Source organism: Hordeum vulgare, chromosome 7H (genome assembly GCF_904849725.1).
Source record: "Hordeum vulgare subsp. vulgare chromosome 7H, MorexV3_pseudomolecules_assembly, whole genome shotgun sequence".
NCBI lineage: Eukaryota > Viridiplantae > Streptophyta > Magnoliopsida > Poales > Poaceae > Hordeum > Hordeum vulgare.
In genome coordinates this window covers 10980855-11052943 of record NC_058524.1, presented here as the reverse complement: position 1 = coordinate 11052943, position 72089 = coordinate 10980855, and the positions used below count along the sequence as shown (strand labels likewise).

Sequence of the window (72089 nt, the reverse complement as noted above, 5' to 3'; positions counted from 1 at the left end):
TACGAAAATCCAACATACAAAACGTAAATGGTCTATTCTGCTAACACCTCTTAAAACATTATTCTACTAACACTTGGCAGGATTCGACTGCAACCGCCCCCCTGCGTGGTCTCACCTGCCCACCTTCTCCGGCGAGATTCGCCCACCCGAGCTACTGCCCGACCTCCCGATCCAATCCCACGCCCACCTGCCACCTCCCACGACTCAAACAACCGCCTCCAGATCCCACGTGAAAGCCACCCCCAGATACTCACCGCTCCTGCCTCTACCTTACCCTCTCGGTCGCCTTCCACCTCACCGTTGTCTGATGACCCACAAGTATAGGGGATCTATCATAGTCCTTTGATAAGTAAGAGTGTCGAAACCAACGAGGGGCACAAAGAAATGACAAGCAGTTTTCGGTAAGGTATTCTCTACAAGCACTCAAATTATCTGTGACAGATAGTTTTGTGATAAGGTGATTCGTAACGGGTAGCAAGTAACAAATGTAGCAATGGTGCAGCAAGGTGACCCAATCCTTTTTGTAGCAAAGGGAAAGCCTGGAAAAACTCTTATATAAGTAAAAGCACTCCTGAGGACACATGGGAATTTATGTCAAGCTAGTTTTCATCATGCTCATATGATTCGCGTTCGTTACTTTGATAATTTGATATGTGGGTGGACCGGTGCTTGGGTGCTGCCCTTACTTGTACATACCTTCCACTTATGATTAACCTCTCTCGCAAGCATCCGCAACTATGAAAAAATAATTAACATAAATCTAACCATAGCATGAAACATATGGATCCAAATCAGCCCCTTACAAAGCAACGCATAAACTAGGGTTTCAACTTCTGTCAATCTAGCAACCCATCATGTACTTATTACTTCCGAATGCCTTCCTCTAGGCCCAAATGATGGTGAAGTGTCATGTAGTCGACGTTCACATGACACCACTAGAGGAGAGACCATACATCTTATCAAAATATTGAACGAATACCAAATTCACATGATTACTTATAACAACACTTATCCCATGTCCTCAGGAACAAACGTAACTACTCACAAAGCATATTCATGTTCATTAAGTATCTGAACATATAATATTCGACCAAATAAACCAACTAGCATAAACTACAACGAGTAATCAACATTACTAGCAACCCACAGGTACCAATCTGAGGTTTTGAGACAAAGATCGGATACAAGAGATGAACTAGGGTTTGGAGAGGAGATGGTGCTGATGAAGATGTTGATGAAGATTGACACTCTCTCGATGAGAGGACCGTTGGTGATGACGATGGCTTTGATTTCCCCCTCTGGGAGGGAAGTTTCCCCGGTGGAATAGCTCCGCTAGAGCTCTAGATTGGTTCTGTCGAAGTTCCACCTCAAGACGGCAACGCCTCGTCCCAAAAGGTATGATATGACTTTATCCAGATCAAAACCCTTCATATAGCAAAAGATGGGAACCGGAGGCCTGCCAGGGAGCCCACAAGCCTGCAGGATGCGGCCAGGGGGATAGGCCGCGCCCCCTGGCTTGTGACCTCTTGCTGGGTCCCTTACGGTATTTCTTTCGCCCATTATTTTTTATATATTCCAAAACAATTCTCCATAAAATTTCAGGACTTTTGGAGCTGTGCAGAATAGGTCTCTCAGACTTGCTCCTTTTCCAGTCCAGAATTCCAGCTGCCGGCATTCTCCCTCTTTATGTAAATCTTATAAAATAAGAGAGAAAATGCATAAGTATTGTACCATGACGTGTATTAACAACCCATAATGCAATAAATATTGATGTATAAGCAGGATGCAAAATGGACGTATCAACTCCCCCAAGCTTAGACCTTGCTTGTCCTCAAGCGAAAGCCGAGATCAATAAATATGCGCACAGGTTTAGAGAAGAGGTGTCGATAAAATAAAATACAGACATGAAGGCATCATGGTTATCTTTAGAACAACAACACAAATTGAGATGAAATATCTTATGCTAGAGTAGCAATTCATTCACAAGGTAAAATATGAATCAATAATTCTATTGAGAACTAACAAACTATGATTTAAGCCATTGAAGCAATTCCAATTTATCGCAACGTAGGAAAGAGTCAATATAAGAGCTTGTAAGGAAAATCCACATACTCAATCATCTTATGGTATTTCATAATTGCTAACACTCACACGGTACCTATGAGGTCAAAGCTTCAATTGGACATAGAGAAAGATAGGGGCTTATAGCGTTGCCTCCCAACTATTTACCTCAAGGGTAATGTCAACAATAATAACTCATGATCACCCACATCCGAGTGGATATATTTGTCTAGATCATTCCCCAACACACGACGCTTGACAAAATATAAAGGCGAACTAAAAGAAATGGTGAAGATCACCACAAATCTTTCATAAAGGTAAGTGCTAAAAAGTAAAGGTAACAGATAGGCCCTTCGCAGAGGGAAGTAGAGGCTGTCATGCGCTTTTATAGTTGGATGAACAATTCCTTAATGCAAAAGAAATTCACTTTATATTGCCCATTGTGATAAAGAACTTTATTATGCAGTCCGTCGCTTTTATTTCTTCTATATCACAAGTTCGTATAAAGTTTATTTTCCTCGAACTAATAAACCACACATATTTAAAGAGAAATTTTTATTGCTCGCACCGATGACAACTTACTTGAAGGATCTTACTCAATCCATAGGTAGGTATGGTGGTATCTCAAGGCAAAACTTGGGTAAAGGTTTTTGGATGCACAAGTAGTATCTCTACTTGGTGCAGAAGTTTTTGGCTAATATGGGGTGGAAGCAAGCGACACATGTTGAAGGATCAATGATACGTCTCCAACGTATCTATAATTTTTGATAGTTCCATGCTATTATCTTGTCAAACTTTGGATGTTTTGTGTGCCTTTTATATCTTTTTTGGGACTAACTTATTAACTCAGTGCCAAGTGCCAGTTCCTGTTCTTTCCGTGTTTTTGACCCTTTTCAGAGGAGAATATTAAACGGAGTCCAAACGGAATAAAACCTCCGAAAAGATTTTTCCGGAACAGAAGATACACACGGAGCGTGAGAACCAAGGCAGAGGCCACCAGGGGAGGCCACAAGCCCCCTAGACGCGGCCCGCGCCTAGCAGGCTTGTGGGCCCCATGTGGCTCGTCTGCCCTACTTCTTCTGCCTATAAATCCCTGAAAAATCCAAAACCACGGGAGAGATCCATGAAAATACTTTTCCGCCGCCGCAATCTTCTGTCTCCGCAAGATCCCATCTAGGGCATGTTCTGGTGCCCTACCGAAGGGGGGATTCGGATACGGAGGGCTTCTTCATCAACACCATTGCCTCTCCGATGATGCGTGAGTAGTTCACCATAGACCTTCGGGTCCATAGCTAGTAGATAGATGGCTTCTTCTCTCTCTTGGATCTTCAATACAAAGTTCTCCATGATCCTCATGGAGATCTATCTGATGTAATCTTCTTTTGCGGTGTGTTTGTCGAGATCCGATGAATTGTGGATTCATGATCAGATTATCTATGAATCTTATTTGAGTTTCTTCTGATCTCTTATATGCATGATTTTTCATATCCTTGTAATTCTCTTCGAGTTGTGGGTTTTGTTTGGCCAACTTGATCTATGATTCTTGCAATGGGAGAAGTGCTTGGTTTGGGGTTCATACTGTGCGGTGACCTTACCCAATGACAGAAGGAGTAGCGAGGCACACATCGTGTTGTTGCCATCAAGGGTAAAAAGATGGGGTTTATATCTATTGCATGAATTTATCCCTCTACATCATGTCATCTTGCTTAAGGCGTTACTCTGTTTGTCATGAACTCAATACACTAGATGCATGCTGGATAACGGTCGATGTGTGGAGTAATAGTAGTACATGCAGAAAGTATGGGTCTACTTGTCTCGGACGTAATGCCTATATGTATGATCATTGCCTTAGATATCGTCATGACTTTGCGTGGTTCTATCAATTGCTCGACAGTAATTCGTTCATCCACCGTAATATTTGCTATTTTGAGAGAAGTCTCTAGTGAACACTATGGCCCCCGGGTCTACTTCACATCATATTTTGAGCTGTACACTTTTACTTTGTTGCACTTTCCGCCTTCAGATCTCACCTTGTAATCAATTGTGAAGGGATTGACAACCCCTTTGTAGCGTTGGGTGCAAGTTTGCTGTTTTTGCGCAGGTACATCGGTGCTTCATCTTGATACTCCTACTGGATTGATACCTTGGTTCTCAAAACTGAGGGAAATACTTACTGCTACTGTGCTGCATCACCCTTTCCTCTTCAAGGGAAAAAATCAACGCAAGCTCAAGAGGTAGCAAGAAGAATTTTTGGCGCCGTTGCCGGGGAGCATCAAGTCAAGAATAGTCTCCCTTCAACGTGTCAATTTCTCGCACCGGGAAGTATTCTAAGTGAAGCTTATCCAAGTAACTGTCGCAAACTCATCTCTTGCATTTACTTTTTTGCCTCTCGTTTTCCTCTCCCCCACTTCTGAAAAACAAAAAAATACAAAAATATTTGCCTTTTCGTTCGCCCTTTTCTTTCGTTTACCTTTCCTTTGCTTGTGTGCTATGTGGCTTCAATATGCTTGCATCTTCGCTTGCTGAAAATCTATTGATATGGATCCTCATCCACTTGCTAATCTCTTTAAGAGATCCAATTATGTTGATCCAATTGCTAGTGAGTTGAGTGCACTTGACTTTCTCTATGGAGTTTTGCTTGAGATGCGTGAATCTGAAAATCGTGATGAAGAAATTTATGAAGTGATTCACGGGGGCTCCTTGAATGAAAAGCATGATTGCAGTGGTTTCACTATAAATCCTATTAGTGTCAATCATGCTAAAAATATGCAAAACCCTAAGCTTGGGGATGCTAGTTTTGCTTTGTCCACTACTTGTTGCAATGATCATGATTGGGGTAATGATTTTTCTTATGATCTTGAAAATTTGTTTAAGCCTCATGATGAATATGATATTTTCAATAATATTGAAAGTGGGTTTGGAGAAGTCATGACTTTAGTTGATGATAATCCCACTATTTTTGAAGAGCATCAACTTTGCATGCATGTGGATCATGAAAAGAATATCCTTTGTGATAGCTATATTGTTGAATTTGAATATGATCCCACATGTAATTGTTATGAGAGAGGAAAATATTGTGGTAGAAACTTTCATGTTACTATTTTACCTCTCGTTATGTTGAGATTGACATTGCCTATTTCTTCTTCCTTGCATATGGTAGCTATTGGTTGTCTTGACAATTTGTTTTCCTATAAAATGCCTATGCATAGGAAGTATGTTAGACTTAGACATGTTTGCCACATGTTTCATGATGCTCTCTTCGTGTCCGATTGCTATCTTTTATGTGAGCTACGGCAACAAAAGTCCTTCCCCAGCAACGGTGCCAGAAATCCTTCTGCTACGTCGATAGAAACCTTCTGTCGTCTCTTGAGCTTGCGTTGGTTTTCCCTTGAAGAGGACAGGGTGATGCATCACAGTAGTAGTAAGTATTTCCCTCAGTTTGAGAACCAATGTATCAATCCAGTAGGAGAATCTCATCAAGTCCAGAGTACCTGCACAAACACAAAGAGCTTGCACCCAACGCTATAAAGGGGTTGTCAATCCCTTCAGGATTGATTGCAAAGTGAGATCTGAAAGCGGAAAGTGCAACGAAGAAAAAGTGTAAGGCTGAAAATATGGTGTGGAGTAGACCCAGGGGCCATAGTGTTCACTGGAGGCTTCTCTCAAAATAGCAAATATTACGGTGGGTGAACAAATTACTGGCGAGCAATTGATAGAACCGCACATAGTCATGACGATATCTAAGGCAATGATCATACATATAGGCATCACGTCCGAGACAAGTAGACCGATACTTTCTACATCTACTACTATTATTCCACACATCGACCGCTATCTAGCATGCATCTAGTGTATTGAGTTCATGACGAACAAAGTAACACCTTAAGCAAGATGACATGATGTAGAGGGATAAACTCAAACCAATGATGAAAACCCCATCTTTTTACCCTTGATGGCAACAACACGATGCGTGCCTCGCTACCCCTTCTGCCACTGGGTGAGGTCACTGCACAATATGAACCCAAAACCAAACACTTCTCCCATTGCAAGAATCATAGATCTAGTTGGCCAGACAAAACCCACAACTCGAAGAGAATTACAAGGATATGAAATCATGCATAAGAGATATCAGAAGAAACTCAAATAAGATTCATAGATAATCTGATCATAAATCCACAATTCATTGGATCTCGACAAACACACCGCAAAAGAAGATTACATCGGATAGATCTCCATGAAAATCATGGAGAACTTTGTATTGAAGATCCAAGAGAGAGAAGAAGCCATCTAGCTACTAGCTATGGACCCGTAGGTCTATGGTGAACTACTCACGCATCATCGGAGAGGTCATGGTGTTGATGAAGAAGCCCTCCGTATTCGAATCCCCCTCCAGCAGGGCACCAGAACGTGCTCCAGATGGGATCTTGCGGAGACAGAAGCTTGCGGCGGTGGAGAAGTACTTTCGATGATCTCCTGCTTTTTTCTGTAATTTTTGGGAATATATAGGCGAAAGACCTAGGGCGGAGGTGGCCCAGGGAGCCCACAAGCCTGGGAGGCGCGGGCCCCCCTGGCCGCGGCTAGGGGCTTGTGGGGTCCCTGCAGGCCCCCTGCCCTGATTCTCAGGCTTCCCGATCTTTTTCTGTTTCGGAAAAAATCTTTTTGGCAGTTTCGTTCCGTTTGGACTCCGTTCAAAATCCTCCTGTGAAAGGGGTCAAAAACATGGAAAAAACAGGAACTGGCACTTGGCACTGAGTTAATAAGTTAGTCCCAAAAAATATATAAGAGGCATATAAAACATTCAAAGTTTGACAAGATAATAGCACCATCAAAAATTATAGATACGTTGGAGACGTATCAAGCATCCCCAAGCTTAACTCCTGCTCGTCCTCGAGTAGGGAAGTGATAAAGACTGAATTTTTGATGTGGAATGCTACCTAGCATAGTTGTCCTTTGCAACTTCTTTCGTGTGACATGAATGTTCAGATCCGTAAGATTCAAAACAATAGTTTGCTATTGACATGAAAACAATAATACTTCAAGCAAACTAGCAAGGTAATCATGAACTTTCAAAATAACAAGGCCAAGGAAAGTTATCCCTACAAAATCATATAGTCTGGCTATGCTCCATCATCCTCACACAACTAATGTAAATCATGCACAACCCCGGTATTGGCCAAGTAATTGTTTTCACACTCTTACTTTCTCAAGCTTTTTATAACTATCACGCAATACATGAGCATGAGCCATGGATATAGCACTATAGGTGGAATAGAGTGTGGTGGTGGTTGTGAGACAAAAAGGAGGAGATGGTCACATTGACTCGGCTTATCAAAGGGCTATGGAGATGCCCATTAATAGATATCAATGTAAATGAGTAGGGATTGCCATACAAAGTATGCACTAGAGCTATAAGTATGTGAAAGCTCAAAAGGATAACTAGTGGGTGTGCATCCAACTTGCTTGCTCACGAAGACCTAGGACAATTTTGAGGAAGCCCATCATTGGAATATACAAGCCAAGTTATAAAGATTCCCACTAGTATATGGTGGTGACGAAACAGGAGGCTCTCAATCATGAAGAACATGGTGCTATTATGAAGCACAAGTGTGGAAAAAGATAGTAGCATTGTCCCTTCTCTCTTTTTCTCTCTTTTTTGGGATCTTTGGCCTCTTTCCATATCTCTTTTCTTTTGTTTGGGCTCTTTGGCCTCTTCCTTTTTTGTATTTCCTCATATGGGACAATGCTCTAATAATGATGATCATCACACTTTTATTTACTCACAGCTCAAAGCTTAGAAATGACTCTATAGGAAATGACTCCGGCAGTGTATCGAGATGTGAAATGACCTAGCTTGGCGTGTGACGTTGAAACATCTCGCTAGCTATCTTACGATCATGCAATGACAATATGAGAGTGACGACACAAGTCATGAGACGGAACGGTGGGAGTTGCATGGCAATATATCTCGGAATGGTTATGAAAATGCCATAGTGGGTAGGTATGGTGGCTGTTTTGAGGAAAACATATAGTGGGTTTATGTACCGGCGAAAATTGCGTGGCACTAGAGAGGTTAGCAATGGTGGAAGGTGAAAGTGCATCTATACCACGGACTCACATTAGTCATGAAGATCTCACATACTTGTTGCAAAGTTTTTATTAGTAATCTAAACAAGTGCTAAACGCATACTCCTGGGGGAAGGGTTGGTAGGTGTTAACCATCACGCGATCCCAACCTCAACACAAAGGATGACAATCAATAGATCAATTATGCTCCGACTTCCTAACATAGCGGTTCACCATACGTGCATGCTAGGGGAATCACTAACTTCAACACAAGTATTTCTAGATTCACAACACCCTAGTAACATAGCTCTTAATATTACAAAATCCACGTCTCAAAACTAATTGAGATGAATCAAGACTTCTCTTTCTACTCAATGCACATGAATATGGAGGCTTTTGTATCCTCTTTGGGCACCTATCACCTTTGGTACTACTTTCATAGCATAAGACAACTACCAATTCACGCACCGCCGTGCTCTAAAAGATCTAAGTGAAGCACAAAGAGCAAAACTATCTAGCTCAAAAGATATAAGTGAAGCACTATGAGCATTCTAGCAAAATCATGATGAGTGCATGTCTCTCTCTCTAAAGGTGTGCAGAAAGGATGATTGTGACACAAAAATAAATAAAAGACTCCTAATATACGAGACGCTCCAAGAAAACACATATCATATGGTGAATAAAAATATAGCTCCAAGTAATGTTACCGAAGGATTGAAGATGAAAGAGGGGATGCCTTCCCGGGGCATCCCCAAGCTTAGGCTTTTTGGTGTCCTTGAATTTGGCTTGGGATGCCCTGGGCATACCCAATCTTGAGCTCTTTCCACTCTTTATCCCTTTGTCCATGAGAACATCACCCAAAACTTGAAAACTTCACAACACAAAACTTAAACAGAAACTCGTGATATCATTAGCACAAGAAAACAAACTACCACCTCTTTAGGTACTGTATCAATCTTGATTTCTATTTATATTGGTGTTAGATTACTGTATTATCACTTTTCCATGGCTAGTACCCCACGATACTATATATAGTTTCATCAAAACAAGCAACCAACTCAACAAAAACAGAATCTGTCAAAAACAGACCAGTGTGTAACAATCTGTATACTTCGTATACTTCTGGTACCTCAAAAATTCTGAAAAATTACGACTGTCTGGGAAAAAGGCATATCAACCAGAAGCAAAAGGAATCAACTCAAAACCTCTTTCTTAATAAAAATGAAAAATAATCTCGTGAGCGAAAAGTTTCTGCCTTTTTCCAGCAGGAGCAAACAACCATCACCAAGACTAGTCATAAAGGTTTTGCTTGGCTCAAACACAAAAAGAAACACGAAAGACACAATCATAACAGAATTATGATGGTGTGTACGCAACAAAATAGAAAGAGAAATATAAATTCATTGGGTTGCCTCCCAACAAGGGCTATTGTTTAATGCCCTTAGCTAGGCGTAAGGATTTCAATGATGCTCACATAAAAGACAAGAATTGAAGCACAACGAGAGCATCACAAAGCATGTGAAAATCACATATAAGTCTAACATACTTCCTATGCATAGGCATTTTATAGGAAAATAAATTGGCAAGACAACTAATAGTTACCAAATGCAAGGAAGAAGAAAGAGACAATAGCAATCTCAACATAACGAGAGGTAATTTGGTAACATGAAAGTTTCTACCACAATATTTTCCTCTCTCATAGCAATCACATGTGGGATCATAATCAAATTCAACAATATAGCTATCACAAAGGATATTCTTTTCATGATCCTCATGCATGCAAAGTTGACGCTCTTCAAAAATAGTGGGATTATCATCAACTAAGGTCATCAGTTCTCCAAACCCACTTTCAATATTATTGCAACCATCATAATCATCATGAGGGTTAAACAAATTTTCAAGATCATAAGAAAAATCATTACCCCAATCATGATCATTGCAACAAGTAGTGGACATAGAAAAACTAGCATCCCCAGGCTTAGGGTTTTGCATATTTTTAGCATGATTGTCACTAATAGAATTTATAGTGAAATCATTGCAATCATGCTTTTTCATTCAAGGAGCCCTCGTGAATCACTTCATGAATTTCTTCATCACAATTTTCAGATTCACGCATCTCAAGCAAAACTCCATAGAAAAAGTCAAGTGCACTCAACTCACTAGCAATTGGATCAACATAATTGGATCTCTAAAGAGATTAGCAAGTGGATGAGGATCCATATCACTAGATTTTCAGCAAGCGAAGATTCAAGCATATTGAAGGCACATAGTACACAAGCAAACATAAAGCAAGCGAAAGAAAAGGGCAAACGAAAAAGGCAAACGAAGAAAAGGGCAAATCTTTTTGTAATTTTTTGTTTTTCAAAAGTGGGGGATAGCAAAACAAGAGGCAAAAAAGTAAATGCAACATATGAGTTTGCGACACTTACTTGGATGAGTTCTTGACTTGATCCTCCCCGGCAACGGCGCCACAAATTCTTCTGCTACGGCAACAAAAGTCCTTCCCCGGCAACGGCACCAGAAATCCTTCTGCTACGTCGACAGAAACCTTCTGTCGTATCTTGAGCTTGCGTTGGTTTTCCCTTGAAGAGAAAAGGGTGATGCAGCATAGGAGCAGTAAGTATTTCCCTCAGTTTGAGAACCAAGGTGTCAATCCAGTAGGAGAATCTCGTCAAGTCCAGAGTACCTACACAAACACAAAGAGCTTGCACCCAACACTATAAAGGGGTTGTCAATCCCTTCAAGATTGATTGCAAAGTGAGATTTGAAGGCGGAAACTTGATACGTCTCCATCGTATCTACTTTTCCAAAATCTTTTGCCCTTGTTTTGGACTCTAATTTGCATGATTTGAATGGAACTAACCTGGACTGGCGCTGTTTTCAGCAGAATTGCATTGGTGTTGTTTTTGTGCAGAAATGAAAGTTCTCAGAACGTTCATAAAATTTACGGAGAATATTTCTGGAAAATATGAAAAATACCTACGCAAAGATCCACCGGAGGGGATGGGCCAGTGAGCCACAAGCCGTGTAGCCGCCACCCCCTGGTGGCGGCTAGCAAGCTTGTGGGGCCCATGTGGCTCTGCCTCCCCCAATCTCAGCTCTATAAATTCACTTTCGTCCCAGAAAAAATAAAGAGAGAAGATTTCGTCGCGTTTGCGATACGGAGGCGCCGCCACATCCTGTTCTTCATCTGGAGGGCAGATCTGGAGTCCGATTTGGGCTCCGGAGAGGGGAAATCGTCGCCATCGTCATCATCAACCTTCTTCCCTCTCCAATTCCATGAAACTCTTCATCGTTCGGGAGTAATCTATTCGTAGGCTCGCTGGGCGGTGATGAGTAGGATGAGATCTATCATGTAATCGAGTTAGTTTTGACGGGGATTGATCCCTAGTATCACTATGTTGTGAGATTAATGTTGCTACTACTTTGCCATGCTTAATGCTTGTCACTAGGGCCCGAGTACCATGATTTCAGATCTGAAATTATTATGTTGTCACCAATATATGTGTGTTTTAGATCCGATCTTGCAAGTTTTAGTTACCTACCATGTGTTATGATCCGGCAACCCCGGAGTGACAATAACCGGAACCACTCCCGGTGATGACCATAGTTTGAGGAGTTCATGTGTTCACCAAGTGCTAATGCGTTGGTTCGGTTCTTTATTAAAAGGAGAACCTTAATATCCCGTAGTTTCCTTTTGGACCCCGCTGCCACGGGAGGGATGGACAATAGATGTCATGCAAGTTCTTTTCCCTAAGCACGTATGATGACACACGGAATGCATGCCTACATCACATTGACGAACGGGAGCTAGCCACATATCTCTCCGTGTTATAACTGTTGCATGATGAATATCATCCAAACAAATCACCGACCCATTGCCTACGAGTTTGTCCCACCGCTGTTGTTATTTGTTTTGCTCTGCTGCTGTAACTTGCTACTGTTGCTACTTGCTACTGCTGTTCCTTGCCACTGCCGCTACTCGTTACACTGCTGCTACCTGCTACAAGTTTGGTTCGCTGGTCGTTGACGGGAAAAGACAATTTCCGTCAATGGGCAACTTCTGGCGCCATTGATACAATCGTTAGGAATAGTCTGCCGTCAACAGATCATTTCTGACACCGTTGTTATCATACTACTTTGCTGCTGACACTTTGCTTGCAGATACTAATCTTTCAGGTGTGGTTGAATCTGACACATTCAGCTGCTAATACTTGAGAGTATCCTGTGACCTCCTATCGGCGAATCAACATATTGGGTTGAATACTCTACCCTCGAAAACTGCCTCGATCCCACGCGCTGGTGGGTTATTGCAAGACAATTTCTAATTGTTGAGCACTCGAGAACAACATTCGTCTAGCTATTGCCAGAGAGTGCTAGTCAGCATTTTTCTGGCGCCGTTGCCGGGGAGGTATTGCTATATTCTCTGAGTTACTTGGGATTTATATCTGCTGATCACTATGAAGAATCTGAAGGATCCAAAAACCAAAGTCTTGCCCTCAACTACGAGGGGAGGTAAGGAACTGCCATCTAGCTCTACACTTGATTCACCTTCAGTTATGAGTAAGTTTGCGACATCACCTCCTGCTAGAAATCTAGATATGTCGCCTGTGCTTGATGATGCTTATGATACTGCTAGAGATGCTATGCCTGATACTGCTTTTCCTGATACTGCTAGAGATGCTATGCCTGATACTGCTTTTCCTGATACTGCTAGAGATGCTATGCCTGATACTGCTTTGCCTGATACTGCTAGAGATGCTATGCCTGATACTGCTTTGCCTGATGATGCTAGAGATGCTATTTTGCCTGATGATGCTATGCTTGATACTGCTAGAGATACTGCTTTGCCTGATGTTCCACAAGGGGTATTCTTTGATGCTCATATTGCTAGAGTTACTGCCAATGCTCGTGATGCTTTTGAAACTACCGATACTATTGAGATAGAACCTGCTTTTGCTCCTGCTAGATCTAGCTCTCCTAGATATGAATTTCCTGATATACCTAAGGGTTACGTTATGGAGGGAGAGATAGCTGAGGATTTTCCTGCATGTAAGGATGCCTATGACGCTGAGAAATTACTTCTCAAGTGGAAGGAAAAATCTCTGAAAGCTAGGATGAAATACGACCCGAAGTTTGCCACTTCACCTATCTTTATCACCGATAAGGATTATGAATTCTCTGTCGACCCTGAGATAATCTCTCTAGTCGAATCTGATCCTTTCCACGGTTATGAGTCTGAGACGGTCGTAGCCCATCTTACCAAACTACACGATATAGCCACCCTTTTCACTAGTGAGGAGAAGATCCGCCACTACTATATTCTTAAGTTGTTTCCTTTCTCGCTAAAGGATGACGCTAAAGCCTGGTTCACCTCTTTTGCTCCTGGATGTGTGAGTAGTCCCCAGGATATGGTCTATTACTTCTGTGAGAAATATTTCCCTGCCCATAAGAAGCAAGCTGCCTTGCAGGAAATATACAACTTTGCTCAGCTCCAAGAAGAGAGTCTCCCACAAGCTTGGGGGAGGCTCATCCAGCTACAGAATGCTTTGCCTGATCACCCTCTTAAGAAGAACGAGATACTTGATATCTTCTATAACGGATTTACCGATGCCTCTAGAGACAATCTAGATAGTTGTGCCGGTTGTGTTTTAGGGAATGAACTGTAGAACAAGCTGAGACCCTACTGAATAACATCTTGATCAACGATAATGCTTGGACTATTCCCGAACCACCTCCTCAGCCAACTCCGAAGAAAAGAGGTATTCTATTCCTCAGTCCCGAAGATATACAAGAAGCCAAGAAATCTATGCAAGAGGAAGGCATTAGATCTGAAGATGTAAAAAATCTACCACCTATCGAAGAGATCCATGGTCTCGATAACCCGATACAAGTAGTAGAAGTGAATTCTCTGTGTAGGTTTGATGAGAGTGGTATTCCTTTTGACAAACCTGCTAGCCTATGCTTTGATGAATTTGACAACTTTGTTGCCAAACAACAGAGTTTTAATGATTATGTTAGCAGACATTTGGAACAAAGTACTCGTATGCTTAGCCATTTAAGTGCTTGTGTAGACACAAATGTCAATGATCTGAAGCTTCTGAGTAAACATGCCTCTATGATTACTACTCAGGTAGAATAAGTACTTAAAGCTCAGAATGACTTGCTCAATGAATTAAATGACAACTCTGTCAGAGTCATTACTAGAGGAGGCAAAATGACTCAGGAACCTTTGTATCCTGAAGGTCATCCTAAGATAATTGATCAAGATTCTCAAGGAATTAATGCTGATACACCCAGTCATCCTAAGGAGAAGAAGAAGGATGATAGAAACGTACATGCAAGTTCACCAAATACTGTCACACCTGAAGAACCTAATGATATTTCTGCGTCTGATGCAGAAACACAATCTGGTGATGAACATGAACCTAGTGATAATATGGACAATGATGTTCATAATAATGCTCAACCTAGCAATGATGAGGATGTGGAGATTGAACCTACGGTTAATCCTGATAACCCACAACCTAAGAGATACGATAAGAATGACTTCACTGCTAGGAAGCATGGTAAAGAAAGGGAGCCATGGGTTCAGAGATCTATGCCCTTTCCTCCTAAACCATCCAAGGAAAAGGATGATGAGCATTTTGAGCGCTTCGTTGAGATGATAAGACCCATCTTTCTGCAAATGCGGTTAACTGATATGCTAAAAATGTCTCTGTATGCCAAGTACATGAAAGATATCGTGACTAATAAACGGAAGATACCAGATCTTGAGATCTCCACCATGCTTGCCAATTACACTTTCAAAGGTGGAACTCCTAAGAAACTTGGTGATCCCGGAGTGCCCACTATACTTGCTACATTAAAGGAAACTACGTAAGAACTGCCTTATGTGACCTTGGAGCCGGTGTTAGTGTTATGCTGCTCTCTCTTTATCGTAGACTTGAATTGGATAAGTTGAGACCCATTGAAATTTCTCTGCAAATGGCCGACAACTCAACTGCTTTCCCTATCGGCATTTGCAAGGATGTGCCTGTTGTGGTTGCTAACACCACTATCTTAATAGACTTTGTTATCTTGGATATTCCTGAGGACGATGCCATGGCTGTCATCCTCGGAAGACCCTTTTTAAACACAGCAGGGGCTGTTATAGATTGCAACAAAGGCAATGTCACTTTCCATGTCAACGGTAATGAGCACACAGTGCACTTTCCGAAGAAACGATATCAAGTACATTGCATCAATGCTATCGAAAAAACTTCATTGATTCTTATTGGGAGCTTTGAATGCCCTATTCCTCGTGTCAAGATGAAGTATGATTTGCTTGTTGGGGAGATACATATCCCCATTGAGGTGACCTAGTGACTATTCAAAAATTCTCCGTTCTCTTTTGCGATTCGAAAAGGTTTGTCAAGGAGACTTGATCAACCTCATTGACGGATTTTCTTTCGATGACCATGAGATGGATGAATCGAGGAGTCACAAACCTCTGTTCCAAGCTTTCACTTTAGGTTGATTAGAATAAAAATGATAGATTTAGTTTAGTTTTCCCTGTTTTCTGTTTTAGCGTCCGGTAGAAAAGTACCCCGAAAATAAAAGTTCTCCGAACGTCCTGAAAATCAAGTATGATTTTTTCTAGAATTTTTGAAAAATTCTGAGACAAAAAGTTTGTTTGGGGGCTGCACCAGTGGACCACAAGCCCTTGGGGCGCGGGCACCCCCCGGCCGCGCCACCCAGGCTTGTGGGGCCCACAGGCACCCCCTCCACTCATTCTTGCTCTCATCTGGTTCTCCTACCTCCAGAAAAAATCATTTCGCAGCTCAAACCTGTGTTCTTGCTCCTCTTGCTGGGATTTTCGATCTCTTTGCTCAAATCACCATTCTTCGAACTGTTTTGGGGAAATTACTCCTTGGTAAGTGACTCCTCCATTGGTCCAATTAGATTTTGCTCTAGTACCTTATACTTTGCGTATTTTTGCTGCCTTGGTGACCATGTTCGTGAGCTTTGCATGCTGATATTAGCTGGTCCCAAGTAGTTTTGATGCGTAATATGGCCTCTAGGCACTTGTGGGAGTAATTGCTACGAGTTTCGTTGAGCCTTGTTCACTTTTCGTTAGAATCACTAAAAATTTCAGAAATTTTCAGAGATAGAAAAGGGAAAAGATGAGGAGGTTCTTGAGAGGCTCTTCAAGCCGTGACCCCAAGGATGATGGGAGTGAGAAGAAGCCCAAGTATCTGGTCCCTCGAGTCATAGAAGTTCGAGCATGCGAGTGGCCAAGCAACGTGTTCTTACGCGCCGCTGGAATTTATGAGGACTTTTATCACTTGGTGGAAAACGCAGGCCTTACCGCCTTTGTTGAAGATAAGTGTCCGCAATACCTCCTCCTCACTAATATCTTCGTACAAAGCTTTAACTTTTATCCGAGGAAGAATCCTCCTATGGTTGAGTTCATACTTTATGATATCCCCCAGCGCATGTCACTCCAGGATTTTTGCAATGTTTGCAAATTACCTTACGTTGGGGATATTCATGAACCTCGTCCACGGGACTTGGAGGATTTCATCGATACAACTGCGGTAGGAGAGCAGAGAGGAGTGTCTTGCGCTAGAGCTGCTAGCATTCATTTTCCCGTGCTTCGGTACTTCTCATTATTTGTGGAAAAATGTTTGATTGGCCATGGGAAGGCTGGGTCGCTTAGTTCCCCAGATCTTGCGGTCTTGCGCGAAGCCCTTTATAACGATAAAACTTATAGCTTGGGCGCTATAGTAGCTCAACGGTTGAACCTGAACCGTTCTAAAGGTGTTGTCTATGGAGGTATCTATGCTACCCGTCTTGCCAGACACTTTGAGATACCCATTAGACTGGAGGAGGAAGAAGAGGTTCTTCTTCCCGAGAGATATCTAGATTATGATAGCATGGTTTGCCATGACTTTCTTGATAGAGATATAAGTAGAAGGATGATTTATAACCTGGTATTTAGTCAGGGTACTCGTGAGACTATTACTTTGCCTGCTCATCCTTTGTTCAATCTTCATGCAGGCAGGTACATTATTATGGCCTCAGACATCTATGCATATTGGGGCTTAGCCCAACCACAGGTGCCCGTGCCCAAGCCACCAGTCGAGTACCACACGCCAGTTTATCAGTGGGAGCCACAGGAGCTCACACAGCAGTGGCATCCTCAGTCCACTTCGGAGTACCCCGGAACTGGTTATTTCCCTCCTTGGGAGTAGACCAACTTAGACCAAAAGCCTAAGCTTGGGGGAGTACGTGTTCTCACCGACGTTACATTCTTGCTTATGCTTTCACTTTGTTAGCCCGTGTTCACACTTTGCCACTGTATTATCCATGCTAGTTTATTTTCTTTTTCTCGTTTTCTTTTCGTTTGCCTGTCTAGTTTGAGAAAACCCAAAAAGATTTTCTTTTTCTTCTTTCGCCTGTTGGGAGCTTTCCCGTGTAAGTAGTTTTATTTTTCTTTGGGTCAAGGTAGAAGATATTGGTTACAATGTTTAATGGCTCTTGCTTGCATACCTGTTTAGCTGTCATAGAGCCATATTACTTTGTCTTCTCCTTTGTGTTTGCGTGTAGATTCCAGTTTTAGTCCAATGCACGAGCACACTTATTATTGTTCACATCGTTCGGTCATGCAAGTGAAAGGCAATAATGACGATATATGATGAAGTGACTAAGCCTGGAAAAGCTGGTATGAACTCGATCTTTTTTGTTTTTGTAAATATGACTAGCTCATCATGCCTGATTCAACTTTGTTGTGAGGGAAACATGTTTGCAATAACAACTTAGAGATCATAGTTGCTTATGACATGCTTACTTAGCTAGGAGCTTATAATGGTTTGTCTTGGATGCCCACATGAATTTTGAGATGACTGTGTTGTAGTATGATAGGATGGTATCCTCCTTTGAATGATTCAAGTGGCTTGACTTGGCGCATGTTCACGCATGTAGTTGAAACAAAATCAACATAGCCTCTATGATGTTCAAGTTCATGGTGATTTATGTCCTACTCATGCTTGCACTCAATGTTAGTTAATCTCAATGCATTTTAATGACAGTTGTCGCTCTCTAGTTGGTCGCTTCCCAGTCTTTTGCTAGCCTTCACTTGTACTAAGCGGAAATGCTGCTTGTGCATCCACCCCCATAAACCCAAAGTTGTTCCATATGAGTCCACCATACCTACCTATATGCAGTATCTACCTGCCGTTCCAAGTAAATTTGCATGTGCCACTCTCTAAACCTTCAAGAAATAATCTGTTTTGCATGCGCGAACCGCTCATGTGGTGACAGGGGGCTATTGGTATCTTCCATGCTAGGCGTGTTATCCTCGATATGTTTTTATTCACTATCATTCACGATAAAGGGGCCGGTAATTGGAATTCCCAGTTCCATGCTCAAATCGAAAAGATAATTGCAAAAAAACTCCCCCAGGATTCATGTTGGTATGGACGGTACCCGAGGATTCGGCTAGCCGTGGAGTGTGATTGATTGGTGGTGGAGGAGTCAAAACTTTACTTTTCTGTTTGGGAACCGCCTATAGCATGTGTAGCGTGGAAGATATTGAGAACTCTTAGTTATTGCGTTGACAATGAAAGCATGCCACCCAAAATTATTATCTCTGTTGTCAAAGCTTGAGCTCTGGCACCTGTGCAAATCAATGCTTCCCTCTGCGAAGGGCCTGTCTATTTTTGTTCCTGTTGAGTCATCCTCCTCTTACAAAAGCACCAATTAGAGAGCACCTCTGTCATTTTTATGCTTTGCTTTTAACTGTGTTGAGTATGACTGTGACTGGATCTTCATTGCCATGAATTACAATGTTTAGTCAGCCCTTGGTCTTTGAAGGTGCTCTGCATTTATGTTTTGCGGTCTCGGAAAGAGATAGCGAGATACCATCTGTTTTGTACTTCTTCATGATTGTTTTGATTGAAGTGTAGACGTTTGAGACTTATTATTATTTGCTCGCTAGTTGATTATGCCCTTGATAAGAGTTTACCGTGAGACCTAGATGTCATTTGCTTATGTGGTTTGCTTGTGATCTTGCTGAAATTCTAGTTATGAGTTAGACATAGTTGTAACAACAAGATGAAACAGAGTTCGTCAAAGTTTTTCTTTTGTCTCTTTCAGTTTGTCAACTGAATTGCTTGAGGAAAAGCAAGGCTTTAAGCTTGGGGGAGTTGATACGTCTTCGTCGTATCTACTTTTCCGAACTCTTTTGCCCTTGTTTTGGACTCTAATTTGCATGATTTTAATGGAACTAACCCGAACTAACGCTGTTTTCAGCAGAATTGCCATGGTGTTGTTTTTGTGCAGAAATAAAAGTTCTCGGAATGACCTGGAAATTTACGGAGAATTTTTCTGGATTTAATGAAAAATACGTGCGCAAAGATCCACCGAAGGAGGTGTGCGAGTGGGCCACAAGCCCCTGGGCCGCGGCCACCCCCGCTGGCCGCACCGTGAGGGCTTGTGGGGCCCACGTGGCACCACCGCCTCCAAACTCAGCTCTATTTATTTTGTCTCGCCCGGAAAAAAAATCAGAGAGAAGGAATCATCGCGTTTTTCGATACGGAGGCGCCGCCACCTCCTGTTCTTCATCTCGAGGGAAGATCTGGAGTCTGTTATGGGCTCCGGAGAGGGGAAATCTTCGCCATTGTCATCATGAACCTTCCTCCATCGACAATTCCATGATGCTCTTCACCGTTCATGAGTAATCTCATCGTAGGCTTGTTGGACGGTGATGAGTTGGATGAGATCTATCATGTAATCGAGTTAGTTTTGACGGGGATTGATCCCTAGTATCCACTATGTTCTGAGATTGATGTTGCTACTACTTTGCCATGCTTAATGCTTGTCACTAGGGCCCGAGTGCCATGATTTCAGACCTAAACCTATTATGTTGTCGCCAATATATGTGTGTTTTAGATCCTATCTTGCAAGTTGTAGTCACCTACTATGTGTTATGACCCGGCAACCCCGGAGTGACAATAGCTGGAACCACTCCCGGAGATGACCATAGTATGAGGAGTTCAAAGAGGCAAGCAATCAAAAGATTCCAGATGGAACAAACAATCATATGGTCCTTCGAACCACATGAATAAAAGATATTATGATAAAGGCAGCATAGTGCTTTATCAAAAACTAGAGAAGCTCCCCATGATTTGTGCACTAATATGAGATTTTTGTATTTGACACAGGTGCACAAAATAGGATCGTTGCTTCCCCAGAATTTATAAAACACACAACGAGTGCAAGAATATAGATGACACAATAAGCATATCAATTGCACAAAACAAATGGTTGAGCAACATGTAATAGAAGCAACTTAAGAATAGGCTCAAACAAAGTAATGTGTGTGAGTCATGTCAAAGCACTTGAGAAGACTAAGATAAGGATGAGCATTACTCATCAACATAGTCTTGATGAAATGAGATACAAAGTGCAAGACATATCATTCCCACACACACATACTAGAAAATGGGTTCACAAGCTTACTAATAAACAAAATAAGAACCAACGCTTGTGACAACCCATTGTGATGATAGGAAGTAAGAACCTTGTCAAGAGGAGGGATACTAATTAAAAATGGCAAAACCCTCATCAAGACAAGCATGAGGAAAAATAATCTTCACGGCCAAAGAGTGCATCAAGATGTATGAAAATAAGATACGCACTCAAAACAAATCCTTTCACGAAGGCACCAAAAACTGAAAAAGGAAATGCAACGATGGACGTGAAAGAAAAGAGGATACCAATTAGAGATGTAACTTCTCTCATGTGTAATAGATTCTAAGTAGAAGACAATCATGATGATATATATCCACAAAGAAGGATGTACACACGAAATGGTTACAAGAAGGAACAAACTAGATATCCAAAAGGAAGTCATAAATATATCAATGAGATCTTTTGCTTGGAAGCATAGCACATGGCCTAATATTTTCTTATTGTACAATATGAACTTCCAACATACGAACATCAAAGACATCCCAACTAGTAGTAAGACATCATCGTTCGGATGCTTTGAGACAGCAAACAAGTACTACAGGAACGAATCAAGAGATTCATGCCATGATGCAACCTGGAAAAGAAAAGACAGGTTGGGGCCTTTGCAAGAAAAGAATGCATGAGGTGGATACTTGTTACCGAGACAACATTGGATTGATGTAGTAGATAGTTGTTCTTTGATCATCCTAACTTGGCTCCAATAATCACATGGTCTCAACACCTTCCTTATATGTGAGCCGAGCATCCAATGCATCTCCAGTTGTTCCTGGAACAGCAAAAACAAACAAAATGGTGCCCAAACTCATTGGGACCAAAGAGTTAGAAAACCAGCAATACATAGGACAAACTCCACATACATATGTGCATATAGGTATGAATTTGAATTTCATGCACACTTTAGCCAATTTATGACAAGGTGGAGTTTCCCCTATATATTGGGTCGAAGAAGGAAAGCAAGCAAAAGAAGTTGTATATAGTAGATATGCATGCTCAAGACTCTCAAGAATCAACTCAACACAAAGTTGATAAGTCACCAAAAGACAAGGTATCAAGTGATAATAAGATCTTAAACAACAACAAAAAGAACTATCACTTGAAGGATATCAATTAAAAGATACCTCAAGGAATGAGATATCCATTGACACATGCCAAATAAAGTAAACAAGAAACCAATTGAAGGAAAACAAACACGAGGTATATAATTTCCAAAAGAGAGCTAGGTTCCAAGAAACCAAGCCCTCGACAAATTTTCATGATGGCACAAAGCATCATAAAGGGCAAGACTTGCCTCCCATCAACACACACTTGATGGGGATCAAAAGATTTTATGATGGGTGAATAAAGCGAGTGTTCTAAATAAAATAGGATAGCTCTCCCAAGGGACGTGCATTATATAGAATTTGCATTTAAATACAAAACGCACACGATGGGATCATCACTTTATCTATATCTATAAAAACACTAGACATGTTAAAATAGATCCATAAGAGGCAAGGAAGACAAACGAAACACAAAATCCAATGTAAAGATGATTAGCAATTCCTATCACATGATGGGAGTACCAATTGTCAAGGACAAGAAGTATTTTCAAAGTGATACTCATTGGTAGATCACAAATATATCCAAGATCATCTTTACCCATAAAACGCAAGCAAATGACACTTGTAGAGCTAACATGCCACCTAGGAACAAGATAATTTACAATATCAACACTAAGTGGCAACACGTCAAATGTACACATTTTCTAGGTATGCACATAGCATATTACTCCCCCATAATGTGATAAACCAACAACATTAACAAGTGGAAAATTAAAACCAACAAGAGATACTTAATGGACCATATAGAATTTGAATTTCTCATGAGTAAGACATACCACATAGAAACTAGATAATCTTGAAGTATTAAAACTAAGTGGTATTCCCCATGTATACACATTTATAGGATTGTGAGGTGTGCAAAGCACATCACTCCGCCACAATGGGATAATCCATTAATCTCTCACAAGAGCCAACAAAAAATACAAACAAGATGCAAAAAGGCTCAATACAAGACTCATATGTACATGATATGCAAACCAACATACACATACTTGATTACTCAAGATAAGCAAGTTGGAAGCACAACATATACAAACGCATGCAAGGTACAAAACCACAACATGCAAAGGGGCAAGCACTTAACAATGTAAATAGTTTAAGTATAAGTTACCGTAAGGAGGCACATTGGATATAAGATAGAAACTCAATAATCCAAATGACTTGGCTTGAGATAATATGAATGATGAAGACCCCTTAATTCTTCATTATGTATCCAAGTCTCTAATGTCCTCCATAGTCACCTATTGATCAAGTTTGAGCTTGTTGGTCCCCAACTACGTTGGGTCCTAAGAGGTTAATCACAATAGGCTTGGCAACCCAAATGGTTCTTTTCTTGACACCATTTTGAGTACCAACAAACTTGGCAAACACATTGCCAACCTTATCCTTCCCAAGGGAATATATATCATCAATAGTGATTGGGTTGGATAAGTTACCTATTGTGCAAGACGAAGCGACGTGACCCTTCTCACGACATAAGTAGCAACATCTACCCTTTGCTTTATTCCCAGTTGATTTCTCACCTCGGGGAGTGTTGGCTTGGGTCTTATTGGGAAGAGGCCTTCCTTCAACTTGTAGCTGAATATGTGATTGAGTTTGTGGCCGCTTCCCTTGTTGCTTGTGACTTTGAGACTTCGTCTTCAGAGGGAAAGATCTAACATGGTGCCCTTTAACTTTGCACTTGAAGCAAATGATTTTGGCCGAATTATTGACTTGCTCTAGGCCCCTCTTGTTCTTGTTTGAGTTTACTCCAACATCATTTTTGTCATTCGGAGATGTTTGCTCACATGGGACGTTGTTGAGTGTGGACATCCCTTCATGACACTGTTCCAAGTCTTTCTTCAAAGAAGTGACTTGGGCCTTGAGCTCTTCGATTTCCTCTGCACGGTTGGTATCAATGCAAGTACTAGAGGAAGTGTAAGCTTCAATTTTAGAGCAACAAGGCAAGAAAAGTAATTCATCACACGAGGTAGCAACATTATGAGTAGACGAATTACGAGGACTAGCACATGGAAATATAGTACTTTGACTAGAAGTAGTGCCATTGTCCACATGAGGCTCACTTGATGTTACCTTGGTGATGATAGCCTCATGAGCTAACTTTTGCACATTATGGGATGTTAGAAGATCGGCATGAGAGCTTGTGAGCATTACATGGTTTTCTTCCAACTTCCCATAATTGCTAGTTAGTAAATCAAGTTGAGCACATAGCTCAACATTCTCCTTCAATGTTGATACTTCAAAAGAGATAGGGTTAGATGTACAAGTATCATCAACAATATGAGAGGAGTAAGTAGCGATTAGAGACTTCTCATGAGTAGATTGAAGCTCCTCATATATCTTAGAGGTTTTGACAAGCTCTCCCTTGACATTCTTGCATTCAAGGAGAAGGACCTCAAAATCCCTTTTAAGTTTATCATGAGCAGCTTCAATCTCTCCTTTTGAAGATCTTAAGTCTCTACATGCTTGATGACTCTTCTCAAGTTCATGTTCAAGTTGTTCACTTTTAGCTTGTTCATGATTAAGTGAATCATTACAATTTTCTAAGTAAGCAAGAACATCTTGGAATCTTTGAAGAGCGTTATTTTTAGCTTTATGAATAATTTTACTGATCACATAGATATTTTCAGTCAAGTCATCATCATCATCCTCATTGCAAATATCATCGTTATTGCATAGGGAAGATGATACCTCATTATTACCTCTTGCCATGAGGCACATGTGAACTGGAGGAGTTGATGATGATTCTTTTGGTGAATCAGATTCTTCATTAGTCAAAAGTACTTCATATTTCTTGATTTCCCCTAAATTATTAGTCATAGAGCAACTAGGGAGAAACAAGATATTTTGATCAAGAGGACACGAGGAAGCAGGCATATCACCACAGACATTTGTCGAGGGATCTTTAGGTGAAATGCATGACCTATCAGCACAATAATTTACACTATGTGTGGTGCTAGATATGCTCGTGTCCATAGAGGCTATGAAATTTTCATCAACATATATTTCTTCACTCACCATGTCATTACCTTGTGAGATTGAAGATGCTGAGGTGTGCAAGCAATCAGATATGGAAGTAGTGGTGGACTCTTTAAGATCGAAAAGAGTGAAGAGCTCATGCACCAACTCCTTCATCATAATATCGTCTTCATCAAGATTGGATCCACCATATATATCTTCAATTTTAGTCCAAACTTCATGAGCTGACTTGCAAGTCGAGATAGACTTAAACACTTCAGGACTTATGGTTCGATGAATGGCAAGAAAAGCCTCACAGTCAAGATACATTTCATCAGTAGATGAAGATGCATCATCCTTTTTGTCGGCAATCCCTACAAGAACAATTCGTAAAGTATTTGGGCCCATGGCCCGAAAGTGATGAAGCATACGAATTCTCCATAGGGTATAATTTGTGCCATCAAAGTCAAAGGTGTCATTATGCACTAATCCAATAGTCGACATTGATACTCTATAGGTCGTGAAACCTAATTAAAGAGAGACCTAGCTCTGATACCAATTGAAAAGACCTCGATGACGCCTAGAGGGGGGTGAATAGGCTATTTAAAAACTTCTTCGGATTTGGCTTGAAACTAATGCGGAAATAAACTAAGAGGGTACTTGTCAAGCACAAATCCTAAATGCACTAGGCACTGCAACGTGTATCAACAACACGATCTACCAAGATGGACACAGTACAGTTACTAACAAGCACAAGTAAGTTACACAAACTTACTTGAGCTATATCACACGACAAGTAGGTGAACAACACAAGATACTAGATCACACTATATCACACGATATATCAAAAGCTGCAAGTATGAACGTGTGGATATAGAAGGTATGCTTGAACGATTAATCTTGTACAAGAAATAGTCAACACAATATAATGAGCACAAACAATATGCAATGTATGTATGCTCAAGTAACACAAGTAAACCACAAGTAAGGAGTTAGGGTTAAGGATAACCAAGGTCACTGAGACGAAGATGTATCCCGATGTTCACTTCCTTGGAGGGAAGCTAGTCACCGTTAGAGAGGTGGATGTTACCACGAAGGCACACCAACACCACGAAGGCTCACCCTATTCTCCCTTTGAGATAACACCACGAAGGCGTTTCTCAACCACTAGTGGTAAGCCTTTGAGGTGGCTTCCAAACCCTCACAAACTTTTCCGGGGGTAATCACATGGATTGATTCCTCTCCGAAGAACTCCTACCGCCTAGGAGTCTCCAACCTCCAAGAGTAACAAGAGCACGGGAAATGCTCAAAACTTGCTCAAATCTCAAATAGCTTGGGTTGAGAGAAGGAGAGGGAGACGATCTATCTTTTGATTGGAACAACTCTCAAAGGGGCTCACAAATGCTCTTGGGATCTAAGATTTGTTGTGAGAAAATGTGTGTGAGGTGGAAATGTGTTCTTGTCTGGATATGGCTGTGTTGGGCACCCTCTCACGAAGTGGGAGGGGGTATTTATAGTAGGGAGAGAAAAACAGCCGTTGGGGACACTCTAAGTCACACACGGTCCGGACGTCCGGCAGTTTACGGAAGTCCGGGCGTCCACAAGGGTCGGACGTCTGACAGGGGTCGGACGTCCGAGGGCTGTACATATATCTGGAATCACTCTGGAGTTGAACAGGGACCGGACGTCCGGAGAAGGCCAGAAATCCGAGTTATTCGACTCAACCTTCACTGGTGCAAGGTTCCGGATTTCCGAAAGGGGACGGACGTCCGGCCCTCGGACGTCCGGAGGGAGCCGGAAGTCCAAGTTATATGGATCAAGTATCTCTGATGCAAAGCTCCGGATTTCCGAAGCTGGTCGGACGACCGGCCCTCGGACGTGCGGAGGGAGCCGGAAGTCCGAGTTATATGGCTCAAGTTTCTCTGGTGCATAGTTCCGGATTTCCGAAGCTGGTCGGACGTCCGGAGGGAGCTGGAAGTCCGAGTTATATGGCTCTGATTTCTCTGGTATAGGATTCCGGATTTCCGAAGCAGTCGGGCGTCCGGCCCTCGGACGTCCGGAGGAAGCCGGATGTCCGAGGCACTGGTTCTGTTTTCAGATAACAGCAGAGCAGTGGAGATGTGGTCTGAGCAGAACAGTGGAGATGTAATTTGAGCAAGTTCATCGCAAAATCTGTGATCCCCTCTTAATAGTGCGGGATCCCTAAGGACTCAAGAATCATAAAAGGGTACTGATGATCCATACTTGAGTGTATACTTTTATTCGCTGATCATCACTCTGCACCACTAACGTCAAAGGAACTGATACCTTTGAGTTAGCCCTTTCACCTGAGCTTGATGTTGTTGTTCCTTCTTGGCTCAAGTTGAAAGCAAGACATGATGAAGTCAAGTAGCTCTCCCCTACACAATGCGGAAAGCCTAGCTTATGTATTCATCTTCATTTGTCCACCATGTGAACATCCACAAGAATCAAGCATGTAGTGCTCAGGAATGCTTATCTTGATCTTGTCCTTGTTAGCACATGAGCTTGTCCTTATCAACACATGATCATTGACAATAGTTTCAATGATATATTCATGCTGATCCAGTTGAACTTGCACACCACAATCTTGATGACGATCACCACTTGACATCATCCTTCATGGGTTGTATGAGATCTTCCTTTTGACGCAAGCGCAGTGGAAGCACACCTAACCCCCACATCGGAGTCTCACAAATACCATGGGTTAGTACACAAACACGTAATGGACAATGCTTACCATACCATGGGATCACTTGATCCCTCTCGATACATCTTATACGCTTTGTGTGTTGATCATCTTGATTTACTCTTTGTCTGAGATCTTGATCAACCTAGTGTCTCTATGACCATTCTTTGGATAATACCTTGAATAACATCTTGGTCATCATATAAACTCCTTGAACCCAACAGATGGACTTCAAGAATTGCCTATGGACAAATCCTATAAATATAACTTAAGGCAACCATTAGTCCATAGGAATTGTCGTCAGTTACCAAAACCACATATGGAGATATATGCTCTAACACCTATTCCTCGTGTCAAGATGAAGTATGATTTGCTTGTTGGGGAAATACATATCCCCGTTGAGGTGACCTAGTGACTATTCAAAAATTCTCCGTTCTCTTTTTGCGATTCGAAAAAGTTTGTCAAAGAGACTTGATCAACCTCACTGACGGATTTCTTTTGATGACCATGAGATGGATGAATCGAGGAGTCACATACCTCTGTTCCAAGCTTTCACCTTCGGTTGCTTAGAACAAAAATGATAGATTTAGTTTAGTTTTCCCTGTTTTTTGTTTTAGCGTCCGGTGGAAAAGTACCCCAAAAATAAAAGTTCTCCGAACGTCCTGAAAATCAAGTATGATTTTTTCTGGAATTTTTCAAAAATTCTGAGACAAAGAGCTCGTTTGGGGGCTGCACGAGTGGGCCACAAGCCCTGACGGCGCGGGCACCCCCCTGGCCGCGCCACCCAGGCTTGTGGGGCCCAGAGGCACCCCCTCCACTCATTCTTGCTCCCATATGGTTCTCCTACCTCCAGAAAAAATCGTTTCACAGCTCAAACCCGTGTTCTTGCTCCTCTTGCTGGGATTTTCGATCTCTTTGCTCAAATGACCGTTCTCCGAACTGTTTTGGGGAGATTACTCCTAGGTAAGTGACTCCTCCATTGGTCCAATTAGGTTTTGCTCTAGTGCCTCATACTCCGCGTATTTTTGCTGCCTTGGTGACCATGTTCTTGAGCTTTGCATGCTAATTTTAGCTGGTCCCAAGTAGTTTTGATGCGTAATATGGCCTCTAGGCACTTGTGGGAGTAGTTGCTACTAGTTTAGTTGAGCCTTGTTCACTTTTCCCTTGTGTCACTGAAAATTTTAGAAAAGGAAGATGTTAAGGAGAAACTATCATGGTGGGTCCTCAAGCAAGAGAGGTCCCCGTCTTGCGATTCGGGAGCCTGATCCTTACCAACCAAGGGATGCGCACGTACAACCATGTGAATGGCCTTCTGATGAATTTATGATTGAGGAAGGTTTCAAAGATGAGTTTGATGCACTTGTTCACAACGGCGGACTCGAAGAATTCATCTCCTATAAATGTGGACAGTATGTTGCTCTCACTGCCTCTTTTGTTCGTAGATTCAAATTTTCAGCTGGCGGTGAGACATCGGTACTGTTTGATCTCTGTGATAAATCGTATACCATGGATTTAGAGGATTTCAATAGAATTTGCAAAATACCTATTTGGGGCAGCCTCAATGATCCTCCTAAATCTTCGGTTAGAGATCCTCCTAAATCTTCGGTTAGAGATTTTTGCTCTGGTATTACTGTTGGAGAAACTAGAGACATTACGCAAGCTACCATGGGGAGTATTCACTTTCCTGCCTTGCATTATTTTTCCCTCTTCATAGGCAGATGCATTAATGGCAAGATTGAGCATTGTCACCTCTGCGCACCCGACCTTAGTATCCTTAAGAGCGCAGTGACGGGTGACAAAAGCTTCAACATGGGAGCTATAATAGCAAGGAGGCTGAATAAGAATGCTAATGAAGGGGATTTCTTTGGTGGGATCTATGCCACTCGCATAGCAAATTTTCTTGGAGTACCCATCCGCGAAGGAGATCCCCCGCTCCATACAACCTTCCTTGACCGCGTCGCTTTGACACGCTACCAGTTCCTTGAGAGGGATGACGAATCCCTCCTATACCGATTGATATTTAACCGGCAGCATGTTTTCCATATTACCCTTCCTGCTCCTGCCTTCTTTGACTTTCAGGTAAAACGGAGATATTACATAACTAGAGGAGAGGCAGAGGAGTATGAGAGGGAGGCAAAGGCTGCTCGTCTCCGTGAGGCAGCTATTCAGGCAGTGGCTGCAACGCTCCAGTATAACCCCCATTATGATTTTGGGTTTCATGAGGACCATCCTTGGGAGTAGACCAACTTAGGCCAAAAGCCTAAGCTTGGGGGACTACGTGTTCTCACCGACTTTACATTCTTGCTTATGCTTTCACTTTGCTAGCCGGTGTTCACACTTTGCCACTGTATCATCCATGCTAGTTTATTTTCTTTTTCTAGTTTTCTTTTCGTGTGTCTGTCTAGTTTGAGAAAACCCAAAAAGATTTTCTTGTTCTTCTTTTTCTTGTTGGGAGCTTTCCCGTGTAAATAGTTTTCTTTTTCTTTGGGTCAAGGTAGAAGATATTGGTTACAATGTTTAGTGGCTCTTGCTTGCATACCTGTTTAGCTGTCATAGAGCCATATTACTTTGTCTTCTCCTTTGTGTTTGCCTACAGATTCCAGCTTTAGTCCAATGCACGAGCACGCTTATTATTGTTCACATCGCTCGGTCGTGCAAGTGAAAGGCAATAATGACGGTATATGATGAAGTGACTGAGCCTGGAAAAGCTGGTATGAAATCGATCTGTTTTGTTTTTGTAAATATGACTAGCTCATCGTGCCTGATTCAGCTTTGTTGTGAGAGAAACATGTTTGCAATGACAACTTAGAGATCATAGTTGCTTATGCAATGCTTACTTAGCTAGGAGCTTATAATGGTTTGTCTTGGATGCCCACATGAATTTTGACATGACGGTGTTGTAGTATGATAGGATGGTATCCTCCTTTGAATGATTCAAATGGCTTGACTTGGCGCATGTTCACGCATGTAGTTGAAACAAAATCAACATAGCCTCTATGATATTCATGTTCATGGTGATTTATGTCCTACTCATGTTTGCACTCAATGCTAGTTAATCTCAATGCATTTTAATGACTGTTGTCGATCTCTAGTTGGTCGCTTCCAAGTCTTTTGCTAGCCTTCACTTGTACTAAGCGGGAATACTGCTTGTGCATCCACTTCCATAAACCCAAAGTTGTTCCATATGAGTCCACCATACCTACCTATGTGCGGTATCTACCTGCCATTCCAAGTAAATTTGCATGTGCCACTCTCTAAACCTTCAAGAAATAATCTGTTTTGCATGCCCGAACCGCTCATGTGGTGACAGGGGGCTATCAGTATCTTCCGTGCTAGGCGTGTTATCCTCGATATGTGTTTATTCACCATCATTCACGAGAAAGGGGCCAGTAATTGGAATTCCCAGTTCCATGCTCAAATCGAAAAGATAATTGCAAAAAAACTCCCCCAGGATTCATGTTGGTATGGACGGTACCCGAGGATTCGGCTAGCCGTGGAGTGTGATTGATTGGTGGTGGAGGAGTCAAAACTTTACTTTTCTGTTTGGGAACCGCCTATAGCATGTGTAGCGTGGAAGATGTTGAGAACTCTTAGCATTGCGTTGACAATGAAAGCATGCCACCCAAAATTATTATCTCTGTTTTCAAAGCTTGAGCTCTGGCACCTCTGCAAATCAATGCTTCCCACTACGAAGGGCCTGACTATTTTTGTTCCTATTGAGTCATCCTCCTCTTACAAAAGCACCAATTAGAGAGCACCTCTGTCATTTTTATGCTTTGCTTTTAACTGTGTTGAGTATGACTGTGACTGGATCTTCATTGCCTTGAATTACAATGTTTAGTCAGCCCTTGGTCTTTGAAGGTGCTCTGCATTTATGTTTTGCGGTCTCAGAAAGAGCTAGCGAGATACCACCTGCTCATACTGCTTCATGTTGTTTTGATTGAAGTGTTGACATTTGAGGCTTATTATTATTTGCTCGCTAGTTGATTATGCCCTTGATATGAGTTTACTGTGAGACCTAGATGTCATTTGCTTATGTGGTTTGCTTGTGATCTTGCTAAAATTCTGGTTATGAGTTAGACATAGTTGCAACAACAAGATCAAACAGAGTTCGTCAAAGTTTTTCTTTTGTCTCTTTCAGTTTGTCAACAGAATTGCTTGAGGACAAGCAAGGCTTTAAGCTTGGGGGAGTTGATACGTCTCCGTCGTATCTACTTTTCCGAACTCTTTTGCCCTTGTTTTGGACTCTAATTTGCATGATTTGAATGGAACTAACCCGGACTAACGCTGTTTTTAGCAGAATTGCCATGGTGTTGTTTTTGTGCAGAAATAAAAGTTCTCGGAATGACTTGAAAATTTACGGAGAAATTTTCTGGATTTAATGAAAAATACCTGCGCAAAGATCCACCGGAGGAGGTGTGCCAGTGGGCCACAAGCCCCTGGGCCGCGGCCACCCCCATGGCCGGGTCGTGAGGGCTTGTGGAGCCCACGTGGCACCATCGCCTCCAAACTCTACTCTATTTATTCCGTCTCGCCCGGAAAAAAATCAGAGAGAAGGATTCATCGCGTTTGATGATACGGAGGCCCCGCCACCTCCTGTTCTTCATCTGGAGGGCAGATCTGGAGTCCGTTTTGGGCTCCGGAGAGGGGAAATCGTCGCCATCGTCATCATCAACCTTCCTCCATCGCTAATTCCATGATGCTCTTCACCGTTCGTGAGTAATCTCATCGCAGGCTTGCTAGACGGTGATGAGTTGGATGAGATCTATCATGTAATCAAGTTAGTTTTGACGGGGATTGATCCCTAGTATCCACTATGTTCTGAGATTGATGTTGCTACTACTTGGCTATGCTTACTGCTTCTCACTAGGGCCCGAGTGCCATGATTTCAGATCTGAACCTATTATGTTGTCGCCAATATATGTGTGTTTTAGATCCTATCTTGCAAGTTGTAGTCACCTACTATGTGTTATGACCCGGCAACCCCGGAGTGACAATAGCCGGAACCACTCCCGGAGATGACCATAGTATGAGGAGTTCATGTATTCACCACGTGTTAATCTGTTGATCCGGTTCTTTATTAAAAGGAGAATCTTAATATCCCGTAGTTTCCATTAGGACCCCGCTGCCACAGAAGGGATGGACAATAGATGTCATGCAAGTTATTTTCCCTAAGCACGTATGACTACATACGGAATACATGCCTACATTAGATTGACGAACGGGAGCTAGTTACTTATCTCTCAGTGTTATAGCTGCTACATGATGAATCACATCCGGTATACTCATCCATCACCGATCCAGTGCCTACGAGTCTTTTACTACTGGTCCTTGCTATGTTATTTTGCTGCTACTCTGTTACTTGCTGCTGCTGTCACTACTTATGTTCCTTCCTACTGCTGTCACTACTACTGTTACTCTGTTGTTACTACTGCTGCTGCTACTGCTGTCACTATTGCTGTTCATTGCTACTGCTGTCACTACTTTTGTTCCTTTGCTGCTACTTGTTGCAAGACTTTTCTGGAGCCGTTGCCGGGGAAGAATAGTCCCCCGTCCACGTGCTATTTACTAGCGCTATTGATACAACCAGTTAGGAATAGTCTACCGTCAACAGATCTTTTTCTCACACCGTTGCTATCATACCACTTTGCTACTGATACTTTGCTTGCAGACACTAATCTTTCAGGTGTGGTTGACATTGACAAACTCAGCTGCTAACACTTGAGAATATTATTTCGCTTCCCTTTGTGTCGAATCAATAAATTTGGGCTGAATACTCTACCCTCGAAAACTATTGTGATCCCCTACACTTGTGAGTTATCAACTATACGGCCGGCGAGGTCAGCATATGGGGGTGCCTCGTCTCCATCCTCACCTTTTTTTGGAAAAGGAGGTTAAACCACAGCCTCTGCATCAATCCATGCATGCAGCCATCTTTATTAATTATTTCAGAAAGGTCTCACAAGAATATACATCAATCCACCCAAAACCACCACTCACACCTACAAACTCGATAATGTGGTCCAATTTTTCTCTACTTTTTTTTGATATCGTATGCAAAAGTTATGGCCGTTTTACATTTTTTGCAAAAACGGTCAAAATTCATATCTCCAAATTTCTATACCAACTAGACACTACAACCTAATTACAACTCAAAGGATTTTATTTTTTGAAGATTTTATCATTTTTGTTTATTTTCTACAAAACTAAAAAAGACGGTCCGCGGGGGGGGGGGGGGGGGGGGGGGTAGAGTTTGAAAATTTTAGAATCCCCTTTAGCCAAGAGTCCAATCATACTCGTCAACTACATCTGCTAGCATCGTCCCCGCCAGAGTCACAACTAAGGTTAACCAAGCCAGAGTTAACCCTTTCTAACTTTATTTGCTACGTTGAGCTAAATGACCCTGAAATTGAAAAGCACTATAATGAACTCTGAAAATGTTGAAACTTGACATGGTATCATCATTTCATCCACATAGCTTGTGCTAAAAAGTTGAGAGGGTTACGAGAAAAACTGGATGCACTTCGTGTACAAACTGGACCATCTCCTTCAAAGTATCAAGGTTTCACACGAAAACCCATTTGCTACAAAGGCATTTTATTTTTTTTACTTATTTCAACTCTAGACTTTTTGTGCATTTTGTACATATGCATCATTCAAAACCACATCCTAAAATTTCAACCCTTTATAACTTCATGTGCTATTTTTCATGCATTTAACTTGATCTTTTCACCAAAATGACCCTGAAATTGAAAAGCCCGACAAATGAACTCTGAAAAGGTTGAAACTTGGCATGGTATCATCATTTCACCCACATAGCATGTGCTAAAAAGTTTAGAGGGTTACGACAAAAACTGGATGCACTTTGTGTACAAAATGGAAAATCTTTTTCGAAGTATCGCGGTTTCAAACGAAAACTCATCTCGTGCAAAGGGATTTCATTTTTTTCCTTATTTCAACTCCATACTTTGTGAGTGTTCAAAATACACCATTCAAAGCCACATCATAAATTTCACCATTTTCTCACTTCATTTGGGATATTTTATGCATTTACTTTTTTTTTGAGCTAATTGACCCTGAAATTGAAAAGCACTACAAATGAACTCTCAAAAGGTTGAAAGTTGGCATGGTATCATCTTTTTACCCACATGGCATGTGCTAAAAGGTTGAGAGAGTTACGACAAAAACTGGATGCAATTCGTCTATAAACTAGATCATCTCCTTCGAAATATAAAGTTTTCAGACGAAAACCCATCTGCTACAAAGGCATTTTACTAAAATTATTTTAACTCCAGACTTTTTATGCATTCAATATGCACCATACTATAAAATGTTAAAATCTACAGAAAGATCTAACTAAAACTAATAAAAAACATCAATTAAATGACTAAAACAACTATATAAGCAAAACAGTATTGTTTTAATCAAAAACCTAATTTAAATTGTTTTAAAACTAACAAAATAAATCTTACTGTGACAACAATCTAACAGATGACCAGGAGCAAAAAGAATTAAATTTAAAACTATTTGTAAACTCAAGTTATTCACAATTTGGGTTTGAAGCAAATTTGAACAAGTTCAAATTTAAACCATTCAAATTTGAAAACTAAAGACACAAATAAAAACTAGACAAAATTTTGAATCTAATGCAAAAAGAATCACTCAAAAACATCAAATATCCTAAAAGACATAAGCAATTTAATACAGAAACTACAAACAGAAAACAAATTTAAAAACAGAAAAAGAAAAAAAAACCTTTAGTCCAATGAGTCTGTCTAGAAACATAGTCGCCTGAGACATAACAAAGTATCAGTCGAGCGACGTCAGCTGTCAGCGTAGTTTTTCTTTTTGCTACAAGTGGCACGGCTAGACGCTACAGACAACAGAAAATGTTGGGAAGGTGTTGCAAGCAACAACCACAAATACTACAACCGTTCTAACTAAAATGCTACAAGCGTCAATGAAGGATGTTGCAACTGGTGAGATGACATGCTATAGTCAATGAGGGAGGACATGCTACAACTAACAAGATAGATGCCACAACCGACAGAATTTTTTTTTGCAAACGATGGCACAAAATGCTACAAGGTCGACTCAGACTTGGATAATATTAGTCGGGTTTTAGCAAGCCAGTTGTCCAGCAATTAGGTAGTTACATGTATCTATTTGTTAGTGATAGTAATCCCTTCGTTTCTATATACTCGGCATATTAGGTATGTATGAAGTCAAATCTTAATTACATTCAACAAGTTTGTAGAAAACTATATTAATATATACATGACAAATGAAAAATAAATAAATAACTATGTGCAGCCCACACTGGTAAATTGTCCGCACAACCCCGTACGTTTTTTCATCTTCCTAAAACAGCCTACCTTACTTTATTAATACTCCCTCCGTCCTAAAATTCTTGTCTTAGGTTTGTCTAGAAATAGATGTATCAAAATACTAAAACATGACTAGGTACATTCATATCTAAACAAATTTAAAACAAGAATTTTGAGACGGAGGGAGTAGGTAATAGAGATATAGACACAACACAATAAGCTGAATATGGGGCCAAAATTGCCAAATCGCCACGGGCTGGCGGAGCCCGGGCCAAAGTGAGCAACACGAGGTTAGCACCATATTAGGCCCACTAGCCCGGCCATGGTGGGTCGTTCCGTGCCAGTCACGGTTGAAAAACCCTATTCGCCGTTCCCTGCGGAGAATTGTCAGGGCTTCGCACCGTGGCAGCGATGCTAGCAACGACAGATAGGTCGGCCCTATTTTGCCAAAATAGTTTTATAACTTCCCTGTCGGATTTTTTTGGTTTTAGAAAACTTTAGAAGGTTTCCTGAACTGGTTCTTCTTCGTTTTCTTTTTTATTTATTTTTTTCTGTTTCTTTTCCTAAAAATGTTTTGGATTTTAAAAAATATTCTTCAAATACGATTTTTTTCCTTAAACCTGAAATAATATTTTTTCTTTTCAAAAATGATTAAAATTCTAAACATTTACCGTTTTTCAAACTTATTTAGTAATTCAAAAAATGTTCAGGCTTCTCAAAAATTTCCCTCATATTCGAAAAATATTTTTGATTTTTAGCAAAATGTTCTGGATATTTCAGAAAATGTTCTGTTTTTTCAAAAAATGTTTGGGATTTTCAACAAATGTTCTGGATTTTCAAAAATTATTCTTCAATGTTGACAAATGTTTGAAAATTGTTCTCAATTAAAAATTTTGTTCTCAATTTCAAAATGCTACAAGAATTGTTCGCGCTTCCAAATTTATTTACAATTTTTCAAATTCCTCTCTTTTTTAAATTTTGTTTTCAAGATTCAAAAAGTGTTTACGATTTAAAAATTTGTCCGCTCTTTCAAATTAGTTCTCCATTTTAAAAAATGTTCACTATTATTCGCCCTTCCAAATTTGGTTGGCGTTTTTCATAATTGTTCTCTGTTTCAAAATTTTGGTCTCAAGATTCTAAAAATGTTCAATTTTTAAAAAATTGTCCATGCTTGCATATTTTTCCAGAAATTCCAAAAAAAATTTCGTTTTCCAAATTTGTTCTCAAAATTCAAAAAATATTCGTCCTTTAAAAATGTGTATGCGCTTTCGAATTTTTTTGTTTTTTTTCAAAATTGTTCTCCTTTGCCAAATTTTGTTCTCAAGATTCAAAAAAATTTCGTGCTTTAAAAAATTGTTTGCATTTCCAAAAAAATTCATGATTTTTTACAATTGTTCTCAGTTTAAAAATTTGTTCTCAAAATTAAAAAAAAGTTTGTGCTTTAGATATTTGTTCGTGCTTTATAATTTGTGCAGGATTTTTCGAAATAATTCTCCTTTTTAAAATTTTGTTCTCAAGATTAAAAAAATATTCATGCGTAAAAAATTGTTTGTGCTTCCAAATTTATTCACAATTTTTAAAAAAAATTCTTCAAAATCAAGAAATGATTTTTTGCTTCAAAAACAAGACGGAAAGGAAACACAAACCAAAAAAAGTAAATAAATAGAAAAGAAAAAAGTAACAAAAAACGAAACAAAGCTGGGCTGGCCAAGTCGAGGCGACCCTCTGTGCGGCGCAGGAGTCCCTGCCACAAAGAGCAGCGTATAGGATCTCCTGTCACGTTTAACCCAGGCCAAGCGGTGTGGGCATATATGGTCATGGTCCAGCCTTACAGGCCCTTTTTTTCATGTGCCCCCCTCGACCCTGCCAATTGAACTTTAACAACAATTAATCAGGGAACGAAGACCGGGAGAGGACGGAAACACGACAAGACTATTACGGCCGGCGAGGTCAGCATATGAGGATGCCCCGTCTCCATCCTCACCTTTTTTGGAAAAGGAGGTTAAACCCCAGCCTCTGCATCAATCGATGCATGCAGCCATCTTTATTAATTATTTCACAAAGGTCGCAGAAGAATATACATCAATCCACCCAAACCATCACTCACACCTACAAACTCGATAATGTGGCCCAATTTTTCTTTAGTTTTTTTTATATATTAAACTTTTTTTTACGTCATATGCAAAAGTTATGGCCATTTTACCATTTTTTCTTTTTTTGCAAAAACAGTAAAAATTCATATCTCAAAATTTCTATACAAACTAGACACTAAAACCTAACTACATCTCAAAGGATTTTATTTTCTGAAGATTTTATCATTTTTGTTTATTTTCTACAAAACTAAAAAAGACGGTCCATGGGTGGGGGGTTAGAGTTTGAAAATTTCAGAATCCCCCTTTCACCAAGAGTCCAATCATACTCGTCGACTACATCTGCTAGCACCGTCCCCGCCAGAGTCACAACTAAGGTTAACCAAGACAGAGATAACCCTTTCTAACTATATTTGCTATGTTGAGCTAAATGATCCTGAAATTGAAAAGCACTATAATAAACTCTGAAAATGTTGAAACTTGACATGGTATCATCATTTCATCCACATAGCTTGTGGTAAAAAGTTGAGAGGGTTACGGTAAAAACTGGTCGTGTACAAACTGGACCATCTCCTTCAAAGTAGCAAGGTTTCACACGAAAACCCATGTGCTACAAAGGCATTTTATTTTTTTTACTTATTTCAACTCCAGACTTTTTGTGCATTTTGTACATATGCATCATTCAAAACCACATCCTGAAATTTCAACCCTTTATAACTTCATTGCTATTTTTCATGCATTTAACTTGATCTTTTGACCAAAATGACCCTGAAATTGAAAAGCCCGACAAATGAACTTTGGAAAGGTTGAAACTTGGCATGGTATTATCATTTCATCCACATAGCATGTGCTAAAAAGTTGAGAGGGTTACGACAAAAACTGGATGCACTTCGTGTACAAAATAGACAATCTTTTTCGAAGTCTCTGGGTTTCGAACGAAAACTCATCTCTTGCAAAGGGATTTCATTTTTCCTTATTTGAACTCCATACTTTTTATGTTTTCAAAATACACGATTCAAAGCCACATTATAAATTTTCACCATTTTCTGGCTTTATTTGGTATTTTTTATGCATTTACTTTTTTTAGCTAATTGACCCTGAAATTAAAAAACACTACAAATGAACTCTGAAAAGGTTGAAAGTTGGCATGGTATCATCACTTCACCCACATGACTTGTGTTAAACGATTGAGAGAGTTACGACAAAAACTGAATGCACTTCATGTACAAACTGGATCATCTCTTTCGAAGTATAAAGTTTTCACACAAAAACCCATCTGCTACAAAGGCATTTTATTAAAAATATTTTAACTTCAGATTTTTTATGCATTCAATACGCACCATACTATAACATATGAAAATCTACAGGAAGAACTAACTAAAAATAATAAAAAACATCAATTAAATGACTAAAACAACTATATAAACAAAACATTATTGTTTTAATTAAAATCCTAATTTAAATTATTATAAAATAACAAAATAAATCTTACTGTGACAACAATCTAACAAATTCCTAGGAGCAGAAAGAATTAAATTAAAAACTATTTGTAAACTCAAGTGATTCACAATTTGGGTTTGAAGCAAATTTTAACAAATTCAAATTTAAATCATTCAAATTTGAAAACTAATAGTACAAACAGAAACTAGACAAAATTTTGAATCTAATACAAAAAGAATCACTCAAAAACATCAAATATCCTAAAAGATATAAACAATTTAAAACAGAAACTACAAACAAAAAACAAATTTAAAAACAGAAAAAGAAAAAAAATTATATTAGTGAAGGCAGGGGCACTGACTTTTCGAAAGAAGACGCCACTCATTCTGGTACCGACAAGGTATACAGTATGTGTCCTTGATTGAAATGGTTTAACTGGCAGAGCGATCAACTTATCTGCGTTGCATTGGCTGTCCAGTTTTGTGTTTCCTTTTAAGTTTGCCTTTCTACGTACAATAAGGGCACTCCACGTTTGCCATGTTACTTTTCTTGGTTGATTGATCTGCTCGTATGAGCTGATTTCATGGATGAATGCGGTTTCGTTCTAGTAATGGAGCTAGCCTGGAAGAGCCTCCCTGTTATTATTCGACAAAAGGGCCGTGGTTTCGTTCTACTCCTTGCGTTTCTAAATATAAGTTTTTTTAAAGATTTCACTACGAACTACATACAGATATATAAACATACTTTAAAGTATAGATTCATTCATTTTGATTGGTATGTAGTTCATAGTCAAATCTTTTTAAACAGTGGCTGTGCCAAAAATTATATCATGTGTAGTCGACTGAACCTTGTGTAGTCAGGAGTATGCATTTATAGGATTTTTATTCATTTTTTTTTTGTCGTAGGACGTTTATTGCGAAAAACTGTATAGCCAACAGACTACACAGCTCATGTGTGGCTTTGCCACTTTCTTTAAAGAAACGGAGGGAGTGGTAATTATTAAAGACAATAAAATTGCATCTAATCCCTGCCCTCTCAGCGTTTTTTATTTCTAGCCGTCCGTTTTCAGATCCGGTCTTTTCCAGCCACGTGATCTGACCTGTGTGCCACGTTCCCTTCGTGGGCCGGCTGTCCCAAGGACGCTGCTCCAGTAATATGGGAATGACACTCCATTGCAAAAAATCTTCTAGAGCTCGCCTTTCAATACTAGGTGCTATCCTTTGGCATATAGAATGTCGTCAATTTCTGTTGTGCCATTTTTGCATTCAAACTATTGTGTGGTAGTGCTTTCATTTCGTTCCAGCTATCGCATGCTTTAAGTTGTTCATTTGTTGTTTTTGGCCAATTTTAGGACATTGAGGAGCTCCGAGACTTATTAAAAATGGATGAGCTGCAAAACTATAAACTCAATTTGTCTCTTTGTATATTACCTCACGTAAGAAAATGGCTGCTGCCTCCAGCGGTTATCCACAATCACTAGTAGAAAACAGAGCTTACGTTTGGATTATTAGTGCCTGTTTGATTCCAGCCCGGGACTAATGGGACCATTAGTCCTGGTTCCAACAGCTAGGAGCGGTCAGTGGCACGGACATCTTTAGTCCTGGGTCATTTTATACCTATAGGTATGGTGGCAGGCGGGCGTCAGGTTGGGCCCACACGAGCACATTTAGTTTGGTTTGTATGACAAACCAGGACTAGAGGTATCCATTTAGTCCCGGCTGGTTATACAAACCAGGACTAAAGATGTCCCTATATAAGCCCTTTGGCCAAACCAAGCCCATTTCTCTGTTTTTTCCATTCCCCTCTCTGTTCTACCCTTAGCTCAAGCTCATCCTCCATTTTTTGCAAAGATTCGTCAAGATTTGAGGCACACCATCTCTCCAAGTGTTCACAAAGGTTAGCAACTTTGTCCTTTCATCTCTCATTGGTAGATTCGCTCGTGCAGTGCTTTATAAGTATAGTGATTTGTGGGTTTTAGTTTGGGGAGTAATTTTGTAGGAGTTTATTTGATTTATATGCAATATGAGCTTAAATTAACTTCTTAGTTTGCATATGTGAAGGTGTGGTTTACTTAGTGCCTTCCGGTCCCCGTCCTAATGACCATAGATCGCCCGCACCGTCCCGCCGCCGGCACCACCTGGATGACCCTCTTGTTCTTATTATTTTTATAGAAAAAAATATATTATTTCTATTATTTAGATATTTTTCTTACTTGTATGATTGTGTGTATACATAGTGCCATGGTCTTGATATCCGTCCCCGTGGACCCTCGTCCGGTTTATGATTCGGATGTGGTATATTCTTTTTTATAACTATTTGTTGCATTTCACGTTTATGACAATTATGCCCATCAAATTGAAATAGATATTTTTATCTAGAAGGTATGTGAACCGGAAATTGCAACCGAACCTCTTGTCGTGAAGTTAAATTTAGTTGAAAAAGAAAACGAGTATTTGAAAGAAAAATTGAAAAGAATTGAAGAAGAGAAGATGAAATTGGAGTTGTATGTCGTCGATGTCGTCGATGATCACAAGATCAGGATGGATGCAATGCGCTTGAAGATTAGAAAGATTAGAAAATATGCCGTTAATAAAGAGATTTGGTATCACTATGTTGTTGGATCAATTGTTACCTTAGTTGCGATCTTGATCGCATTTGTTGTTGCATTTAAATGCTTTAGGTAGGTACTCTTGTATGATGTTTTATGAAAATAAGTGTGTATGAACTTTATGTATGAACTTGTATTAATTTGATATTTTCGGTCTTCTGTAATGAAGATGAACCGGCAATGGATGTACGATGACCGATGCTCTCCCCAGTTCATTGATGGCGTGTAGAGTTTTATGCATGCGGCCGAGGCAAACCAGCGGAAGGTTTTATCTGTTGTCCATGCTCTGTCTGTAAGACTGATATCACTTACTCTAAATCAAGAGTCATTTACGTCCACCCGTTTACGTCCGGTTTCAAGTCCGGTTACAACTGTTGTACCAAGCACGGAGAAAGAGGGGTTCTAATGAAAGAGTAAACCGTAAGAAAGACGGGAAGTTAAGAGTACCCGCTGATGCGATGGCACAAAGAGCATGCCAAGTTGATGCGATGGCACAAAGAAGACCGTAAGAAAGACGGGAAGTTGAGAGTACCCGCTGATGGGTCGTAGTGGAGTAAAATCGAGAGAAAGTGGGGGACTTTGCAGATGACGCAAGGAACGTATGGTTTGGTTTAATTGCAGATGACATTAATCCTTTTGGGGAGTAGAACAACAATCATAGCACCCGACCTCTGACTATGCATCTATAACCTTCCTTCTTGGTTGTGCATGAAGAGAAAGTTCATTATGATGCCAGTGCTCATCCAAGGCCACAAGCAACCCGGTAAAAAGTTGAGAGGGTTACGGCAAAAACCGGATGCACTTTGTGTACAAACTGGACAATCTCGGACGAAAACACATGTGTTACAAAGACATTTCAATTTTAAAATAACCTATTTTTTTAATATAATTACAAAACATAATAATATTAAATATCAGGAAAAAGAATCACTCAAAATCTATTTTTAAAGTAAAGTTATTCACAAACTAGTGATTCACACAAATTTGAAAAAAAATTAAATTTAAACTATGTAAATTTTAAAACCACTCGCACTAATAGAAAGTTTGTATTTTTTTTGACCTAAAGCAAAAGATTCATTCAAAAACTATAAATAGCCTAACAATTATTCCAAATCTAAAAATAGAAACTGTCATGTTTAGAAAAACAAAACAAACCAAAAAAAGAGAAAATAGACCTTTAGTCCCGGTTGCAGCAACCAACCAGCACTAAAGGTCCCTTCCAATGCGGAATTTGAGCCGTCGAAAAGGAGACCTTTAGTCCCGGTTGGTGGCTCCAACCGGGATTAAAGGTGCGTGCCGATGTGCCAGGTGCCCCACCTTTAGTCCCGGCTGGTGGCTAGAGCCTTGACTAATTAAGGACCCTTTAATCCCGCTTCGTATCACCAACCGGGACTAAAGTTCCCTGGCATATATAACCGCTTCCTTTTTCTCCTTCCCAATTGACCACCATTTTCGTGAAGAAATAGAGCAGTGCCGCGCCGCCCTCCTTCATCGTGACGCTGTCAGGCTGTCCATTTTCGTTGGCGACCCACGCACGCCCTCGACATCGCCATCCGGCCGATCGGCTCCCAAGCGCTGCCCGAGCCCGTGCCGGCGCCGCTGCCACTCCTCTGTGGGTGCCCACATTAATCCCCGCCTGCTCGATCCTTCAAGCGCCGCTGCGATTAGCCGGAGTAACTCCGGGGAGGAAGGGGATTCAAAGGAAGGTGAGTAGGGGTTTCGTGCCGTAAACATTTCTTTTTCTTCTTATTTATGTTTTACTTGTTATCCTTTATTCTTAAACAGCTACAACCCACTAGCTAATTTTCCTCTCCATGCAACAATGCCACATCATCAAGTCATGCATGAAGTCATAAGTTACTTTTTCCATTAATCTCTTCATGCAAAACATACCACCTCAATCATTAATTTTTCCCAGGAAATTAAGTCATGTAAGAAATTTTCATATTTGTTTTTGCATTAATTTTAGTCTTCTACCACTTATCCATACTTTTTTTAACAAGGTTCACGCCGCAACGCGGGGCGTCGTCTAGTTTTTTTCAATTTTTGGGTACAAATCCTGGACAATGGGGCCCGTCATTGTACCTACTAGCCCTACTTAAACTCCCTAAGGCCCAGCCAAAGCAGCACCACACACAATACAATGGGGCGCACTTCTCAGCTTCTAGAGCTCCTACCCCAGCAGTGGCAGCTTCTTCTGTCGTTCATTCTCCCACTCATCGCCCTCGTCTTCCTACACCGGAGATGGAACAGACCCGGTGGCATCAGGCTGCCACCAGGGCCCTGGAAGCTGCCCCTCGTCGGCAACCTCCATCAGATCGGCCCGTTGCCCCACCGGAGCCTGACGACGCTCGCAAAGCGGCACGGGCCGGTCATGATGCTGCGCATGGGCACAGTTCCGACGGTGGTGCTGTCCTCGCCGGAGGCCGCGCGGGAGGCTCTGAAGACGCATGATGCGGACTGCTGCAGCCGGCCTCCCTCCGCCGGGCCGCGGCTGCTGTCGTACGGCTACAAGGACGTCGCCTTCTCCCCATACAGTGACTACGTCCGCGACATGCGCAAACTTTTCATCATCGAGCTGCTTAGCCGCCGCCGCGTGCAGGCCGCTTGCTACGCTCGTGATACCCAGGTAATATTTCTGAATCACCAACCAAATTTCCAGAAAATTACGGCATATGTGTTATATTTAGATCTGAACTGCATTATTAGTAGTGGTTCAAATTTGAGTAGAGTTTTCCTTACGTATACAGAAAGATGACCCAGCGGCCGGCCTAAACTTAATTAGTGCTAGAACATATACAATGGTTGATAAAATAGTTTTCTTTTAAGTATTGCATGTAATTTAGAGATAATAAAAATATATTTCTATAATGGATCATCTCTTATCTTCTCTTAAGTAAAGTTAGGCAAATCTTTTTTTGTGAGTTCTTCTTCCTCCACCTTATCATTTATTTTATGTGACCTACGTAAGATAGCTTCATTATACATGCCCTAACAAACAAACGCAATTATGATTCTTTTGTTTGCAAGTTTTCTAGGATTATATACAAACTTTCTGTTAGGATAAAACATGACTTTCTTGTTATTTTTATCTCGGTGACAAGGATGGGCCTCCAACTATTAAATTTTATACGCACATGATTGGATTGGTACGTAACTTTTAGATTAATAAAATAATAAAACAGTCATGAAGCCACTATTACGTCCAACATGAAGCATATTCTTCCCCATTAATCTAAATAAAAGTCATGTTCATTGATATCATTGATTGCGTGTTATTCATCAATCTTAAAGTCACTAATTTACCCCACCGATATGCGCTGCATTGAACACGGTGCTTATGAAAAGTCAAGGATGCTAAGGTTGCCAAGTAGGCATAATATCTAGAGTAATTTGATGAGTCCAGAAAAAAAGCGATGCTAAGGCCCTGTTTGTTTCATAAGTCTCAGGACTTTTTTTAGTCTCAACAAAAAAGTCTCTAGTCCCTATCCGTTTGTTTTTATGGATTAAACAGGGACTAAAGGTCATTAAATGACATGCAAAAAGACAATGTTAACCCTAGTAATATACTAGAAGTTATTAAATGACATGCTAAAAGTAGGGACGTTGTTGGAAAAAATCCAAAAAAGTCCCAAAAAGACCCTTCCATAGGGACTTCTTCCTTTAGTCCCCAATACCCCTTTTAGTCCCTAAAAGTCCTTCCTGTTTGTTTTACATGGGACTAAAAGGGACTTTTTTTAGTCCCTACATCAAAAAATCCCTAGAAACAAACACCCCCTAAGCACATGTACCTACGTGAAAACATTACTCCCTCTGTCACGGTTTAGAAGGCACAGTTAAACTTGCGTGCGTTTCCAAAATAGACAAGGTTTAAGGCGCGAAAGCAATTACTCTTATTTATTAGTACTAGTACTACTCATGCATGCGCCCTTCCAATTTGCTCCTCACACATTAGTACTAGTATTTTCTCAGTTGATTACGCGCATTAGCATCTACACCTGCTACATCTCACAACCAATCGGCGACTACCTTGGTTCCAGAGATTTTTCAAGCGTGCCTTCTAAACCGTGACGGAGGGAGTATTCTCAGTCTGCAACCAATTAAATGAAAAAACAAACATAGCAACAAAAAGCTAAGCACCTATGCATTAGACCACTTCCAATGCATTGTTGCTAAGATGAGGTGCTAAATACATTAAATAATTTAGCAATTAAAGTCTCTAATGCATAGTTGCTTACTCCTCATTTAGTACTCCCTCCGTTTCGGTTTATAAGTCATCTTACGAAAACTAAATAATCCCAAAACACTAAGGCACGATGCATTAACTTTCACATCGTTTCTTGTTTTTTTTACTTGAATAAAGGAATCAACCAATAAGAGACGTGGGACGTTTATGTTTTTAATGACTTAAGACTAACTAGCACGACATGCATTGGTCAATTCATTGCATGCAATGGTATTAATTAACAACTTAACATTAATTTCCCTTGTTTTCCTCTCCGTCTTGGTTGCGGTGCACAACCTAAGATGACTTATAAACCGAGACGGAGGGAGTAGTAATAGTTTAGCAATTAAAGTCTCTAGTAGTAATAGTTTAGCAATTAAAGTCTCTAATACATGCATTTCCAAAATACTCCTCATTTAGGAGTAAAAGAGTACTGCTTAGTTAATTATGAGTACTACTAGGCTGCATGCACTCCTCATTTAGTAATTGTGAGAGTTACTGTACATTCTAAACCGTGACGGAGGGAGTAGCTATGATACTCCCATTACAACCAGCCTAATGTCATCGGTTGCTAGTACAAGGCAAACCTCATCCATTTTACCTCGATTCGTGTTATTGGCCTTCTATAACTGTTAATCCCTGCGCCCATCTCGCCCAATCTCTACGCGCCTAAATCAATGTTTTAAATAGCAGGCTACGGCAAATAATGGCAAGCCTCTAAATCAGCTATAGCGGGCTATAGCGACATATTTGTACATGATACCATTTAGCGGCACCCTGCTGAAAAGGCTATAGCGGAGCTATAGCGGGCTATTTAAAACTATGGCCTAAATACCAGTGCCTGTTCTTAGATGCCCTATGCACGTAGACGGAGGGCGTATGTATTTGACTCTAACAAGAATCCCGTAATCCTACACAACGAAAAAGGGAATAAAGGAAAACCAATTTAAAAATGAAGAAAATAATAGTAGAAGGTAACTTTTTATCTACCGTAGGGAATGGCTGTGATCTCTGTTTTGGCTACCGAATCCCAAGAAAATACCGAAGGTGGGCGAGAAACGCAGTTACCGTAAAATTTCGAGGAAATACCGCTCGAATTTTTTAAACTAAATTTGAATTCAAACTTTTTTGGGTTAGGAATATATTAGTGCGGAGCTCAAGTAGTACAAAAACAAGATGTTGGCGCAGTGGCTGCTTCTGCACCTCCTTCCACAACCTGTATGAGGTCGTAGGTTCGATTCTCCTAGTCTGTTTTTAAATTTTTATTGAAGAGTTAGTTAAGCAAAAAAGAATAAACAAGCGAGAGATTTTGAACTTGCAACCTACGGGCTGCGCAAGATCATACTTACCAGCAGAGCACCGCCACTTATATGCTTTAGTTGATTTTCTACCATTCTTAACCATACTCTCCTCATTCAAATTCAAAATTTTCAAAAATTTCAATTTTTTTTGCTCGGTAGGCAGCTTTCTTGTGGGGTAGCGAGAAACGCGAATACCGGGCGGTATCCGAATTTACCGCCCGGTAACCAAAACGCTGGCTGTGATTGCTCTGTCCATAGAGTAACAACATCTGAAGAATTTTGTCTGTATATATTTGTGCAACTCAATGAATGAGAAGTCCCCAACAACCAAGGGATGCATATTCATAAGTCTGTATTCACAATATCTTATCTTTTGTAGCATAGATTATGAGACTTTCTACATATAGAACTGAACCAGTGAAAAATGTTTCATATCTTTTTTTCCATAAACCTAGCTTGATAGATGACATTGAGTTTCTGGATTATACTTGTCCATGATTAGATGGGAAATCTTGTGAAGAACCTCACCAATAATGGTGGAAAGCCCGTGGCGGTTGCCGACCATATATTTGCCACGCTGGACGGGATCATCGGCTCTTTCGCCTTTGGGGAAAACTACGCGGCGGAGCAGTTCAAGGGGCAGTTTGTCCCCGTGCTGAATGAGACCATGGACCTGCTGAGCGGCTTCTCTGCCGAGGACTTCTTCCCCAACAGCGTTGGTCGCTTCCTCGACAAAGTTACCGGCATCAAGTTTCGCCGAGAGAGGATCTTCAAAAAGCTTGATGCATTCTTTGAACAAGTCATCGACCAGTGCGTCGACGACTATCCCAGACGCGGAAGGCAGCCCGGTGAGAAGTCTGCGTCTGTACTCGTGCAAGAGCTTGTGGACCTTTGGAAAAATTCTGCTGGAGGCACCAACAGCTTCACAAGGGAACATGCCAAGGCCATCCTCATGGTAATTAATTAACCTCATCAATCATCATTACATATACTTGAATGGAATGTACCAAAATGTTTGTTAAATATATACTCCCTCTGCTGCCCTTATACAAGGTCGCTATGAAAAAAAAATTGCATCTATATATGGTCATCAAAAGTAATTGAAGCAAAAACTAATGATGTTTTCTCCTATTACCAACTTCTCTATTTTCTTCATTCCTTTCTTGTATGCGGCATCATAATGATTTTGGTTAACAAAAAAAGTTGGCTTGCAAAAAAATCATTACATTTTATATTTTTACATGTATTTTGAGTTTGTGGTTTTGTATAAGGGAATGAAGGAAATAGTTAGTTCATCACTTGCAAACTGGTAATGTTTCAGAACACTTTCATCGGTGGCAATCACACTAGCTCAGTGACTATAAACTGGGCAATGGCCGAGCTAATTCGGCAGCCAAGGTTGCTCGGCAAGGTACAAGACGAAATTAGGGCCGTTGGAGGAAAGACAGAGCTCCTGCAGCACGACGACATGCCCAAGCTGAAGTACCTGAAGATGGTGGTGAAGGAGACCCTGCGGCTGCATCCCCCGGCGACGTTGCTCGTCCCGAGGGAGACCACACGGCAGATTCAGGTCGCAGGATACGACATCCCAGCAAAGACAAAGATCATCGTGAACGCATGGGCTATCTGTAGGGACCCCATCGCGTGGAATGATGATCCGGAGGAATTTCGTCCGGAAAGGTTTGAGGACAAGGATGTTGACTTCAATGGCGCACATTTCGAGCTTCTGCCGTTTGGTTCGGGACGACGGATCTGCCCGGGATTGGCCATGGGCGTGGCAAACATCGAGTTCATCTTGGCCAACATGCTCTACTGCTTCAACTGGGAGCTCCCTGATGGAGTGAGGAGTGAGGATGTCAACATGGAGGAGGCAGGGGCGCTGACTTTTCGAAAGAAGACGCCGCTCATTCTGGTACCGACAAGGTATTCAGTATGTGTCCTTGATTGAAATGGTTTAACTGGCAGAACGATCAACTTATCTGCGTTGCATTCGCTGTCCAGTTTTGTGTTTCCTTTTACCTTTGCCTTCTACCTACAATAAGGGCACTCCACGTCTGACTTGTTACTTTTCTTGGTTGATTGATCTGCTCGTATGACCTAATTTTATGGAGAAGGGTGAGAAGTTAAACCCCTGTTAATGATACTAAATCTGGACCGAGCTTAGCCCCTGTATCAACGAGTTCGACATTGATTTATCATCCTACGGAACATTGTTATCTTGACCTGTTGGCCAAGGGGGAACGTTTACTTTATGTTTTTTATTTGATCCTGCTTCCAGTGCCGAATTCAGATTGCTAGCAATTTTTTTGTTTTCTCAAAACAAAAACAGACTGCTAGCAGTTAGTAGTGGCACTGCCCATATGTTGCAAGGTTGTGCCTCATGGCCTATAATTGCCTCCCTCTGTTGCTCTAACTAAACTAGCTACCTCTACAGATTTATGGTCCCTGCCTGCATTTAGGTTTGGTACTAGTGTTAGCTAAGGTGGCATTGTTTGTCCCTGGCTGCCACACCTTTGGAATCCAACTGCTCCTCCCAGCTTAGATGTAACAGACTTTTGACAGAGGAAGAATGGCAATAACTGGAGCAGAAAAAGTCCAGGCAAACGAGAGGGTGCTCAGTTTCAGTTGGCAATTCAACCGATTTGATATGCGCTTTTGTAGAGTTTGTCATCATTTTTTTTGAAAGATCCAGCATCGCTGGCGTTCATTGATAATAGTAGGAAACAACGGAAAACAACAAGATGATGAAGGACCTAGGACCAAAGATCCGAAGATCAAAGGAAAGAAAAAAGCAGCCCTAATAGCTGCACCCCGACACTCCACACAAACCAAACTAGGCAGCGCAGCTCCGGCTCAAACGGTGAGCTACGGTGGAACAAGGCGATGTTGGTGTCCCGACGTGTCACCGAACGAACCGCCTGTCACGCGTCATCGTATACCACCGGCCCCCCACTGTGGCTTCAACTTGACAGCAACAGACAATCGAGGCACACGCAGGACATGTCGGAGAAAAAGAGCCGGCTACCAGGACCAAGGCCACGCCTCCGATATTCCTCAACATCGTCATCATTAGCACATCAACCACCGTGCACGTCCAGTCATAGTAAGCACTAAAGGGATCAAAGCCTTCAAGGCGGTGCCCTAAAGAAGGGAACGACGTTGAAGACGACACCACCGCCCGACCCTTCAACACGATCTGGGCTTTTACCCGAAGAACTTGATCCAGAAGAAATGGTTGTAATGTTCCCAACGACGCCTTCAAGGAGGATAGCCATGCCCGTACGCGCCGTCGCCGTCAGCCGATCACCATCGGCCAGGCTTTCACACGAGCAGCCACTCACGTGCAGCAGGTTGAGGACAACCCGTACCTCCATTGGACCGTGCACCCCCCACAAAGCAAGCACGCCACCGCTGTGCTAGGCCAACAACAAGTTAGCCTGGGAATTCGGGTATTTCGGTTCATGTAGTTCGGTTTATGGGTAATTCGGGTATTCGAAAATGGGAACCAAAATTATTTCTGTCAAAAAAATACCCGAACCCAAATTACCCAAAATTTTGGTTCGGGTAATTCGGGTACCCAAAATATTCGGAGAATACATCAACTTTTGATATGAATAACTCGGATATTATGGGTATTTTTGATAATATGGGTATATTAGTTAGTATGGGTAACAAGTTAGTGTAATAATAGAATGAAAATTTTGGACAGTATGAATAATGTGGATAGTATAGGTATTTCGGGTTTTTCACACTAGAACCCGAACCTTAACCTGAAAATTGAATAGTCAAGAAATGAGAACCGAACCCTTACCCGATACCCGAATTACCGGACAATTCGGGTAATTCGGTTCTGTTCGGGTTCGGGTAACGGGTTCGGGTACCCAAACGCCCAGGGTGACCAGCAAGCCTTCCAACGACAGGCCTACAGAGACCAGATCGGATCCTGCACCCCGCATCCAGCCGTTGTCGGAGCCTCCCAGCAAACTCGATGCGCTCCCAAAACCTTGCATCCACGTCCCCCACTTGACGGAGGATGCAACCTCGGCGGCGCCATTCGTCTCCCATCAGAAGGATGTGACCAAGCACGACGCCATTTGTCTCCTCGAGGATGCAACGCCCGCGGTCCATTCATCTCCCGACGAAGGATGCAACCACCGCACCGACGTCATTCGTCTCCCTCCAGCCATCGCCATCACGACCTCCACACCCGCAGCAGCGTCATGCCTCCCGAACCACCATCAGACCGGGTCCTTCCACCAGATGCAGCACAAGACCGGCCGTCCACTCGCAGGGCTACTGGTCCAAGCCACCGGCCAGTCCGTCGGAGTCATCAGGCCGCCACCCAGCAGATCCGCACTGGGGACAACGTCAGTGCGCCTCCGCAACCGGTAGGCCACAGATCCAGGGGAGCGATGCCTGAGCACCATGCACCTTCGCCTTCCTGGATCTGGCAACCGTCCCTGCCCCGCACGTAGCAGCACAACTACACCGAGACTCCTCCTGCGCCTGGCGGACCAAGCACGCGCACGCACGCATGCGCTCACCTGGCTGGCCTCTGCTCGCCGATCCAGCCGCGCAGTCTATCTGCCACAGACGCAGCAACGACTCCCGGACCCGCGGATCCATCACCCAACTCGCGCCTCGGGCGTGCACGCGCGTCACCGCGCTTGACTGGCGCGCCGGCCAGCGCGAGCCAGCTACCGGCCGCCCCTCACGGCTGCCCGCGTCACCACCTGGCGAGACTACCCCCGCCCAGCAAGCCGAACAAGCGGGGAAGGGAGGGCCTGCCGCCGCCGACACCAAACAGGCTTTTCCCCGTGGAGCTTGCCGGCTGCGGCAAGGGAGGAGGGGCGGAGGAGGAAGGTGGGCTGGCGGCGGCCTAGGGTGTGCGCACGAATCGCCCGCTGGGGAGGGGGGGGGGGGGGGTTGACGCTGGGCCTTTGCTTTTGGGATCGGAGGAAGAAATGTTGCTATGTGAGTTTTAACTATGCATGTGTATCAAGCTTCTCCTGTCATCATTATTGGCTGCATAATAAGAACCCCGATGAGTTCATGACCTGATAATGTGCCTGTACGAGTACAGAGGCAAAGGATTTGGCACCATCTGTCGAAGCTTCATGTTGATGGTGTCACCCTCGACTCCGTGTGCGGTAGATTTGCGGCTTAAATTGTTCCCGCACAATACCAGTACCATCACCCTCCTCAGTGGCGGAGCCAGGAATGAAGCAAATCCTGGGTCCAATTTTTTCTAGATAACATGGAAAAACATTGGCACTTAAAGCTATATCGCATACCATTTAAAAAAAATACCTGATGTGGAAGCATACAAAATAAAGTTCAATTTCTCAATAAATCTACAAATAAAACCTGATGTTAAATGATCTAAGAAAATAGATAAAACATGTCAAAAAATAGTGATATAGAAATAAAAAATACCAAATATGTTGATTACTTCATCGGTGCCTCCCATAACTTGATCAACGGTAGAAGAATCAACACCTTCAAGGCATTAAACATATATAATTTCATAAAAAACATAAACATCAAGTGAAACAATTATCATTGATACAAATCTAAAAACTTACCACTTCGATGAGGTAAACGCCGTTTGCAAGACATATAAAAATGTAAAAATTAAACCAATCATTTCTATTGTTGTTTCAATTTGTTGTATTGATTCAGTCACCTCAGCCGTTTGATTCCCTCCATTTGAAATGATTGGTATATACACCCCTGTTGCGGACACAGGTGAAAAATAATATTTTCATCTTCTTTTTCTACAGTATGAATGAAATTGGCAATTACATCGATTTGAGTTCAATAACAACCTAGATATATGACTGGGAGACACACGCACACACAGTTTTAGTTAAAGTTTAGTTTGGAGTAGTTTACACACTGGTACACAGTAACCCGGAGGTCACATTGACATTGACATTGTACAACATGATACAAATGCAACGCATCAGGGAAAACCGGAAAAACAACAAAGGAAAATACCAACTTGTAGCAGTCAAACAGCCAGCTGGGGATGGCGCGCTGCCCGGATAAACGACGCACACGACGGCGGTAGCCTGGAGCGACGGGAAAGTGGGAGGGCGGAGGTAGTCGGGGACGGTGCCACGGCGGCAAAAGGCGGCCAGTAGAGGCGGCGGCCAGAATTCTTAGATCGAGCACGTTAGATCGTCCGCGGCGGCACGAACGCTGACTTCTCCTGTCCCTAAGTACAAGTTAGATCGAGCGTCGTGGGGAGGTCCTGGTGCGTGCATGCGTGTGTTTCAGGTGATCCAGCCCATCAGGCTTTGGACCTTCTTTTTTTGACAGCGCTACACCCCGGGCCTGAAGAAAAAAACTATATTTTCCACGCCCCGGGCCTGGGCCCTGGGTGCCCGGGGCCCAGCTCCGCCCTGACCCTCCTGCAATGCCTGACCGGCAACGTGCTCAACGTAAATCAGCCCTAGTGGCTGGTCTGCTTATTTAATCTCCTTCTATTTATTAATAATTAATAATAATATATGATTGATGATCGGCATATACATAGCACACATATAATTAATTAATTTATAGATGCATTCATGTCATTCTGTAAAAATAAGGAAAATCTTGAAACTCTTCCCTGTTATTCCTCTCATTTATCTACTGTGGTGAAATACATTCAGTGGCAACACTTTCAAGAGAGAGCAAAAACTCATATTATAGTAATTATTAATGATCCTTGACCCTCAACGATGAATGAAATTCGTTATCTTGAGTTGCTTATTTTGTAAGCTTGACATGTTAGCGAAAAAGGGTTTCCCTCCGCTTTATATACAAAGCAACCAACACCGTACAGAAATCATTGCTGGGGTGAACAACACATCAAGCCCAAAAAAACGAAAAAGAAAAAAATGCCAACAACGTTAGCTCGACAAAGAACGGATGATCCGCCACCGTTGCGCCTTTCGGAGACAAACCACCACAAGCCGAGGCTCCGATCCGCCGCGTGCCAAGCAGCACCTCCAAGAAGAGATGCGACGTTGACAACGCTGTTGTCCGGACGAATCCTAGGGTTTCCCCCGGCACGTGGAAGGAGGTAGGGGATGGCTACCACCTACACCCTCCAGGAAGGAATGGTGGCACCCGCCGGTGTCACCGCATCGGAGCCGGATGAACCGGCAAGGATTTCTCCCGCATTCCAGACCCCACCGCCCAACCGGAGCCGACCAACCAAACCACCGTCTAACCCCATGCGCCAACCCGGTTACGCCACCATCCATGCAGTCTCATTGCGAACACAACATGAGGCCAAGGAAACCGCAGAGCTGCTCCAAACGATGGAGCAACAACACCGAAACCGAGCGCCAGGAGATCCACCACCACCGCAGACATGCGGGACACCCACGCCTCCACCACCACCACTTACCGGACACGGTAGCAGGGCATATCAGGCAACCCCTGGCCTAGCCGAGCCTGAAACGGGCCTGCTAAGCTCTACCGGACATGCTGCAACAGGCTGGCAACGACGCCGCCAGCACCCAGCTGCTCGTCGCCGCTCCCCCGATTCCCGGAAGTTCCGCCGTAGACCCGCTCCGCTGGAGACCTGTAAGCTTGACACGTTAACCATTCTTGCTAGGCTGGCAGCACCAATGATCATAAATAAATAATGGCAAGGAACACAAGTTGTATATTTGACAATAATTTCAGTCGGTGAGTGGTGAGTGGTGACAGTTATATTATGATAACAAGATGGTGACATTTTATATTAAAGATGCTATATGCTGCATTGTTTGAGTTGCTACTTGTGTTGTTCTCCGTAGTTTAGAGATTAACAAATCTCTATGGTTGGTAAGAGCAATTATTGGGTTGGTAAGATAAGCGAGAGTGATGCTAACCAACAAGAAGGTGTCTATGCAAGTCTAAATGGCATGAGGATTGCCAGAGCTTCATCGGGTTCTTGTTGACTTCAACAATGAGACTAGCATTCCCCAAATCTGGCTGGATCTACATCGACTACAACCCAGGTGTGTTACCCTTAAGTTGGTTTTATCCCTAGTTCTCCTGTAAATATCCCAAGTTGTACTACTAGAATTTCACCCTAACCAGGTTGATGCAAGAATAAATAGTTTTGCTTGTCGTTATTGGCCAGTAGGTTGTTGTTCTTTGGTTCTGTTAAAAAAGAGGGAACAACAAGGACATCTCAAGTTGAAGTTTAAATCAAGCTACTTCTCATCAGCAACAAGCTAGTACACTCTGGAGTAATACCCGTGGCTCCATGAGGATTAAGGATCTCAAGGATTAAGCCAAGCTATGAAGTCTCTTCTTGTAAGATAGCTATGATGGTTTCAGACTCAAAAATGCACATGGTGGTTACCAAAATCAACCAGGTCTAAGTTATTGCATGGTAGGTGCATGGCCTTCCCTAGTTTTCTGGTTATCTTACGTTGTGTTCGGAACAATCTCCTTCAATTCAAACAAAAACCACACTTATTATTTCTTGCAGCTTAATTACCAACTCTAGTTATTTGTTTCTCTGAGATGTTATTAGATAGCCAGTGAGGAAAATAGGGAACTAACTTACCCGGAATGATCATACTAGCCAACTTTCTGAATGTAGATTATTTACTGACTTACAGTCGACCTAGCAGGTACATCAGATTGGTTCCCTGTTTGTTTTACTTGGTTCAAATTTCAAACTCTGGGGCATTTAAGTGAGATATCCCTATACAAGAGCCGAGCATGCACGTATCACTTATTAAGTTTGCCAGTTAACTTTTGTTCTTGCAAGTTAATAATTAAGTTTGCTGCAGTTGACAGTAGGACAATCCCAAGTGTTTTCAAATTCTCATGGATCTGCCGGCCCTAATGTCGGTTTTGTTTAATTATGTGGGTTAGAATTAGATAGGTTAACATTATGAAATAAGAGTTTAGCATGATTACTTTGAAATATTCTGCGTGTTACACTTTTCCATTGTGGCCGGGTTTTTTTTGAAGTGTTTGCTCTAAGCTGGAGGCATTGAATTTTATTAATACATTACTTCTTCATTTTACAGTGGCCATTCAAATGGTATTCTGAGAGAATATACAACCACTCCATCCCCAAGGACATTTGTAGTTCTCTGAAAGTAATGACGGACATTGTTATTCTTCTAGCCATTAAAAAGATAGGAATTGCCTTGTTAAATGGAGCGGCTGACGAGGCTAGTGCATAGTTTGCAAAGTACGGGACACAACTAATAGAGCTACAAGGAAGCATGGGCCGTGTTACCAGGGAGATTCACATAATGCATGGTGTTCTCTGTCAGATGGACATTAGAAACCACAACAATCAAGTTTATGAGGGTTGGTTGGAGGAGGTACGAAAAGTAGCACATGTGATGGAGGACATGGTGGATGAGTACTTGTTTCTAGCTGGTTGGGAACAAGATATAGGGTGTTGCTTTTACCTGAAGAAAGGGTTCAGAAAACCAAGATCTCTGCTTTCTTTGAACCGGCTAGCTTCCAAGGTGCAAATAGAGAAATACCTTGCACACTGTTGGGGAACGTAGCATGGGAAACAAAAAATTTCCTACGCGCACGAAGACCTATCATGGTGATGTCCATCTACGAGAGGGGATTTCCGATCTACGTACCCTTGTAGATCGCATAGCAGAAGCGTTAAGAAACGCGGTTGATGTAGTGGAACGTCCTCACGTCCCTCGATCCGCCCCGCGAACCGTCTCACGAATCGTCCCGCGATCCGTCCCACGATCCGCTCCGATCTAGTGCCGAACGGACTGCACCTCCGCGTTCAGCACACGTACAGCTCGACGATGATCTCGGCCTTCTTGATCCAGCAAGAGAGACAGAGAGGTAGATGCGTTCTCCGGCAGCGTGACGGTGCTCCGGAGGTTGGTGGTGATCTAATCTCAGCAGGGCTTCGCCCGAGCTCCGCAGAAACGCGATCTAGAGGTAAAACCGTGGAGGTATGTGGTCGGGCTGCCGTGGCAAAGTCGTCTCAAATCAGCCCTAATAGCTCCATATATATAGGAGGAGGGGAGGGAAGGCTTGCCTTGAGGCTCAAGAAGCCCCAAGGGCTGCGCCACCAAGGGAGGAGGAGTCTTCCTCCAATCCTAGTCCAACTAGGATTGGAAGGTGGAGTCCTTCTCTTCTTTCCCACCTCCCTTTTTTTTCTCTTTGATTTTCTATCTATGGCGCATAGGGCCTTCTTGGGCTGTCCCACCAGCCCACCAAGGGCTGGTGCGCCACCCCCAAGGCCTATGGGCTTCCCCGGGGTGGGCTGCCCCCCCCCCCCCCCCCCGGTGAACACCCGGAACCCATTCGTCATTCCCGGTACATTCCCGGTAACTCCGAAAACCTTCCGGTAATCAAATGAGGTCATCCTATATATCAATCTTCGTTTCCGGACCATTCCGGAAACCCTCGTGACGTCCATGATCTCATCCGGGACTCCGAACAACATTAGGTAACCAACCATATAACTCAAATACGCATAAAACAACGTCGAACCTTAAGTGTGTAGACCCTGCGGGTTCGAGAACTATGTAGACATGACCCGAGTGACTCCTCGGTCAATATCCAATAGCGGGACCTGGATGCCCATATTGGATCCTACATATTCTACAAAGATCTTATCGTTTGAACCTCAGTGCCAGGGATTCATATAATCCCGTATGTCATTCCCTTTGTCCTTCGGTATGTTACTTGCCCGAGATTCGATCGTCAGTATCCGTATACCTATTTCAATCTCGTTTACCGGCAAGTCTCTTTACTCGTTCCGTAATACAAGATCCCGCAACTTACACTAAGTCACATTGCTTGCAAGGCTTGTGTGTGATGTTGTATTACTGAGTGGGCCCCGAGATACCTCTCCGTCACACGGAGTGACAAAACCCAGTCTCGATCCATACTAACTCAACGAACACCTTCGGAGATACCTGTAGAGCATCTTTATAGTCACCCAGTTACGTTGCGACGTTTGATACACACAAAGCATTCCTCCGGTGTCAGTGAGTTATATGATCTCATGGTCCTAGGAACAAATACTTGACACGCAGAAAACAGTAGCAACAAAATGACACGATCAACATACTACGTCTATTAGTTTGGGTCTAGTCCATCACATGATTCTCCTAATGATGTGATCCCGTTATCAAGTGACAACACTTGCCTATGGTCAGGAAACCTTGACCATCTTTGATCAACGAGCTAGTCAATTAGAGGCTTACTAGGGACAGTGTTTTGTCTATGTATCCACACATGCACTGTGTTTCCAATCAATACAATTATAGCATGGATAATAAACGATTATCAGGAACTAAGAAATATAATAATAACTAATTTATTATTGCCTCTAGGGCATATTTCCAACACACACCTGTCAGAGACAAAGAGGGTTACCAACAATGGGGATGCTAACAACTTGAATTAAATTGTCACGAGGGCCCAAGATCAAGCAATCATTGCACGCTCCCTTGATAATGAAGATCTGGGGGGCGGGTGAAAACAAAGAAAAACTTGAGCAGTGGTTGGCAGGTGATGATTCGGAACACTCTGTGATAGCGCTGCTTGGAATGGGAGGACTTGGTAAAACAACTTTAGCTGCAAATATCTACAAGAAGGAGAGATACAAATTCCAGTGGCATGCCTGGGTCTCTATCTCTCAAAGTTATTCAAGAGAAAATATCTTGAGGAATATAAGCAAGGAACTTTTTAAAGATAATGTCAGCATTCTATCTAAAACTGTAGATATGGACATCACATCCCTTGAAGAGACACTCAAGAGGTTATTGGAGCAACAAAAGTATATGATCATTTTAGATGATGTTTGGACGCCCGAAACATTTGATGATTTGTCTAGGACGCTTATACATAATGGTAAGAGCAGTAGATTGATAATCATAACAAGGAGAGGCGATATTGCTTCATTGGCCTCTCAAGGACATGTCTGAACACTTGAAGCTTTAACGGAAAAGAAGTCATATGATCACTTTTGTAAGAAAGCCTTTCCAAGAGATACAAATCATGCATGTCCTGCAGACTTGAAGCCTTTGTCTGAGGAAATAGCTAAAAGGTGCAAAGGCTTGCCTCTTGCTATTGTGTTAGTTGGAAGCCTCTTGCGTGTGCGTGAGCAAACCATGGGAGAATGGAGAAGAATATATAACGAACTAAGCTGGGAGATAAATAATAATTCAAGACTCGATCACATACGGAATGTTTTGTATCTGACCTTCATCTACCTTCCAACGCACTTGAAAAGTTGTTTCCTGTACTGCAGTTTATTTCCGGAAGACTATCCTTTCAAAAGAGAACAACTTGTACGGTTATGGACATCACAGGGTTTCAACGAGGAGAAGGGTGAGAGCACATTAGAAGAAGTGGCAGAAGGCTATCTGAAGGACTTGATTGACAGAAACATGTTGCCGCTTGTTGAGAGGAACACATTTGGTAGGATGAAGAGATTCAGAATGCACGACATCTTACGTGATTTGGCAGTTGATTTGTGTGAGAAGAACAGTTTTGGTGTTACAGATGAGGATAAATGTGGGGGCACTTGACGATTGGTACTCCACAAACAAAAGCAGGAAAAACACCAGTCAATTCCTGCTATAGGCCAACTTCGCACAGTTATTACACTGGACAATATAGCATGTCATCATCTACTATACCTCTGCTATTCACAAAATCAAGATATATGACAGTGCTAGAATTAAGTTGTCTGCCCATTGAGAAGATTCCGGATGCTACTGGGGATCTTTTTAATCTGCGCCATTTGATTTTCTGTCACTCAAAAGTGAAGATGCTCCCGAACTCTATTGAAAGGCTTTCAAATTTGTTGACATTGGACCTTTTTGGGTGTGACATACATGAGTTGCCTGGAGGTATTGTGAAATTGAAAAGGCTGAGGCACTTATTTGCTGAGAAAATATTTGATCTGGCTTGGAGAGAGTTCCAATGTCGTAGTGGTATGCGTATCCCCATTGGTCTTGGGAATCTAACAAATTTGCAAATGCTACAAGCATTGGAAGCACAGGACAAGTGTCTTATACAACTAGGGGAGCTCACACAAGTGAGAAGTTTGAGGTTATGGAATGTGAAGGGAATCTACTGTAGATGCATCAATGAGTCCCTTGTTTAGATGCGACATTTGTCCAATTTGTATGTGAGTGCAAATGATGAGAACGAGGTTGCCTTGTTGAATGTTCTCCGGCCAAGCCTGCAAAAGCTAAAATTGAGAGGACGACTAACAGAAGGGGTGTTGGAGGAGTCTCCTCTCGTCCAAGTTGTTGGGGGACATAACTTGTGTGAATTGTCTTTATCTTGGTCACAGTTGACAAAAGACCCCCTCCATCCCTTTCTCGGCTCTTAAATTTGACGCACCTACGTCTCACCAGAGCATACAATGGAGAGCAGATGGCATTTCTCCTCGGGTGGTTTACGAAACTAAAGATTCTGGAACTAATAGACCTGCCTAATATGAATCAGCTAGAGATACAACATGGTACCATGGTGATCCTAGAAAGATTATACTTAGTCAATCTCAGGAGCATGACGGAGGTCCCATCTGTCATTGAGTTCCTCATGCCTCTCCAACGTCTATCTTTCCAAGAAATCACCAACGACTTCTTCGAGCTGCCTTGCCATTCTGCAATTCGAGGGGAGCGGTGGCTGCATACTTTCCGAGAATGACCTGTACACATGCCAGGAATAGTGTATGTACGTAACCTAGCCACTAACCTACCAAAAAGGACCACTATTTTCTTCCTCCTCGTTTCTAATGTTACTACTTTAATATGTTCTCATGTGTTGTCGTTTATTGATGTAGGTTGTGTAGGTCACCGACCGGAAGGAAGATGCATCTTGATCCTTGTGGAGTGACTCATGCTTTATTCGATTCAATGAGCTAAGGCATCAATGTATCTCAATATGCAAAACCACCATGTTCCTGCTGCAGATGATGTACTGCAATACCGTCTATGTCTCCTATGCTTTTACAAACGTACCGCTACTCCTGTTCGTCTGCTTGTGAAGTATGATATTATTCACGCTAGTTTTCAGGTGATTTGTGTCACTTATTTGATGTTATGATATTCTTAAGTGTTTGTTGTGACCCTATTTCAGTTGTTCTTATTAAATAAAAATACTTGATTTGTGATTTATAACGCTCAGGTATCCACTTTCATCGCCATATATGATTATGGCCTTTAGTTATTGCTGTTGTAACTTGTAACATACCTATAGCTATGTTTTATCAACGTACATGTGTGGATGCGTCTGTCTGCTCTTAGTGCGAAAACATGTGAGATGCTCATGATCAATTTCTTGTTCAAGACGTCATGATGAATTCCTTGCTCAAGACGTCACGATGAATTTCTTGCCCAAGAACTAGTGGCAGTTTCGTCTCCACCTTAATAGAGCAAGCTTTGGCAAATTCTCTTCAATCAGGACAACATATCTGATCTTCTTCCTTTTCGATTGTAACATTCAAATAGAATCCATGTTTCGTCTGCAAGAAGGCAGTGGTGATGGTGTCCTTCTCCATGGTGACACCCAGCTTCTTTCGGAAATTAGCCCTTGCAAAGTGGGGGATGAGAAAAAAAATACGGTTATTAAGCAAAAAAAAATCAACAAACATGCTAACAAAGGAAAAATTTGCAATAATTCGTCAAACAAACCGTCATCCAGTTGAAAACCTCCGGAAGCGTAAGGTAGAAGCAAATATAATCCACTCCAACATCGGCACACAAACCACTGGTGTCAAAACAGTGGGGGCACTCCATTTGTTGTGTTGATATTGAAAACCTTTAGGTGTTACCAAAATTACAATATAGAAGTATAAAATAAGTAACTAAAAGGTAAATTTCACAAAAAATATTGGCATGACATTTGCTAAAGATAGGACATTTGAGTACTAGAAATTTGATGAATTGTAAATGAGTCAACGTTTCATCAAAACGATGGCACTTTTGAATCCCTGCAAAACCAGACAAATGCCCCATCCTGGCTTAGTGGCCGGTACATAAAGCCGTGTAATTTCCCTTGGCTAGATGGTCGAAACCATTTATTTTATATTTTTAGTATCAATATTTTGCAATATATAATCAGAAGTGTAAGAAATATATATTAACAATTAAATGAACAAGATAAGTACATGGCTGTCACTTATTTGTAGAAATAATTTTTAATCTTTTAATGTAGTGATATATGTGAGTTGGTGAAAGAAGTATTACCCAGCCGATTTTAGAGTCCGTTGTTGATTATGCATTTCCATGGTACCTGATTCCTCGAAGCTGAATGTACGGTATAACTCATGGTCAATTCAAGAAACGTGTTATGTTTTTAAAATTGCTACTCCCTCCGTTCCTAAATATAAGTCTTTTAAACGATTTCACTAAGGGACTACATACAGAGCAAAATGAATGAATCTACATTCTAAAGTATGTCTATATACATCCGTATGTAGTTCTCTAGTGAAATCTCTAAAAAGACTTATATTATGGAATGGAGGGAATAGTTCTTAGAATTTTGTGGTGCAAAGGTGTAGTGGAGTTCAGTGCATGTTTTTATGATTGCTAAACTTTACTTCTTGTGCATGTCCTTCTGTTTGCAATCGATACGCAAGAGGTTGTTGGTTTTGCCGTTGTAGAATCAATGTGGCTTGTGTGCATCACAACATCAGTGCATGTTTTTCCATTCCCAGATTTACACGAGATTGACCCCAAATGTCTTGCCCCTAACAAAATCGGTACCCTGATACAATACTAGTCCATTGGGTACGTGCACAACACATGGATAAATTTATGGATATACGGATTACACATGAAATTTGGTAAGAAAGGCACCCGATCCCTTCAAAAGTCTAACAAATCAACAGTTCTGTTTTGTTTCCATGTGAAGCGAACGTTTTCCAAGCTTATAATCTCAAACAAACTCGACTAGAACCTCAACTCCTTGCCAACAGCATTAGTCACCACGCCGCGGGTGCTTACGATCCAGCTACGCATGTGTGTGCCGTCACCAGCTCGTGGACCGACACCCGTAGCCAGATGAACTTCAACACTGATAATATGGGGATGGTTCTAGAAGATAGTAGTACTTTCCCCGGTACTGTAGTTGTGAATCCTATAATTTTAAGCCTTCTGATGGAGTCTATAGACGATTAACGTTGCTTCCTTGTCTTGAGTTGTAGTCTAGATCTGTGAGGACGTACTTCTTGAGAATCAATAGTCTATAAACGATTAACGTGCTTCTCGGTATGCGTTTCCAGTGTTTTTTTGGCTTGTTGATTTGCTCGCGTTGCTGAAATTCATCTTCATCGAACAACAACAACAGTTCAGGGGCCGTAGCCGCTTGCATACCATGGTGCCAGGGCGGTTCTGAGGTTTTAGGGGCCCGGGGTGAAATTAGAAACCGGGGCCTTTTAATACAAGTTTAAACAAATATGATATACACATATCTTACATATTATAATAAATAGTTAAAGTGCATCGAAACTAATTTTCACATCAATTATTTTTAAAATCCTAGGAGTATCTTCTAATCCTTCCAACACTACTCTTATATGGCATTCTCCACTATTATGTCCTTTTCCTTGTTATCAATATTATGGTAATTTCTTGGATCACAGATATCCGTAGTAAATATGGTTACATGCCAAGACTATCAAATTCTCTAGCAATTGAACTAAATATGTGCTCATAATCACCATTGCTATCATTTGTTAATTGCCCTCGTCTTCTAGATTAATGTTACTTGTTCCCCCACGACAAATATTACCACCTCGTCTGGATAGTTTCAACTGTTCCTATTTCTCTTAAAAATTACCAATGAATTCTAACTCACCTACTTGTTTCTTTTCTCTTTTCCTTTCCTAACTGCCAGATTCATATACAATCTAAAGAAAAGGAAATTTAGTGCTGGGAAATTAAAGCAAAGTAATGAAGGTATAGATCAATTCAATAAAAACCTTACCCTTCATCTGTTTTTGACGCCAAACTAGAAAATGACAATCTCAATAGCCTATTTTCTTCAACTGAGTACATTGGTGTTGAGATGTAGCCTAGATCTGTGAGGACGTACTTGTTGTCCAGCAGGTCAATTGATCTATCTAAGGATAGGGTTGAGGTCTTGAGGAGAACGGGGATGGGGAAATCTTAGCACCATAACAGGAGATACTCAAGATCAATTCCAAATCGCGCCGGAACGGGATTTCAAGAAAGGGATGTCGGCATGGCGATTGTGCGCGTACTGCCTACGCTGAGCTATTTTAGTGAACGAAACACTCCGGGTATCTGTGCGCTTGCTACCTAGGCCCCCCATGACGCTACTAGTTCTCAAGCCAGGCCCGCCCATACCAGAGTACTCACTTACTGGGGGGCCCACTGGCTTCGGGGGCCTGGTGCGGCCGCCCCACTCGCCCTCTCTCAGGGTCGGGCCTGCACGGCGCCCAGTCTTCAAAGTTGGGATCATATTACAGAAAATGCTTAAACTATACAATTACATAAAACAAAGCTTAATTAGTCGCACGACAACCGATGTGAGTCCACTTGGAAGAGACTTAGAGACTTAAGTAAAGCTTTGGGGAGAGGAAAAAAAAGAAAGCTCCATGAACGTACTCCACCAACCTAGTATCATTAGACGCTGATCAAATGGATTGAGTTGGTATGGGTGTGGGATTACTAGATGAGTCGTATGTGATTGTGGTTTTGGTTGGGTGTGGGTCTGTCCCCATTCCCAGGTTTAGACCTATGGTTTGAACCCATAGGTGAGTCCATTCCATGATTTTTAGCCCCTTCCCCTCACACCATCCTGAGACGATCCATTTTGAAGCAAAATCATTAGTTAATAGGTATTCTTCCAAAGGTCGCTTCCACCTTCTCAAGTGTTGACAAGTGAAATACTGCATATGCGTCACTTGTCAAACTTTTCTTTTCTTCGTAGTTTTGTTTTTGGAAAACGTTTTATCTCTTGAACCATCCGTCCAAATCACAAACTGTTTACACTATTACATCGAGTTGACTAAAACTAGATTCCACGTTGATGTACTTTGATGAATATTTTTAAAACATAGGAATAAAAAAGAAACCAACCAAAGACCGCGGAAACATGACCTCTTCTTTTCTTTTCTTTTCTTTTCGGAAGCACATATGCTTCTAGGAAGCAGATGTTGAGCATTTTTCTTTGGCGTGTTGATTTGCTGGCATTGCTAGGATGCATCTTCATCCAGGAGCAGCAGCAGCAGAGAGTCCGTGGCTGCCCAGTTTTCGAGGTTGGGATGACATGATGTAGCAGGATTAATCTACATGATTAGGTAAAACAAAGCTTAATTGCACAGCTGCCAATGCGAATCCACTTGGTAGATAGAGACTAAAGCAAACCTTTGGGAAGAGGGAAAAAAGAAATCAAATCTATAGTAGACGTACTCATGTTTGAAGCATCTTCCTTCGTCGTTTATCGCCAACGTTGGTGAAGAAAAATACCAAAACGAAGCGCCTCACCCCATAGAGCTCTCTTGAAGCTCGTGAAGTAATAATCCTTCCCTTCCCATCAAGATCCATCTTGCTAGCTGCTAATGCAAAGTACTACTAGTACTAGCTGTAGCTGCTAAGGGAACCTTCAGCCTCTTCCTCTTCCTGCTTCAGCCGCCGTCACTCAAACAGCATCCATGCTTGCCCGGCCGGCAAGGTGCTTGCATGCAAACTCTTGATTGTAGCTGCTAATACCAAGTACCCCGTCCTTGCGCCTCAGTGCGTGTCGCTGAGTCTTAAATCTTCTAATCTTCTTGATTGATGTTTCTAATCTTCTTGATTGATGTTTCATCTTTCTAGCTTACTGGGGCAAAATTAAGGATCGGGCCGGATGGATTCGCTCCTATCTGGCGTCGATGGCGAACTCGACCACTGCCTGCCGCCGGATGTGCCAACCCACAGGAGGTCTAGGTAATTAAGATCTTCCCCAGATCTGATATGATCCTCCCTCTTGTGTCTAGTACAAAAATATATTAAAACTATAACATACTTATTTTGAGACGGAGGAAGTACTAATTAGTCGGTCTTCACTTCCGTGCATACTGCTGGTCAGGAAGAATGCCTTAACCATTCTCTCACTTCCATGCATACTGCTGGCCATGAACGGGGTGGACCTCGCACGTCACCCGGTCCTGAACTGGTCGAACAGTTTAGTCGGAATCGATTTTCTTTTCTCACGGTTATGTATCTTCTTCTTCATTGATATTGCCTCATTCTTCTTCATGTCATGTACCTACTTTTTCCCTTGAAGAGTTTCTTCTTCGTGTCATGTACCTCCTTCTTCATTGATATTACCCAGGGCCGGCCCTGAGGGGGGCAAACGGGGCGGCCACCCCGGGCCCTCAAAAGTTAAGGGCCCACTCTAGTATGTGTACGCAGGGTGCAATACAAGTACTTCCTCCGTCCGGAAATACTTGTCCTAGAAATGAATGTATCTAGACTTATTTTAGTTATATATATTTATTATATTCATTTTTAGACAAGTATTTCCGGACGGAGGGAGTATATACTTCGAGCGAAAAAAAATGAAGCCAAACTCAACGATGATCAGCCTCTCGCGACTCTGTTGCTAGGCCTAGTAAAGAAAAGGAGAGATGATGGGCCTGACCCATATTTGCACGGAGGTGTGCTTCGGTACAACCCCCTCCCCCACAAAACGTATAAAGGAGAATGTATACCCACCTCGTACTGTACACTATAGGCCATCATACGTATACTATATGAGGTGGATATACGTATGGCGGCCTATAGTGTACAGTACGAGGTGGATATACATTCTCCCTTATACGTTTTGTGGGGGACGGGGGTTGTACCGAAGCAAAAGTGTATTTGCACGTACATGCAGCAGAGGAAAGGAATCGTTGGATTCGATTGAAGGAATCGCTGGACTTACGGACGATTTCCTTTTTCTTCGGATTGTTCGTTGGCCTCGTGCCCTGCCTTTTTGCATGTTTCATTGACCGATCTTCATCGAATGGCCTTCAAGATTTCAACTCTGCCTCCTGACGAACGACGCGATGGCTGCAGCAGGCACGTCTCCCCGCGCGCGCCTTCCCCTCTCCCGTGTTCTTTTTTTTTTTACTTTTTCTAATCCTGATTTCTGAATTCTATATCGATCGAACATATCAATAGGGAATTGTTGTCGGCATGATCAAATCATTGCGCACATATTGCTAGGTTAGACTATAGAGAGAAGGTATTGTACTACGCCCTAGCATATTTTCTCATGATATTATATCAAGATCTCCTGTAATTAATCTAACTAGCAAGGTTGCGAGGGCATTGCTCTATACATTATTGAATATATCTCAGAAATAAAATTGTTATTTCATGGTAAATAAGATATCACCAAAATGGAAAATATTTGAATCGTTATGATTTGTGCATGAATGCTTATTATGAAATTTCAAAAATACAATGTCACCATTTTAAGACGGGATCAGATATGGGAGACTCTCAGTTACATGTGCATTGCGTCATTTTAGGATAGAAAGATGCGTGTCGGATAGTAATAAATTACTCAAAAAAAATATGCAATGGAAACGTGTGTGATAGGAAGTAGTTAGTTATTTCAATACACGTAAAACCATGTTTTGTTTTTGCTGCAAGCTTTTCGATTCTGACAAATACAAGAGTGCATTGGGGGTTTTCTGATTGGAAGCATATTAATGAGAGACTGAAAGAACATAAAGCTAGTGTTGATCATATTACCAACATGAACTCTTGGAATGAAGTGAGAAAGCATGAAACAAATTGACAAAGAGTTACCAAAGCTTGGTAACATTATGCATTGAGAAAAAAATGCTTCATGAAATTGATATTGATACTATCATCAATGATTTTGCATTTTGACATATTTTGAAAAATTATGAAGGTATACATTATTTGGTACACACTTAATTGTTTTCTTTGATACAAAAGGTATCTACATATAACGAATCGTAACTAGACTTTTATACGAAGGGCCATACAGGGCCCCCAATAATAGTTTCGCCCCAGGCCCCTGATATCTCAGGACCGGCCCTGATATTACCTCATTCTTCTCCACCACATTTGTTCCCAGTCCCAGGGATCCGGTTTTCCCCCTCCTCTCTAGGGCTACTCCGGAGGGTCAAAAATCTAGCGCCGCCGATCTTCCCCAGCTGGCTACCGCCGCCGCCGCCGTCGCCACCGGCTGTGGCATCGGCACGGCACCTGATCCCAATGGCGGTTGGGGTGGTCGGCGCACCCCGGCAGGACTCACTCACGCGGTGAGCGGCATGGGGTGTCTTCCGTCGATGGAGGTGCACGACGAGGGGCGTTAGGAGCACTGGGGTGTGTTTGAGAGCTGTCAGAGGCGGTCGCGGCGTGAGGTGGTCCTCCAGCGTGCGTAGGCGGAAGAGGCGACGTGGTGGTTACCCAGAGGCAGCGGTTGCCGGAGGAGGATGCGGTGTGTTGGTGCCATTCATTGCAGGCTTCGCCAGCGTGGTGTCGAAGGCTGCGTGGAGGGAGCTTGTGGCGGCCGTGAGTAATGACTTGCGGCCTCCTGATCCGGGTCCCCTAGGGCGTGGGCGTGGCTGTGGCTGTGGCTTAGATGGCCATCTGGTCATCCAGCTGGCCGCCGGTGCTCGAGGCCCTGCAGGTGATGCTGGTTGTGGCAGGAGGAGCTGCTGGTTCACCGTCACGGCTGGCTGGAGGTGGTTGATGGTGGCGTCTCCTTGTGTGGGGTGTCGGTTTTCTGCAACGATTTATTCACAATGACGAGGTGCTGCGATGACGGCGGCTTATCGCTTCACGAGCTGCTTGGCCGTATTCCGTTGGGTTGGAGTTGGACAGGTGTTGCACGACGGTTTGGATGAAAAATCCTGCATAGCTTTAGCTGGTGCTTGCGACAATGATGTCTGTGGATGTCGTTTTCCTTCTTGAAGGCGTCGCCGTGGTGTGTTGGCATCTTTCCCCTTGTCAGGATTGTCGCCGGGCGAAAGTCTTGGTTCGTCATTGGACCGGCGATGGCGGCGTCTTGGCTGCCTTACTCTATTGGGAGCATTGTGTATTTGTGTTTGGAGACTTGGTTTCAAGGCTTTGTGTTGCGGTTCTCCGGTACTGGCCGCTGGTCCGAGCGGATCTTCTCGGGTGCTCTGTACGCACCTGCTAGTGTATCAAAACTGTGGCTTTTTGGGTCCTACTGAGTCCTGCTACCCATTGATCTCCTGTCTTACAATAAAAAATATGGTATGCCTAGGCGTACTCTAAAAAAAACATTTGTTTCCGGAATCCGGATGCTACATCGTACTAGACGTAACTCCACAGAAGCCTTGTTTGGTAAAAGAACCACTAGAGGAGCTATCTGCAACCTTAAATACTTCAAAGGGTATGTGAAAATTTGTAATGGTTTCGCAAAATGCGGTAATCTTGATAGAAAAATAATAAATGGAGTAATTACTATTTGTTAATCACAGAGATGGTAAAAACTAGGGACAATTCCATTCCCCCCTCCCCCCCACCCCCCACCCCCCCCCCCCCCCCACACACACACACACCCCAATCGGAGCCAACTCTTGCATTACCCTTAAAAAATTCATGTGCTTAAATTTGCCCTCTTTCGTTAGAAGCCCTCACATAGAAAATGCCCTTCTTTGTCAATAACGACAATTTAGCAAGCTTCCAGTGCGTCTAGATACTGCCCCGCCTTGGATGGCAAAACACGCCAGGACTGCGCAGTCTAGACATATCCGGGCGGTTTGAGGGTCTGCTTTGGAGATGCCTTTATTTCAAAACCACAACGTTTATTATTGATCGGAGGTAGTAGATAAATGTCCATACCTTATACAGAAGTAACTCTTCCTCTTTCAGATCAACGGGACATCAAAACTTCATGAGCAGGGAGTTACAATATATAAGTGCAACGAAAACAGAGTTCACACTCCAGGCGACAACAGAGTTCAAACTCCAGCTGTTAAAACATATTACGAATCATTTTTCTGAAGAGAGCATAATTGGCCGTGGTGGGTCTGGAATAGTTTATAAGGTGTGAATGTACTTACATTTTCTATTAGTTGAGGTGTTAGAATATTTTTAGAAATGATACTACCATATTACAAAGAGATTTTCAACAGGGTGTATTGGACAATGGGGAAGAGATTGCCATGAAGAAGCTCCATCAAATGCCTGGGCTTGACGAGAAGCAATTTACGAACGAGTTCAATAATCTTATGAGGGCCAAACATAAGAATATTGTACGGTTAGTTGGCTACTGCTACTATCTAGGACATGAACGTGTAGAGTACAAAGGAAAATATGTTTTTGCTTATGTGCAAGAAAGACTACTCTGTTACGAATACTTGCAAGGTGGAAATCTTGAGGAGCTTCTTTCTGGTACGATGGCGCTCTACTTAGACATTTATATAGCGCGTCATCGAATAATGTTACCAATCTAATGTCTTGGTATACTTTCTATTTTCTCTACAGATGAATTATGCGGACTTGACTGGCACACAAGATACAAAATAATAAAAGGTGTATGTGAGGGTTTACATTTTCTCCATACAGGATCCGATGACCCTATTTGTCACTTGGATTTAAAACCGGCGAATATACTGCTGGACAGAGATATGATACCAAAAATTGCAGATTTTGGTTTGTCCAGACTCTTTGCATCCGCACAGAGCCATATCACAACACAAATTATAGGAACATTGTAAGCTCATGCCAAATACTCCCTCCATTCCTAAATATAAGTCTTTTTTAATGAATTCATTAAGGGACTATATACGGATGTATATAGACATACTTTAGAGTGTAGATTCATTCATTTTGCATCGTATATAGTCCCCTAGTGAAATCTCTAAAAAGACTTATATTTAGGAACGAAGGGAGTAGGATGTAGTCAAGTGGTTTTCATTAACTCGTTTTAACTTTTCTGTTGACGTAGTGTATTTGTACCGTGCAGTGGATACATGCCTCCTGAATTCATAGAAAGAGGCAAAATCACACTGAAATTTGACATATTCAGTTTGGGTGTTATAATTATGAAAATAATAGCTGGACCTAATGGCTACACCAATTTTCTAGACATGTCTTCCCAAGAATTCAGTAAGCTGGTAAGGAAATTTATTTGAGGTATATTATTATTCTTCATAAATATTAGGTTGTATGATGTGTGTCTTACTCGGTCACATGCTGGTATTACCTTTCAATTTTGCAGGTACATGAAAACTGGGCGAAGAGATTGCATGAAACGACGCAGTCACTTGCATCGCAAGAAATAAAAGCATGCATGGACATCGCATCAAGATGCGTGGAGAGGGATGAAGAGAAAAGGCCATGTATAGGCGAGATTATCAATGAACTGAATAAGATTGACAACGTCATTATTAACGAACCGGATAAGATTTATAGTGACATTGTGGATGAACAAGACCAGCTTGATGGTCACCTTGTCGATCAAGTGCTTAAGATTGGCAGTGACATTGCCAATAAAAAGGGCAAGACGGACGTGGACATTGTCGACGAACAAGATAAGCTTGGTACTGCCAAAACTTCAACTAAGGGCAAGGTAATTTTGGTCAAAGTGGTTCATATCGGTGATTTATTTTCACCTACCAATAACATTGCCTTTGTGTCTAGGGAAAAATAATCTGAGACTTACCCTGGAATGAGTATCTGCATGCTATATGTTTTCTCAGATTAACAACTAATTTAGTTTACTGTC

At 42.0% G+C, this 72089-nt stretch overlaps 2 protein-coding genes and 1 pseudogene across 2 annotated transcripts in view; all 3 read left to right on the top strand.

Moving 5' to 3' along the window:
- The first annotated feature begins 44010 nt into the window (after positions 1 to 44010).
- On the top strand, positions 44011 to 49665 carry LOC123409646 (4-hydroxyphenylacetaldehyde oxime monooxygenase-like). The gene is made up of 3 exons (XM_045102502.1): positions 44011 to 44499; positions 47899 to 48351; positions 48718 to 49665. The coding sequence occupies exons 1-3, from the start codon at positions 44014 to 44016 to the stop codon at positions 49342 to 49344; spliced, it is 1566 nt and encodes a 521-aa protein (XP_044958437.1). The 5' UTR covers positions 44011 to 44013; the 3' UTR covers positions 49345 to 49665.
- A 5554-nt stretch (positions 49666 to 55219) lies between these two features.
- On the top strand, positions 55220 to 59929 carry LOC123408007 (annotated as a pseudogene).
- Positions 59930 to 65810: 5881 nt separating this feature from the next.
- The window catches only part of LOC123410524, a 7903-nt gene continuing 1624 nt past the window's right edge, over positions 65811 to 72089 (top strand). Inside the window, exons 1-7 of the mRNA XM_045103472.1 lie at positions 65811 to 66056; positions 66200 to 66310; positions 70232 to 70406; positions 70495 to 70753; positions 70847 to 71075; positions 71328 to 71478; positions 71583 to 71933. Of these exons, the coding sequence (XP_044959407.1) occupies positions 66231 to 66310; positions 70232 to 70406; positions 70495 to 70753; positions 70847 to 71075; positions 71328 to 71478; positions 71583 to 71933 (1245 nt within the window). The 5' untranslated portion in view covers positions 65811 to 66056; positions 66200 to 66230. The remainder of the gene's footprint in view (positions 66057 to 66199; positions 66311 to 70231; positions 70407 to 70494; positions 70754 to 70846; positions 71076 to 71327; positions 71479 to 71582; positions 71934 to 72089) is intronic.

Excerpts from the sequence above, each read along its gene's own strand:
- LOC123409646 (XM_045102502.1), top strand. The coding sequence starts at position 44,014 with ATGGGGCGCACTTCTCAGCTTCTAGAGCTCCTACCCCAGCAGTGGCAG. Across the intron at positions 44,500-47,898 it reads GCTACGCTCGTGATACCCAG|ATGGGAAATCTTGTGAAGAA; the intron begins GTAATATTTCTG and ends GTCCATGATTAG. Across the intron at positions 48,352-48,717 it reads ATGCCAAGGCCATCCTCATG|AACACTTTCATCGGTGGCAA; the intron begins GTAATTAATTAA and ends GTAATGTTTCAG.